This window comes from Topomyia yanbarensis, chromosome 2 (genome assembly GCF_030247195.1).
Source record: "Topomyia yanbarensis strain Yona2022 chromosome 2, ASM3024719v1, whole genome shotgun sequence".
In the NCBI taxonomy this organism is placed as follows: Eukaryota; Metazoa; Arthropoda; class Insecta; order Diptera; family Culicidae; genus Topomyia; species Topomyia yanbarensis.
The window spans coordinates 284,550,735-284,622,823 of NC_080671.1; the positions used below are offsets into that span (position 1 = coordinate 284,550,735).

Below are 72,089 nucleotides of genomic sequence, written 5' to 3' on the forward strand. Positions count from 1 at the left end.
AGTACCCGGCGAGCTATGGGAATATCACACTGGCGCCCCAGAGAATCTGAGTGCGCCCTGCAAACTATGAGAATATTAGACTACCCTACAGAGTTTGAGAGCGCCCTGCGAGCTCTGGGAATATCATGTTGGCGCTCTAGAGAATCTGAGAGCGCCTCGCGCGCTATGTGAATATCATACTAGCGCCCCATAGTCATACTAGCGCCCTAGAGAGCTTGAAATCGATTTGCGAGCTATGAGAATATTATGCTAGCGCCCTAACGAGCATGGAAGCGCTCTCCGAGCTATGAGAATATCATACGAGCGGCCCAGAGAGTCTGAAAGCGCCCTACGAACAATGAAAAAAATGAACAAATATCAAACTAGCCCCTAGTGAGTTCGACAGTGCCCTACGAGCTATGGGAATATCATGCTGGCGCTCGAGAGAATCTGAGAGTGCCATGCTATGCTGGCTGCGAGATATGTGAATATCATTCTAGCACCCCATATAGCCATACTAGCGCCCTGCGAGCTATGAGAATACCATACTAGCACGCCAGCGAGTGTGAAAGCGCTCTCCGCTATTGGAATATCATACTGACGCTCGAGAGAATCTGAGAGCGCCCTGCGAGCTATGGGAATACCATACTAGCTTCCCATACAGTTATACTAGCGCCCTAGAGAGCTATGAGAATATCGAACTAGCACCCTAGTGAGTTTGAGAGTGTTTATGCTAGCGCTCCAGAGAATTCGTGAGCGCCCTGCAAACTAAGAGAATATCGAACTAGCGCCTAAGAGAGTTCGAGAGCGTCCTGAGAGCTATGGGAATATCATGTTTGCGCTCGAGAGAATCTGAGAGCGCCTCGCGAGCTATGTTAATATTTTATTAGCGCCCCATAGTCATACTAGCGCCCTAGAAAGCTTGAAATCGATCTGCGAGCTATGAGAATATTATACTAGCGCCCCAGTGACCAAGGAGGCGCTCTCCGAGCTATGGGAGTATCATACTAGCGCCCCAGAGAGTCCGAAAGCGAGCTATGGGAATATCATACCCGCACCAGAGAGAATCTGAGAGCGCCCTGCGGACGATGAGAGTTTCATAATATCCTAGACAGTTTGAGAGCGCCCTGCGAGGAATATCATGCTGGTGCTCAAGGGATTCTGAAAGCGCCCTGCGAGCTCTGTGAATATCATACTAGCGCCCTAAAGAGCTTGAGAGCGCCTTGTGAGCTATGATATTATATATCATACTGGGGCCCTAGCGAGTATGAAAGCATTCTCCGAGCTATGGGAATATCATACTGGCACCCCAGAGAATCTGAGAGCGCCCTACGAACTGTGGGAATGTCATATTAGCACCCTGCGAGCTATGGAAATATCATATTGGCGCCAGAGAGAATCTGAGAGCGCCCTGCGAGCGATGAGAATATAAGGCTACCCAAGAGAGTTTGAGAGCGCCCAGCGTGCTATGGGAATGTTATGCTGGCGCTCTAGAGAATCTGAGAGCGCCCTACGAGCTATGTGAATACAATACTTGCGCCCCATAGGGTCATACTAGCGCCCTAGAGAGACTGAGAGCGCCCAGCGAGCTGTGAGAATATCATAATAGCACCCCAGCGAGTGTGGAACCGCTCTCCGAGCTATGTGGATTTCACAATAGCACCCCATAGGGTCTCGGAGCGCCCTGCGAGCTTTGAAAATGACAAACTAGTGCCCCTGCGAGTTTGAGAGCACCCTGCGAATATCATACTGGCGCCCCATAGAGTCATATTCGCACCCTGTGAGCTGTGAAAAGCGCCTCAGCGAGTGGGGAAGTGCTCTCCGAGCTATAGGAATATTATACCAGCACTCCAGAGAATCTTAGAGCGCCCTACGAACTATGAGAATATTAGACTAGCGCCCTAGCGAGTTTGAGAGCGCCCTGCGAACTATGTGAATATCGTAAAAGCGCTCGAGAGAATCTAAGAGCGCCCTGCAATCTATGAGAATATTAGACTAGCACCCCAGAGAATTTTTAGAACATCAGACTAGTAACCTAGAGAGTTTTGTGAATATCATACTAGCGCCCTGCGAGCTTTGAAAATGACAAACTAGTGCCCCTGCGAGTCTGAGAGCACCCTGTGAGCTATCGGAATATCATACTAGCGTCCTACGAGTTTTGCAAATATCATAATGGCGTCACAGAGAGTGTGGAAGCGCCCTGCGAGCGATGGGAACATCAGACTATCGTCCGAGAGAATCTGAGAGCGCCGTGTCTTGTAAGTATCAAACGTTGAAACGCTCTGCGAGATGTGGGAATATCATACTAGTGCTTTCAAGTATCTGAGAGTATCCTGCGAGCTGTGAGCATATCATACCAGTGCCCCATGCAGTCTGGGATCGCCATGTGAGTTATGAAAATATCATACTAGCGCGGCAGGGAGTTTGACAATACCCTACGAGTTTGAATAGATTCACAAAATTCCAATTAGCTGGATGTTTTTTTCACGAGCATAGGGATCATTAAATTTGCATTCCAGAATGATAAGGCCAACGGAATTTTTTTATGGTTCAAAAAAATTTTTTTTTTCGGTTCCAGGAGCTGGTTAGTCGCCGACTAACCGTGACTAACCGCAAGTACAGCACTGATGGTCTATAAACATTCGGTGAAATGCATTTTAAAGGAAATGAGTCAGGGAATCTAGAAAAAATGGTTATTCTTGATTACAGTGTTGCCAAATATATTTTATTTCCAGTTCAAAACTAAAACTGTGTTTTTCTCACAACTCGTATAATTTTCTTTCGAAAATGTTTATGCCATTGTGTTCCTCAGACATTTTCACACATAAAACCGTCTAAAACTTCAATATAACTTGAGCCAATCCTTAGATATAGTGATTTGAAGCAAAAAACTCACAATTTCTTATCATGTTTCTAGCTATATCTAAGTAACCAAGTAGAATTTCAAAATTCCGAAAACGCCACTTTGTAGAGATTTTTCAAACAAGTAATGTGGCATATCTAACTCAGTTTACCCCAAAATGGCGTTTGTCATAAGATAGCACAACAGCGACGATGTGAGGAGGGCGAAAGTCCCATGAACGAACGACTCCCCAGCTTAAATTGGTATGCTTTGTGATATAGTGGTGCTTTAAAGATAATGGGGTTGAAAGGGAGGGGTATGAGGTGGTGGTCTGAGGGGTGATTTAAGGAGATTTTTAAAGGAGGGGAGTGAACAGTAGAGGGGGAGTGTAACCCCTCTCCGTAAACCATCAACTAAACCCCTGTTAAAATCCAGGCCGGGATTAGGTTGACGTTTTTCAGAGTGATTGCATAACCTTTCTATATGAGAAAGGCAAAAATGTGCAAAATCCAAAAAAGTGAATCTTCGTCAAATTTTTTTCGTGTTTGCATCAAATCTCGACGTTTTATGCACCTTGAATACATTTAGCATCAAAAATAAAAATTCTATTTTTAATTTTTCCTATAGTTTTTATGAGAAATTTCTGTGTGGCCGCACTCTGAAACCCGTAATTCAGGAACCAGAATTCCGATCGATCGAAAATTCAATAGCAGCCGATGGGAAGGTTGCACCTTTCATTTGAGACTAAGTTTGGGCAAATCGGTCCAGCCATCTCTGAGAAAAATGAGTGACATTATTTGACACATACGCACATACATACACACACACATACACACAAATACACACACATACAGACTTTTTCCGATCTCGACGAACTGAGTCGAATGGGATATGACACTCGGCCCTCCGGGCCGGGATTAGGTTGACGTTTTTCAGAGTGATTGCATAACCTTTCTATATGAGAAAGGCAAAAATGTGCAAAATCCAAAAAAGTGAATCTTCGTCAAATTTTTTTTCGTGTTTGCATCAAATCTCGACGTTTTATGCACCTTGAATACATTTAGCATCAAAAATAAAAATTCTATTTTTAATTTTTCCTATAGTTTTTATGAGAAATTTCTGTGTGGCCGCACTCTGAAACCCGTAATTCCGGAACCAGAATTCCGATCGATCCAAAATTCAATAGCAGCCGATGGAAAGGTTGCACCTTTCATTTGAGACTAAGTTTGGGCATTATTTGACACATACGCACATACATACACACACATACACACACACATACACACACATACATACACACATACAGACTTTTTCCGATCTCGACGAACTGAGTCGAATGGGATATGACACTCGGCCCTCCGGGCCGGGATTAGGTTGACGTTTTTCAAAGTGATTGCATAACCTTTCTATATGAGAAAGGCAAAAGTGTGCAAAATCCAAAAAAGTGAATCTTCGTCAAATTTTTTTCGTGTTTGCATCAAATCACGACGTTTTATGCACCTTGAATACATTTAGCATCAAAAATAAAAATTCTATTTTTAATTTTTCCTATAGTTTTTATGAGAAATTTCTGTGTGGCCGCACTCTGAAACCCGTAATTCAGGAACCAGAATTCCGATCGATCGAAAATTCAATAGCAGCCGATGGGAAGGTTGCACCTTTCATTTGAGACTAAGTTTGGGCAAATCGGTCCAGCCATCTCTGAGAAAAATGAGTGACATTATTTGACACATACGCACATACATATACACATACACACACATACACACACATACACACACACATACAGACTTTTTCCGATCTCGACGAACTGAGTCGAATGGGATATGACACTCGGCCCTCCGGGCCGGGATTAGGTTGACGTTTTTCAGAGTGATTGCATAACCCTTCTATATGAGAAAGGCAAAAATGTGCAAAATCCAAAAAAGTGAATCTTCGTCAATTTTTTTTCGTGTTTGCATCAAATCTCGACGTTTTATGCACCTTGAATACATTTAGCATCAAAAATAAAATTCTATTTTTAATTTTTCCTATAGTTTTTATGAGAAATTTCTGTGTGGCCGCACTCTGAAACCCGTAATTCCGGAACCAGAATTCCGATCGATCCAAAATTCAATAGCAGCCGATGGGAAGGTTGCACCTTTCATTTGAGACTAAGTTTGGGCAAATCGGTCCAGCCATCTCTGAGAAAAATGAGTGACATTATTTGACACATACGCACATACATACACACACACATACACACACACATACACACACACATACACACACATACACACACATACAGACTTTTTCCGATCTCGACGAACTGAGTCGAATGGGATATGACACTCGGCCCGGAGGGCCGGGATTAGGTTGGCGTTTTTCAGAGTGATTGCATAACCTTTCTATATGAGAAAGGCAAAAATGTGCAAAATCCAAAAAAGTGTCAAATTTTTTTCGTGTTTGCATCAAATCACGACGTTTTATGCACCTTGAATACATTTAGCATCAAAAATAAAAATTCTATTTTTAATTTTTCCTATAGTTTTTATGAGAAATTTCTGTGTGGCCGCACTCTGAAACCCGTAATTCAGGAACCAGAATTCCGATCGATCGAAAATTCAATAGCAGCCGATGGGAAGGTTGCACCTTTCATTTGAGACTAAGTTTGGGCAAATCGGTCCAGCCATCTCTGAGAAAAATGAGTGACATTATTTGACACATACGCACATACATACACACACATACACACACATACACACACACATACACACACATACACACACATACACACATACACACACATACACACACATACACACATACACACACACATACAGACTTTTTCCGATCTCGACGAACTGAGTCGAATGGGATATGACACTCGGCCCTCCGGGCCGGGATTAGGTTGACGTTTTTCAGAGTGATTGCATAACCTTTCTATATGAGAAAGGCAAAAATGTGCAAAATCCAAAAAAGTGAATCTTCGTCAAATTTTTTTCGTGTTTGCATCAAATCTCGACGTTTTATGCACCTTGAATACATTTAGCATCAAAAATAAAAATTCTATTTTTAATTTTTCCTATAGTTTTTATGAGAAATTTCTGTGTGGCCGCACTCTGAAACCCGTAATTCCGGAACCAGAATTCCGATCGATCCAAAATTCAATAGCAGCCGATGGGAAGGTTGCACCTTTCATTTGAGACTAAGTTTGGGCAAATCGGTCCAGCCATCTCTGAGAAAAATGAGTGACATTATTTGACACGTACGCACATACATACACACACACATACACACACATACACACACATACACACACACATACATACACACATACACACACATACAGACTTTTTCCGATCTCGACGAACTGAGTCGAATGGGATATGACACTCGGCCCGGAGGGCCGGGATTAGGTTGACGTTTTTCAGAGTGATTGCATAACCTTTCTATATGAGAAAGGCAAAAATGTGCAAAATCCAAAAAAGTGAATCTTCGTCAAATTTTTTTCGTGTTTGCATCAAATCACGACGTTTTATGCACCTTGAATACATTTAGCATCAAAAATAAAAATTCTATTTTTAATTTTTCCTATAGTTTTTATGAGAAATTTCTGTGTGGCCGCACTCTGAAACCCGTAATTCAGGAACCAGAATTCCGATCGATCCAAAATTCAATAGCAGCCGATGGGAAGGTTGCACCTTTCATTTGAGACTAAGTTTGGGCAAATCGGTCCAGCCATCTCTGAGAAAAATGAGTGACATTATTTGACACATACGCACATACATACACACACACACATACACACACATACACAAACATACATACACAGATACACACACACATACAGACTTTTTCCGATCTCGACGAACTGAGTCGAATGGGATATGACACTCGGCCCTCCGGGCCGGGATTAGGTTGACGTTTTTCAGAGTGATTGCATAACCCTTCTATATGAGAAAGGCAAAAATGTGCAAAATCCAAAAAAGTGAATCTTCGTCAAATTTTTTTCGTGTTTGCATCAAATCTCGACGTTTTATGCACCTTGAATACATTTAGCATCAAAAATAAAATTCTATTTTTAATTTTTCTTATAGTTTTTATGACAAATTTCTGTGTGGCCGCACTCTGAAACCCGTAATTCCGGAACCAGAATTCCGATCGATCCAAAATTCAATAGCAGCCTATGGGAAGGTTGCACCTTTCATTTGAGACTAAGTTTGGGCAAATCGGTCCAGCCATCTCTGAGAAAAATGAGTGACATTATTTGACACATACGCACATACATACACACACATACACACACATACACACACATACACACACATACACACACATACACACACATACAGACTTTTTCCGATCTCGACGAACTGAGTCGAATGGGATATGACACTCGACCCTCCGGGCCGGGATTAGGTTGACGTTTTTCAGAGTGATTGCATAACCTTTCTATATGAGAAAGGCAAAAATGTGCAAAATCCAAAAAAGTGAATCTTCGTCAAATTTTTTTCGTGTTTGCATCAAATCTCGACGTTTTATGCACCTTGAATACATTTAGCATCAAAAATAAAAATTCTATTTTCAATTTTTCCTATAGTTTTTTGAGAAATTTCTGTGTGGCCGCACTCTGAAACCCGTAATTCCGGAACCAGAATTCCGATCAATCCAAAATTCAATAGCAGCCGATGGGAAGGTTGCACCTTTCATTTGAGACTAAGTTTGGGCAAATCGGTCCAGCCATCTCTGAGAAAAATGAGTGACATTATTTGACACATACGCACATACATACACACACACATACACACACATACATTTGAGACTAAGTTTGGGCAAATCGGTCCAGCCATCTCTGAGAAAAATGAGTGACATAATTTGACAAATACGCACATACATACACACACACATACACACACATACACACATACACACACATACACACACATACACACACACATACAGACTTTTTCCGATCTCGACGAACTAAGTCGAATGGGATATGACACTCGGCCCGGAGGGCCGGGATTAGGTTGACGTTTTTCAGAGTGATTGCATAACCTTTCTATATGAGAAAGGCAAAAATGTGCAAAATCCAAAAAAGTGAATCTTCGTCAAATTTTTTTCGTGTTTGCATCAAATCACGACGTTTTATACACCTTGAATACATTTAGCATCAAAAATAAAAATTCTATTTTTAATTTTTCCTATAGTTTTTATGAGAAATTTCTGTGTGGCCGCACTCTGAAACCCGTAATTCAGGAACCAGAATTCCGATCAATCCAAAATTCAATAGCAGCCGATGGGAAGGTTGCACCTTTCATTTGAGACTAAGTTTGGGCAAATCGGTCCAGCCATCTCTGAGAAAAATGAGTGACATTATTTGACACATACGCACATACATACACACACACATACACACACATACATTTGAGACTAAGTTTGGGCAAATCGGTCCAGCCATCTCTGAGAAAAATGAGTGACATTATTTGACACATACGCACATACATACACACACACATACACACACATACACACACATACACACATACACACATACACAAACATACATACACACACACATACAGACTTTTTCCGATCTCGACGAACTGAGTCGAATGGGATATGACACTCGGCCCTCCGGGCCGGGATTAGGTTGACGTTTTTCAGAGTGATTGCATAACCCTTCTATATAAGAAAGGCAAAAATGTGCAAAATCCAAAAAAGTGAATCTTCGTCAAATTTTTTTCGTGTTTGCATCAAATCTCGACGTTTTATGCACCTTGAATACATTTAGCATCAAAAATAAAATTCTATTTTTAATTTTTCCTATAGTTTTTATGAGAAATTTCTGTGTGGCCGCACTATGAAACCCGTAATTCCGGAACCAGAATTCCGATCGATCCAAAATTCAATAGCAGCCGATGGGAAGGTTGCACCTTTCATTTGAGACTAAGTTTGGGCAAATCGGTCCAGCCATCTCTGAGAAAAATGAGTGACATTATTTGACACATACGCACATACATACACACACATACACACACATACACACACACACACACACATACACACACACACATACAGACTTTTTCCGATCTCGACGAACTGAGTCGAATGGGATATGACACTCAACCCTCCGGGCCGGGATTAGGTTGACGTTTTTCAGAGTGATTGCATAACCCTTCTATATGAGAAAGGCAAAAATGTGCAAAATCCAAAAAAGTGAATCTTCGTCAAATTTTTTTCGTGTTTGCATCAAATCTCGACGTTTTATGCACCTTGAATACATTTAGCATCAAAAATAAAAATTCTATTTTTAATTTTTCCTATAGTTTTTATGAGAAATTTCTGTGTGGCCGCACTCTGAAACCCGTAATTCCGGAACCAGAATTCCGATCAATCCAAAATTCAATAGCAGCCGATGGGAAGGTTGCACCTTTCATTTGAGACTAAGTTTGGGCAAATCGGTCCAGCCATCTCTGAGAAAAATGAGTGACATTATTTGACACATACGCACATACATACACACACACATACACACACATACACACACATACACACACACATACACACACATACAGACTTTTTCCGATCTCGACGAACTGAGTCGAATGGGATATGACACTCGGCCCTCCGGGCCGGGATTAGGTTGACGTTTTTCAGAGTGATTGCATAACCTTTCTATATGAGAAAGGCAAAAATGTGCAAAATCCAAAAAAGTGAATCTTCGTCAATTTTTTTTCGTGTTTGCATCAAATCTCGACGTTTTATGCACCTTGAATACATTTAGCATCAAAAATAAAAATTCTATTTTTAATTTTTCCTATAGTTTTTATGAGAAATTTCTGTGTGGCCGCGCTCTGAAACCCGTAATTCCGGAACCAGAATTCCGATCGATCCAAAATTCAATAGCAGCCGATGGGAAGGTTGCACCTTTCATTTGGGCAAATCGGTCCAGCCATCTCTGAGAAAAATCAGTGACATTATTTGACACATACGCACATACATACACACACACACATACACACACATACACACACATACACACACATAAGACTTTTTCCGATCTCGACGAACTGAGTCGAATGGGATATGACACTCGGCCCTCCGGGCCGGGATTAGGTTGACGTTTTTCAGAGTGATTGCATAACCCTTCTATATGAGAAAGGCAAAAATGTGCAAAATCCAAAAAAGTGAATCTTCGTCAATTTTTTTTCGTGTTTGCATCAAATCTCGACGTTTTATGCACCTTGAATACATTTAGCATCAAAAATAAAATTCTATTTTTAATTTTTCCTATAGTTTTTATGAGAAATTTCTGTGTGGCCGCACTCTGAAACCCGTAATTCCGGAACCAGAATTCCGATCGATCCAAAATTCAATAGCAGCCGATGGGAAGGTTGCACCTTTCATTTGAGACTAAGTTTGGGCAAATCGGTCCAGCCATCTCTGAGAAAAATGAGTGACATTATTTGACACATACGCACATACATACACACACATACACACACATACACACACATACACACACATACACACACATACACACACATACACACACACATACAGACTTTTTCCGATCTCGACGAACTGAGTCGAATGGGATATGACACTCGGCCCTCCGGGCCGGGATTAGGTTGACGTTTTTCAGAGTGATTGCATAACCCTTCTATATGAGAAAGGCAAAAATGTGCAAAATCCAAAAAAGTGAATCTTCGTCAAATTTTTCTCGTGTTTGCATCAAATCTCGACGTTTTATGCACCTTGAATACATTTAGCATCAAAAATAAAAATTCTATTTTTAATTTTTCCTATAGTTTTTATGAGAAATTTCTGTGTGGCCGCGCTCTGAAACCCGTAATTCCGGAACCAGAATTCCGATCGATCCAAAATTCAATAGCAGCCGATGGGAAGGTTGCACCTTTCATTTGAGACTAAGTTTGGGCAAATCGGTCCAGCCATCTCTGAGAAAAATGAGTGACATTATTTGACACATACGCACATACATACACACACACATACACACACATACAGACTTTTTCCGATCTCGACGAACTGAGTCGAATGGGATATGACACTCGGCCCGGAGGGCCGGGATTATGAGAAAGGCAAAAATGTGCAAAATCCAAAAAAGTGAATCTTCGTCAATTTTTTTTCGTGTTTGCATCAAATCTCGACGTTTTATGCACCTTGAATACATTTAGCATCAAAAATAAAATTCTATTTTTAATTTTTCCTATAGTTTTTATGAGAAATTTCTGTGTGGCCGCACTCTGAAACCCGTAATTCCGGAACCAGAATTCCGATCGATCCAAAATTCAATAGCAGCCGATGGGAAGGTTGCACCTTTCATTTGAGACTAAGTTTGGGCAAATCGGTCCAGCCATCTCTGAGAAAAATGAGTGACATTATTTGACACATACGCACATACATACACACACATACACACACACATACACACACATACACACACATACACACACATACACACACATACACACACATACAGACTTTTTCCGATCTCGACGAACTGAGTCGAATGGGATATGACACTCGGCCCTCCGGGCCGGGATTAGGTTGACGTTTTTCAGAGTGATTGCATAACCTTTCTATATGAGAAAGGCAAAAATGTGCAAAATCCAAAAAAGTGAATCTTCGTCAAATTTTTTTCGTGTTTGCATCAAATCTCGACGTTTTATGCACCTTGAATACATTTAGCATCAAAAATAAAAATTCTATTTTCAATTTTTCCTATAGTTTTTATGAGAAATTTCTGTGTGGCCGCACTCTGAAACCCGTAATTCCGGAACCAGAATTCCGATCAATCCAAAATTCAATAGCAGCCGATGGGAAGGTTGCACCTTTCATTTGAGACTAAGTTTGGGCAAATCGGTCCAGCCATCTCTGAGAAAAATGAGTGACATTATTTGACACATACGCACATACATACACACACACATACACACACATACACACACATACACACACACATACACACACATACAGACTTTTTCCGATCTCGACGAACTGAGTCGAATGGGATATGACACTCGGCCCTCCGGGCCGGGATTAGGTTGACGTTTTTCAGAGTGATTGCATAACCTTTCTATATGAGAAAGGCAAAAATGTGCAAAATCCAAAAAAGTGAATCTTCGTCAAATTTTTTTCGTGTTTGCATCAAATCTCGACGTTTTATGCACCTTGAATACATTTAGCATCAAAAATAAAAATTCTATTTTTAATTTTTCCTATAGTTTTTATGAGAAATTTCTGTGTGGCCGCGCTCTGAAACCCGTAATTCCGGAACCAGAATTCCGATCGATCCAAAATTCAATAGCAGCCGATGGGAAGGTTGCACCTTTCATTTGGGCAAATCGGTCCAGCCATCTCTGAGAAAAATCAGTGACATTATTTGACACATACGCACATACATACACACACACACATACACACACACATACACACACATACACACACATACAGACTTTTTCCGATCTCGACGAACTGAGTCGAATGGGATATGACACTCGGCCCTCCGGGCCGGGATTAGGTTGACGTTTTTCAGAGTGATTGCATAACCCTTCTATATGAGAAAGGCAAAAATGTGCAAAATCCAAAAAAGTGAATCTTCGTCAATTTTTTTCGTGTTTGCATCAAATCTCGACGTTTTATGCACCTTGAATACATTTAGCATCAAAAATAAAATTCTATTTTTAATTTTCCTATAGTTTTTATGAGAAATTTCTGTGTGGCCGCACTCTGAAACCCGTAATTCCGGAACCAGAATTCCGATCGATCCAAAATTCAATAGCAGCCGATGGGAAGGTTGCACCTTTCATTTGAGACTAAGTTTGGGCAAATCGGTCCAGCCATCTCTGAGAAAAATGAGTGACATTATTTGACACATACGCACATACATACACACACATACACACACATACACACACATACACACACATACACACACATACACACATACACACACATACACACATACACACACACATACAGACTTTTTCCGATCTCGACGAACTGAGTCGAATGGGATATGACACTCGGCCCGGAGGGCCGGGATTATGAGAAAGGCAAAAATGTGCAAAATCCAAAAAAGTGAATCTTCGTCAATTTTTTTTCGTGTTTGCATCAAATCTCGACGTTTTATGCACCTTGAATACATTTAGCATCAAAAATAAAATTCTATTTTTAATTTTTCCTATAGTTTTTATGAGAAATTTCTGTGTGGCCGCACTCTGAAACCCGTAATTCCGGAACCAGAATTCCGATCGATCCAAAATTCAATAGCAGCCGATGGGAAGGTTGCACCTTTCATTTGAGACTAAGTTTGGGCAAATCGGTCCAGCCATCTCTGAGAAAAATGAGTGACATTATTTGACACATACGCACATACATACACACACATACACACACATACACACACATACACACACATACACACACATACACACACACATGCACCCCGTGTGGTAGATTGGACCCTACCGTTAGCACGTGTACTGGGCTAGGACATAAAGGTCTTCTCCATTGTAAAAAAAAAAAAAAAAAAAAACACACACACACACATACAGACTTTTTCCGATCTCGACGAACTGAGTCGAATGGGATATGACACTCGGCCCTCCGGGCCGGGATTAGGTTGACGTTTTTCAGAGTGATTGCATAACCTTTCTATATGAGAAAGGCAAAAATGTGCAAAATCCAAAAAAGTGAATCTTCGTCAAATTTTTTTCGTGTTTGCATCAAATCTCGACGTTTTATGCACCTTGAATACATTTAGCATCAAAAATAAAAATTCTATTTTTAATTTTTCCTATAGTTTTTATGAGAAATTTCTGTGTGGCCGCACTCTGAAACCCGTAATTCCGGAACCAGAATTCCGATCGATCCAAAATTCAATAGCAGCCGATGGGAAGGTTGCACCTTTCATTTGAGACTAAGTTTGGGCAAATCGGTCCAGCCATCTCTGAGAAAAATGAGTGACATTATTTGACACATACGCACACATACACACACACACATACACACACATACACACACACACATACAGACTTTTTCCGATCTCGACGAACTGAGTCGAATGGGATATGACACTCGGCCCTCCGGGCCGGGATTAGGTTGACGTTTTTCAGAGTGATTGCATAACCTTTCTATATGAGAAAGGCAAAAATGTGCAAAATCCAAAAAAGTGAATCTTCGTCAAATTTTTTTCGTGTTTGCATCAAATCACGACGTTTTATGCACCTTGAATACATTTAGCATCAAAAATAAAAATTCTATTTTTAATTTTTCCTATAGTTTTTATGAGAAATTTCTGTGTGGCCGCACTCTGAAACCCGTAATTCAGGAACCAGAATTCCGATCGATCCAAAATTCAATAGCAGCCGATGGGAAGGTTGCACCTTTCATTTGAGACTAAGTTTGGGCAAATCGGTCCAGCCATCTCTGAGAAAAATGAGTGACATTATTTGACACATACGCACATACATACACACAAATCGGTCCAGCCATCTCTGAGAAAAATGAGTGACATTATTTGACACATACGCACATACATATACACACACACATACACACACATACACACACATACACACACACATACACACACACATACAGACTTTTTCCGATCTCGACGAACTGAGTCGAATGGGATATGACACTCGACCCTCCGGGCCGGGATTAGGTTGACGTTTTTCAGAGTGATTGCATAACCTTTCTATATGAAAAAGGCAAAAATGTGCAAAATCCAAAAAAGTGAATCTTCGTCAAATTTTTTTCGTGTTTGCATCAAATCTCGACGTTTTATGCACCTTGAATACATTTAGCATCAAAAATAAAAATTCTATTTTCAATTTTTCCTATAGTTTTTATGAGAAATTTCTGTGTGGCCGCACTCTGAAACCCGTAATTCCGGAACCAGAATTCCGATCGATCCAAAATTCAATAGCAGCCGATGGGAAGGTTGCACCTTTCATTTGAGACTAAGTTTGGGCAAATCGGTCCAGCCATCTCTGAGAAAAATGAGTGACATTATTTGACACATACGCACATACATACACACACACATACACACACATACACACACATACACACACATACACACACATACATACACACATACACACACATACAGACTTTTTCCGATCTCGACGAACTGAGTCGAATGGGATATGACACTTGGCCCTCCGGGCCGGGATTAGGTTGACGTTTTTCAGAGTGATTGCATAACCTTTCTATATGAGAAAGGCAAAAATGTGCAAAATCCAAAAAAGTGAATCTTCGTCAAATTTTTTTCGTGTTTGCATCAAATCTCGACGTTTTATGCACCTTGAATACATTTAGCATCAAAAATAAAAATTCTATTTTTAATTTTTCCTATAGTTTTTATGAGAAATTTCTGTGTGGCCGCACTCTGAAACCCGTAATTCCGGAACCAGAATTCCGATCGATCAAAAATTCAACAGCAGCCGATGGAAAGGTTGCACCTTTCATTTGAGACTAAGTTTGGGCAAATCGGTCCAGCCATCTCTGAGAAAAATGAGTGACATTATTTGACACATACGCACATACACACACACACATACACACACATACACACACATACAGACTTTTTCCGATCTCGACGAAGTGAGTCGAATGGGATATGACACTCGGCCCTCCGGGCCGGGATTAGGTTGACGTTTTTGAGAGTGATTGCATAACCTTTCTATATGAGAAAGGCAAAAATGTGCAAAATCCAAAAAAGCGAATCTTCGTCAAATTTTTTTCGTGTTTGCATCAAATCTCGACGTTTTATGCACCTTGAATACATTTAGCATCAAAAATAAAAATTCTATTTTTAATTTTTCCTATAGTTTTTATGAGAAATTTCTGTGTGGCCGCGCTCTGAAACCCGTAATTCCGGAACCAGAATTCCGATCGATCCAAAATTCAATAGCAGCCGATGGGAAGGTTGCACCTTTCATTTGAGACTAAGTTTGGGCAAATCGGTCCAGCCATCTCTGAGAAAAATGAGTGACATTATTTGACACATACGCACATACATACACACACACACACATACACACACATACACACACATACACACACATACACACACATACATACACACATACACACACATACAGACTTTTTCCGATCTCGACGAACTGAGTCGAATGGGATATGACACTCGGCCCGGAGGGCCGGGATTAGGTTGTCGTTTTTCAGAGTGATTGCATAACCTTTCTATATGAGAAAGGCAAAAATGTGCAAAATCCAAAAAAGTGAATCTTCGTCAAATTTTTTTCGTGTTTGCATCAAATCTCGACGTTTTATGCACCTTGAATACATTTAGCATCAAAAATAAAAATTCTATTTTTAATTTTTCCTATAGTTTTTATGAGAAATTTCTGTGTGGCCGCACTCTGAAACCCGTAATTCCGGAACCAGAATTCCGATCGATCCAAAATTCAATAGCAGCCGATGGGAAGGTTGCACCTTTCATTTGAGACTAAGTTTGGGCAAATCGGTCCAGCCATCTCTGAGAAAAATGAGTGACATTATTTGACACATACGCACATACATACACACACACATACACACACATACACACACATACACACACACATACAGACTTTTTCCGATCTCGACGAACTGAGTCGAATGGGATATGACACTCGGCCCTCCGGGCCGGGATTAGGATAACGTTTTTCAGAGTGATTGCATAACCTTTCTATACGAGAAAGGCAAAAATGTGCAAAATCCAAAAAAGTGAATCTTCGTCAAATTTTTTTCGTGTTTGCATCAAATCTCGACGTTTTATGCACCTTGAATACATTTAGCATCAAAAATAAAAATTCTATTTTTAATTTTTCCTATAGTTTTATGAGAAATTTCTGTGTGGCCGCACTCTGAAACCCGTAATTCCGGAACCAGAATTCCGATCGATCCAAAATTCAATAGCAGCCGATGGGAAGGTTGCACCTTTCATTTGAGACTAAGTTTGGGCAAATCGGTCCAGCCATCTCTGAGAAAAATGAGTGACATTATTTGACACATACGCACATACATACACACACATACACACACATACACACACATACACACACACACATACACACACACATACACACACATACAGACTTTTTCCGATCTCGACGAACTGAGTCGAATGGGATATGACACTCGGCCATCCGGGCCGGGATTAGGTTGACGTTTTTCAGAGTGATTGCATTACCTTTTTATATGAGAAAGGCAAAAATGTGCAAAGTCCAAAAAAGTGAATCTTCGTCAAATTTTTTTCGTGTTTGCATCAAATCTCGACGTTTTATGCACCTTGAATACATTTAGCATCAAAAATAAAAATTCTATTTTTAATTTTTCCTATAGTTTTTATGAGAAATTTCTGTGTGGCCGCACTCTGAAACCCGTAATTCCGGAACCAGAATTCCGATCGATCCAAAATTCAATAGCAGCCGATGGGAAGGTTGCACCTTTCATTTGAGACTAAGTTTGGGCAAATCGGTCCAGCCATCTCTGAGAAAAATGAGTGACATTATTTGACACATACGCACATACATATACACACACACATACACACACATACACACACACATACACACACACATACATACACACACACATACCGACTTTTTCCGATCTCGACGAACTGAGTCGAATGGGATATGACACTCGGCCCTGCGGGCCGGGATTAGGTTGACGTTTTTCAGAGTGATTGCATAACCTTTCTATATGAGAAAGGCAAAAATGTGCAAAATCCAAAAAAGTGAATCTTCGTCAAATTTTTTTCGTGTTTGCATCAAATCTCGACGTTTTATGCACCTTGAATACATTTAGCATCAAAAATAAAAATTCTATTTTTAATTTTTCCTATAGTTTTTATGAGAAATTTCTGTGTGGCCGCACTCTGAAACCCGTAATTCCGGAATCAGAATTCCGATCGATCAAAAATTCAATAGCAGCCGATGGGAAGGTTGCACCTTTCATTTGAGACTAAGTTTGGGCAAATCGGTCCAGCCATCTCTGAGAAAAATGAGTGACATTATTTGACACATACGCACATACATACACACACACATACACACACACATACACACATACACACACACATACACACACATACACGCACATACAGACTTTTTCCGATCTCGACGAACTGAGTCGAATGGGATATGACACTCGGCCCTCCGGGCCGGGATTAGGTAGACGTTTTTCAGAGTGATTGCATAACCTTTCTATATGAGAAAGGCAAAAATGTGCAAAATCCAAAAAAGTGAATTTTCGTCAAATTTTTTTCGTGTTTGCATCAAATCTCGACGTTTTATGCACCTTGAATACATTTAGCATCAAAAATAAAAATTCTATTTTCAATTTTTCCTATAGTTTTTATGAGAAATTTCTGTGTGGCCGCACTCTGAAACCCGTAATTCCGGAACCAGAATTCCGATCAATCCAAAATTCAATAGCAGCCGATGGGAAGGTTGCACCTTTCATTTGAGACTAGGTTTGGGCAAATCGGTCCAGCCATCTCTGAGAAAAATGAGTGACATTATTTGACACATACGCACATACATACACACACACACATACACACACATACACACACACATACATACACACATACACACACACATACAGACTTTTTCCGATCTCGACGAACTGAGTCGAATGGGATATGACACTCGGCCCGGAGGGCCGGGATTAGGTTGGCGTTTTTCAGAGTGATTGCATAACCTTTCTATATGAGAAAGGCAATAATGAACGTAAAATGAATTTGGACGTAAATCATGCGGCATTTAGTAAGCAGTGTTCAGTATATCGGAGACTGCTAGAATTGAAAAAAAGCAACGTTTTGTCAAGTGAATAGCAACTAACAAACGAGAGGTTGTCTGAAACATTGTATTTAAATATAGCTGGGTTATCTACAAACTTTGTCGCAATGCGACATCTTGTAGAAAACAAACGTCCATTGTTGGTTTTAATATCAGAAACACATATTGTTGATGCTGATGCATTTGATCAGTATAGCATTCCGGGTTATAATGTTGCTTTTTGCCTATCTCATTCCAGACATTCCGGTGGAGTTGCTATTTACGCCAAAGAATCGATTAAATTCAACGTTCGGTTAAACGAAGCAGTTGATAATAATTGGTTCTTGGGTATATCAGTTGAAAGAGGCATGCAGATGGGAAATTTTGCAGTAGTATACCATTATCCTAGTTCAAGCGATCGACGGTTTTCAGAAATTTTAGAAAACTGGTGGGAGAATTTCGTTGACTTAAGTAAACTTAATGTAATTTCGGGCTGATTGGCTCAATGATCAAAATTCGAATCAGTTGAAGCAGTTGGCAGAGTTTTTCAATTTCAAGCAAACGGTTAGTGAGTTTACAAGAATTTCCAGACACAGTAGAACATTGATAGATCACGTGTATTCCAATTTTGATGGGGTTCATTCGTATGTAGAGGCCGATTGTAAAATTTCAGACCATGAGACAATTTCAATTTTACTGGAGAATGAACCTAACCGTGAAGAGGATCAAGTTAAAATCAAGTGCTGGAAAAGATATTCGAAACAAGCTATATCTTAACTGGTTTCTAGAAGCATGGATTTTTCGGAATTGAATGGAAATTTGGATAACAAGGCAGCTGTTCTAACTAACGTGTTAAAAGAGTGTACAAATAGTTTAGTTTCTCAAAAGTTTGTTAATTCAAATAACTCGAACAGCTGGTACTCTTTAGATCTTTTGCGCCTTAAACGTAAAAGGGATAAAAAGTACAAGAAATTTTGGAGAACGTCTTTGGAATGGGTACACACACGCGCGAAATATTTATTCACGGGCCTTGAAGAAGAACAAATGTGAATATATTCAAAGGAAGATCGATCAACATCAAAACAACAGCAAAGAGTTATGGAAAATCCTAAAGAATTTAATAAAACCTAAACGTAGTTCCTCGCAGTCCATAACTTTTAACGGGATAGAAGAACAATCTGAACAAATAATAGCTGAAAAATTGAACAGTTATTTTGTTAACAGTGTCCAACTGATCAATCAAAGTATTGAGCTGGTCAGTGAACCTGTGGAAATAACACAGCCGATTAATATTAACTGTAGATTTGATGGATTTCACCCAATCACTTTTGAACAATTGAAAGATATTTGTTTTTCTTTGGGAAAATCGGCTGGTATCGATAATGTCAATGCAAAAGTGATACAGGATTGCTTTCATGTCATCGGACACGATCTGCTGGACCTTGTAAATGAATCGCTACAAACTGGGCACGTGCCGACAGTTTGGAAGGAATCACTTGTGATTCCTATTCCCAAATTTACTGGGACGGATAAAGCCGAAGAGTACCGCCCCATTAACATGTTGCACACATTAGAGAAAATTTTAGAACTTGTTGTTAAGGGCCAGCTGATGAGTTATTTGAATAATAATGATTTGCTAATTCCGGAGCAATCGGGATACCGAGAGGGACACTCTTGCGAAACCGCTTTGAATCTAGTGTTAGCAAAATGGAAAGAGAAAATCGAGGTTAAAGAGACTATTTTTGCTGTATTTTTGGATCTGAAACGCGCTTTTGAGACAATTTCGAGACCTTTACTTTTGAAAACTGAAACGATTTGGTATCGGAGGGATAGCACATAAGTGGTTTGAAAACTATTTATGTGATAGAACTCAGAAAACTAGTTTTAACGATTTTGTATCTAGTCCTCTCGACAATCCTCTTGGAGTGCCGCAAGGTAGTGTCTTAGGTCCTATTTTATTTATTATGTATATAAATGACATTAGGCGAGGTTTACGATTTTGTGACTTAAATTTGTTTGCTGACGACACTGTTCTGTTCATTGCAGCTAAGGATATAGATGAAGCCGTGGCGCATTTGAACGAAGATTTGCATTCCCTTGCTCGTTGGTTAAAATTTAAACAATTAAAGTTAAATGTTGCTAAAACTAAATATATGATTATCTCTTCGGCTAATACTAGGCCTGACGTTAACGTTGAAATAAATGGTGAGACTATTGATCGCGTTAGTGCATTAATATATCTTGGAATAATCATTGATGATAAGTTAACTTTTAAGTCTCACATCGACAATGTCATCAAAAAGATTGCTAAAAAGTATGGTATATTGTGTCGTCTGAAAAATGATTTAACAATTAGTAGTAAAATTTTATTATATAAATCTATTGTTTCACCACATATTGACTTCTGCCCGTCCATTTTGTTTCTTTCCAATCAAACACAAATATTGAGGTTACAGCGATTGCAAAATAGAATCATGCGATTAATTTTAAAATGTAACAGATACACTTCCTCTAGTTTCATGCTAAGCGCATTACAATGGCTCTCTGTGAAGCAAAGAATTTATTACTTAACAATGGTGTTCATTTTTAAAATTATTAATGGAATGCTGCCTCGATATTTGTGTGATCGAATTGAAAGAGGAAGTGATGTGCATAGGTACAACACTAGAAACGCGTCTGATGCAAGAACACCTAACTTTTTATTTAGTAGATCACAGAACTCCTTGTTGTACAAAGGAATAAGTTTTTTTCAATTCGATGCCTAGACATATTAAACGTGCGGCAACATTAGCGGAGTTCAAAACACTATGTATTTCACACGTAAAATCTGCTTTGTAGAGAGATTTTTTGAATTTTTATATTTTGGAGTTATTTGAATAACAATGTAATACCACGAAGATTGTATTTTTTTTCCTCTTCTATTATTTGCATTTAGTCACACTAAGTTATTATATTCGCTATGATGATGATGGATTTTTGTTAATTGTTTATTATAGTTTTTAAAAAATAATGAGATGTCTACAGAAGTCTGAGCCACGCGCGCGATAAGCAGATAGAGACTAACTTGAAATCGAACATGGTGACCAGTACTAAGAGCTCATCGGGTTGAATTGAAGCTTTGTTGTGATCAGGGTCTGATTTGATGATGGAGTTGCTTTGCTGGCTTTGCTCGACAATAGAGTTAATCTCGGTTATTGCTGCCATAGCGGCAATAACGGAGTTGGTTCGTTGAGTGGGGGGCTTGGTGACTTTTTCTGATAAAACAAGATATCGGGTTCAATTCCTGATCAATCCAGGGTATTCCCGGAAAGGAATATCCCTGGATTGCCTTGGGTTAGTGGTACGCAACTTTCAATAAGGGAGCCTGCTGTGGATGATATAACTCGATTAGACTCTGCACTGCCACTAGGCTCGTCACTTCTCACCTTAGCAGGTGGTAGTACCGATGTCTTGGTCAGGCGGGAGGAGTCTTACAGAGAATTATCAGAAATGGAAGCTATTGGGTTCAATTCCCGATTCTATCAAGTATCTTTCCGGAATGGAAATTTTCTTGATGGACCCTGGTTGTTGATGGAATATTCGAAATATATCTGGTTACGTTCTTTTGAAGGAAAGGCTATGTCTGTAAATTGAACCAGTCCGTTTTTTTGTTAACTAGTCTTGTCATGATTTAAAATATTAATTATCTTCTAGATAAATCGTTCAGCTCACACCTTTGTGGGGGTATGAGGTGGGACCATCATCATCATCATCGTCATCATCATCATCTGCAAACTATGGTAGATCTGATGAGACAACCTATAGGGTCGTGCAAGTCGCGTGGGTTTGGATGTGTTATTCCCCTAAAAGAAAACAAACTAAAAAATGTTTGGGATTAAGATATCAACTCATAGTACTAATCTGCATCAGATAATGCCTTAACCCGCACACCCCTAAAGATCCTTTTTGGAAAAATTTATACTTTACATTTCTTTTGCTTGCATTTTTACCTGAAAAAAATGCGATCAAACGGGTGGGGTACGTTCCCGATCAAAATGAAATAACAAGATTATAACACAGTACAATTTTCGTAACAGATTGTGTTATAAATTTTGTCTCGTTAGTAGTTAAAATAACACAAAATTATAACAAGTAACAACGCGAGATATAGTTTTAAAATCTTTTTGTTATGTGTTTCTGATCGGGTTTGTACACCAGTGCAACGTTCTAAGGTGAAAAAAGTAAATGTAACGTTCTAGAGTTAAGCTAATGCAAACGTGCCTTATCAAATAAACGAATTGAATAAAAAACAAGCAAAATGAATAAAAAAGTCGCTGGCCTTGGCGAACAGCGAGACGATTCTGATCCGTTTCTCACAATCTGTTACTGTTACTTATTGGAAATTAGAATATGTGTAGTTCAATTAATTAATCGAATTTATACCTTCACTTTTCGCGGGAGTTCAACAACAGTCTTCTCTTATGTTAAACAAATTTAATGCACTATTTCAAATTCCATTATTATTATAATTTGAAAATAATCGACCACTGAGTTGTGATGACATTGTCTTCAGCAAGCGACATACGTTGCACTGGACCTGATTTCTTCGTCCGGCTCGTTATTAGATTAAGGACTAGCGGGGTAGTAGGCGTTGAAATAAATCTTTGTGATGAATGAATTGTTTATGTTTATTTATTTATTTATTTTTTCTATCATACTAACCGGAACATTGTGTCACTACTACCCTCTCAGAAATCGGCTCAAACCGTTACTGCCTTTGTGCATTAGTTGGACGGTAACGGTGATGCTCGAACCATCGATTCGAGCGCCGCGTGCAGAATCGGGCAGTATTCGTACGCCTTTTTAGCTCTCTGTTTCGTTCGCTTTCTTTTCTGGCCACAACTGCATGATTCTGTAAAAAAAGGTTATGTTTACACTTGTTTACGCACAGCATCTAATTGTTCATCTGATTTTCGATGTCCGGCACCGGGCGATTTGTGAACTTCAACTTTATGAACTCTAGGCAAAAGCAGCAGTGATAGAAGGTTGGTAAAATATAATATTATTAGTTTGTACTATATTCGGCTCGGTCAAGGACTATAAAAAGTTATGCTGACGCTTTGCCTTTTATTTTTTCCAGTTTGGTGCTAATCCTGCGTACTGAAACCGTGCTACGCTATATGGGGATTGTGTGAAATACGGTAGAATAGCCGGTAAACGATTCGGCACGAGCCAAAAGTAACCTGAAGTTCAAAGTATATAGTACTCCTGCTCCATTAATCACTCCGGGTAAAATGTTTCCCTGGTTGAGCATGTTAAAACATAGATTTTTTTTCTTTTTGCTACCCACGACGTCCGGCCGAAAAATTCTAATGTTACCACCGTACTGTGAATCTCACCGAACTATACATAGATTTCTGGGAGCAGCAAAAAATCAAAAGTAAATTGATCTAAAAATTTTAATTTATTTACGGATTTGAACAAATACATTTTTACATCCACTTGCATCGTGGAGTGATAGTGGATATGTAATATAAATGCCAATAAATGTGATCGGTAAGTGATTTTATTTCTAAATTAGTTTGTACATTGTACATGTAAAGCTCTTTTCACTGGACTACTTCAGAATACGGTTAATTAGTAGACTCAAAACACTAATATTAGGATCGTCGCTATCAAGAACGTTGGATGTATAAGCGTCAAACAAATGGGACGTCTACGAGAGCGAAAGAGAAGCAAACAGTACCACTAGTTACAATCCTAATCTTGTGTTCTGATCTACTGGTTAATTGAACTTGTGAGCAAAAGTGTATTTGAAACATCGTCAGAGGGTCGCATTGCCATTTGAAAGTGCCATCCTCCGCTCGGTGTTTTTCGATGAAAACGGTGCCAAGGGTTGTATGCTACATAGTTTGTGAGTATTCCGAATATGTAATAATAATTGAATTAACAATGTACTTCTTCGAGTCATTCGGCAACGAGTAGATCATTTCCTTTTTACCATTCTAGAATGACTTTTTTGGTGCAGCTATTGGTGTATGCACTACGGAACCTGGCCCCTGACTGTAAATGCAGTATTTGATAGAGCATGTATATATATAGTCTGTAAACTACTGTTCATGTGTGAGTCCTGGTAGTATGTAAACTAATTTAGTACATTGTTAGTCTTAGCATCCATAATTTCCATCCTAGCTTGACTTTTTTAAATAATGTGACTTAAAATTTATCCAGATTCAAAAGATACATATGGGTTTCTGCTCCAATTCTGGACTAGTGAGTGATTATGGGCAATAAGATTTGGTTGTGAGCTACGACTTTGAAATTTTGGAGTTTCAAGTCCCAGAAATAATGAAAGTTCAAAGGCGCGTACGTCTAGTTAAGGAGGAACGAACAATGGTACGAAACACGAAAAAATCAGTTTTTCCACACCGTGTCACTATGGGTCACAGGGGCGGTATTTTGTTACAAAAATCAATATTTTCCAAACCGTTCATTTTAGAGAAATTATGTCTGAGAGAATATTTGTGGGAATAAAATTGGCTTTCTTTTAAAGTAAAATGTAACTAGGGTGGTCCTCTCGAACATTCTTTTCGAAAAATTATTTTTCGAGCGAAATGGCATAGCAAGGTACTTACTTCAGCAAAGTTGTAGAAAAATGTTTTTCAAGAAACATTTTCAAATGCATCAAAGTTATAGCACTATCGGTTTTCATGTTATAATTATTTTTATTCTTTAACTTAGGGTGATTCTGAAAAAGTCAGTTTTTTAACTATTTAACTTTTTAAGTAGTTAGTCTTTCTTAATTCTTTCTATGAAGCAATTTTAGTACTTTTCATTGCGCATATTTTTGCTGAAGAATGTGAATCGATATCATTTTTCGTTATCGAGTTACGATCATTTTTTTAAATAAAAATGATAGTTTTCAATGACCTCTAACTCAGAAGGTTGCAAAAAGTAGCAGCTAAATTTGTACTCTTTCGAAAATGCATAAAAAATACTATCAAATATCTCGAAATCAACTTTGGCTTTTATGTCCTTCGATGTCATATATAAACAACAACACCGCGAGTCGTGACAGTTTAATTGGTATCAATCCCATTCATGTATCGAATCGCAGTAGCCGACGACTGCTTTGATGAACGCGTGTGGTGCTTTGTATTATTAGTTCCGTTAAAATGGATAAAAGAAAATCATTTGATCTCTGAAAAGTGACCAAAGGTGAAAATAGAAATAAAATTAAGGCTGGGTTTGAAAAAATTATGAGATCATTTGATGTGGGAGAAAATGAAAAAAAGAATTTCGCTCGGAATGCAAAAGCTGTAGCAATTAAAACATGCAAAAGGTTTGATCAATTTTGGAAAGACAGTCATCAAATTGAGACGAAAGTGCTCGATAAAAATTCGAAATATTTTGAGAAGCTGTGAACAGTTTCAAAAAAATGCACTTCCTCCTAAACCAGCATTCACAGAAATTCGTCGCTTACTCAGAACAGAATGAAGGGTAATCCTTAATTCATTCGCTTTTTAAAGTAACATGCTCTACATTTTATACTGTTTATATAGTGTTCAAAATTATAGGCCGTCCAAAAAACCGAGTGCATGAATTGTGCTTGAAAAGGAAAAGGAAACTTAATCTTTGGGAAAAGAAACCCGATTCAGATAACTATAGCGACGACGATGCTGATGATGTTGATGATTGTGATTATAATAATTATGATGATGTCGATTATAATGAAATAGTTATGTAGAATAGTAAAATAAATATCTGCCTGAGCCTAACGTTTTCAATATTTGTGTACATATATTTGACAAGCTCAGAAAATCATTTAAAAACTCGACTTTTTGATCTAGTAAAGCAGGAGCTAAATGGCGATGACCAGGCCCTTAACCCTTTCATGCCCATGTTGTTTGTGGATGACAACGTTTTTAAACAGCTATAACTTTTGATTGAGGCGAGATTTGCTCACAAAAACAAGTAAGGCTCATTAATGTGATTATTGCCTTTAATTTGAGTATTAACAGTTACAAGGATCAGCTCTAGAACTGAAGTTATTGCAATTAGTCTGATTGGATTCCGATGGAGCAGTGCTGCCAGGTACAGTTTACGTTGACGACGGAAAATGATTTTTTCATATATCTTCGTTATGGTGCAATATTATTGAAAACTGATAAAACTTATCAATTTAGACTGTCGTTGGCTACGTTTTCTACGTAATTGGACTATTGTAATTATTCTAGGAGAATTGCATTGAGCATTACAAGGTAAAAATTGACCAGCTACTAGCACTGCCATGGAAGCACCTATCTTTATGAAAATAGGCTTTTCGTATTTCTTGACCCAACCGTTTTCAAGGAAAAATAGTTTTGAAACCCTACATGCACTAGAAAAAAGTTGGGCATGAAAGGGTTAAAAAAAAGCCGTAAGCTGATGTCATTTGATCATAATGTTGATGTCAACATTTTTCGCTGAAGGATAAAAAAGCAAAAGTTGATTTTGAGATACTTTATAGTATTTTTGATGCACTTTCGAAAGAGTACAAATTTAGCTGCTACTTTTTGTAACCTTCTGAGTTAGAGGTCATTGAAAACTATCATTTTTATTTAAAAAAATGATCGTAACTCGATAACGAAAAATGATATCGATTCACATTCTTCAGCAAAAATATGTGCAATGAAAAGTACTAAAAGTGCTTCATAGAGAGTATTAAGATAGGCTAACTACTTAAAAAGTTATAGTTAAACAACTGACTTTTTCAGAAACACCCTAGGTTAAAGAAGAAAAATAATTATAGCATGAAAACCGATAATGCTATAACTTTGATGTATTTGAAAATGTTACTTGAAAAATATTTTTCTACAACTTTGCTGAAGTAAGTACCTTGCTACACCATTTAGTTCGAAAAATATTTTTTTGAAAAGAATGTTCGAGAGGACCACCCTAGTTACGTTTTACTTTAAAAGAAAGCCAATTTAATTTCCAAAAATATTCTCTCAGACAAAAGTTCTTTAAAATGAACGGTTTGGGAGTTATTGATTTTTGTACCGAAAAACCGCCCTTGTGACCCATAGTGCGTGTGTTAGATCTTCATGAAAATCAATCAGCCTATGTAGAATATAGTTACAGTACGGCTGAATCGTTTTTGTGAAGATCTAGTACACGGTATAGAAAAAACTTCTTTTTTTAGTTTTCGATTTTAGCACCATTTTGTTCGTTCATAAGAGAAAGGTGGGAGAGATACGAGGTGCTGTTGTGTTATGGAGTTATGGGCTGGGTCAAGCAAGAGGTGCATAATAGAGGTGTGCGCCGCGCGACAATTTCAGGTAAAAATAGCAAGCGCGCCGACGTGACGCCGGCGTTTTACCTGAAATCGGTGGCGCGGCGCACACCTCTAGTGCATAAGAGAATGGAATACTTGGTGTAGGGGAACATGGGGAGACTTGACCAGGTTTTCAGCTAAACCTGCATAAATTTCTTAAAAATGCCTTCAATCCCTCAAAAGTCATGTTGTGCAAAGTTATTGTGCGTGCTTATGATTTTTTGCAGAATTTTTAATTTACTTTTGTAAAAAGTTATAAAAGTTTTTCTGCGATTGTTTTTTTTTGGTCAAGTCTCCCCACTGCGGGGTGGGGGGGGGGGGGTTACTTGACCAAGAGAATTTTGAAAAATCATAACAAAAATGTAAACATACTGTAATTATTTTTTCCATATTGTCGAGATACTTAGATAGCAGTAAAATATATAGAAGGGTTGCCTTTAATAAATTTCGATTTTTTTTTCTTTACAAGAATTAACTGCACTGCTTACATTGCATGTTCACACGTCAAGAAATCAGTCATATTATTGCTACCTTTGTTGACTAATACTAAAATATGTAGACTGATGTTTGAGGTGGGATTTTTTGTGGCGTGATTAACATTAAGAGTAGATGCCAAAGCATGATAACTATCAGTAATTTTGTATCTTTCTTCAGCTTATTGCCACTTGGTCAAGTCTGTTCATAAAATCTTGGTCAAGTCTCCATTAGCTATTGCGTTCAATGTCGTGCAAATTTTAGTAACATCTATTCCAATGTTCCGATTTATGTAAAATCACTTTACTGCTTCATAAGGAATAACATAGCGTCATAAGGAATAACACAGACGTCATAGCCAAAAATAGAATCTTGCGCTTGGTCAAGTCGGGGAGACTTGACCAAGCGCAAGATTCTATTTATGGCTATGTTCCCCTATATATAAAATTATTTCGTTCACCCATTCATCTTCACTGTTAACTCATCACGTAAGCGAACATGGGCGAACAAGAGTTAAAAAATATTATCTTGAGGGGTATGGTCATTTCTTACGTTTTCTGTATCTCTGCTAGTAAATGCAATCGAAAACCCCATATGTTACCCGAGAAATTTGTAGTTCCTGCACTATCAGATGTTTGAAGTGCAATCATGTTTGACCTTTCTTAAAGTTTTTTCTTGGAAATTTCTATTTGAATCCCGCCAAGTATAACATGGCTATAACATTTTACGTGTTTGGGCCAAAAAATTGGAAAACTGCTTGGGCTAAAAAATTAACAAGGAATTAATTTATTTTGTACATTACAAGGAAATGGGTTTAACTCATTCAAACTTGGGTGTAATCAGTCTATGTATTTTTATGCACTACACTGGTGTAGCACCCGGTAAAAACTAAAACGCTATAAGTTTTTAACCGCTTTGCAAAATGTGACTAATATTTCCAGCTTGCTGATATTCCAAACAGCAGCGCAGCATATTTTCGTCAGCAAGCAATTTATCAATTGTTCTGGCTGTGCACATTAAACTCGAAGCGTGTTGATGATTTCGAGAACAGCTAAAGGTATAGAGAGAATATTCTAATCTTTTTCTCGGGCACTTCTTATCAGACTTTTCTACAGCCTGGCCATATTTTCATCGGGCTGATTACGGACATGACCGTAGAGGATTTCCGGAAAATGTGGAAACCATTTTCTCACAACGGTGTGGTTGTTGTGAGCTGATGACCCCATAGCAATGCCATATGGAAATCAGTGGCGGAAAGTACGCCATAGTTGGTTGCTGAGGTAACGGATAATATGTCAAAGTTTTTTGTGGGGGCATCGGTTGCTGGGCCATGTGAATTAGGCACACTGAGCTGTTGAGGAACATTCGGCTTCCAGTTCGCATATTCACATATTCTATGCTGCACGAGGGGGGTCATTAAGCCATATGCTGTTTCACAAAAGTACAATGTTGTATACAATTCTTCAAAATAGGATACACGGAAGATTTCGCCCCCTTGCCTTCCGTTTTGCGCTTCAGTGCTTGTTGCACCTTCCGGTCATGCAAAACCGACGGACGGCCGGAACCCGGCTTGCGCTTGATGCTCTCGCCTGGCTCCAGGAGCACCAGGATCTCACTCTGCTGTATCCGGCCTTCACAAAGCGCACCACGATGACAGACTTCTTCGCTCCGGTATAAAGCCGGCGGTATTACAAACTATCTTTCCAAAAATTCATAACTCTTGATAGAGTTGACCAATTTGGATACTTTATGCTTCAAAAGAACCTGCTATTCTTGTAGTTTAGATTATTTTTTAAGCTTATTTTTGACACGGCTGTGGCATTCGTGTTATTGTTATTAGGCATAGTATGAAAGGGAGGACAGTATGATCATATAATCGGCTATATTTTGAGTTTGCTGTCCTTGATGAATTTCAGTATTGCTTTCTCTTTTTTGTCATCGTTCGCTAGGATTTCAGTTATAGAGCCGGTGATGTATTGCTGTCGTGCCTAGGCGTACCCTCGGCAATCTACTAGGACATGCTTTACGTTCATTGGGACTGCTCAATAACAGCAGATAGACGGCGCGCTCGTCTTAATTAGGTACGCGTGGCTAAAGATGGTATGTCCAATACGAAGACTGGTTAGAGTACGCTCTTCAGATGCGCACTTTTGGTCAGTTCTTTTTGTTACGTTTGGCTTGACCTCCCGTAGTAGTGAGTGGGTTCTATCCCAATCTCTCTCCTAGACGTTCCATCGTTTCTGCTTTACGAAGCGTACGACATCCTGAGAAGGTATCAGAATGTCCATTGGGTCTCCAATTCATCCTTCATTCGCGAGTCTGTCAGCTTCTTTGTTGCCAGGTATTCTTTTGTGTCCTGGAATCCAGTTAAGTGTGATGTGACGCTCTACGAGTGCACGTTCTATTTTTTGAATTCAGGGGTGTCTGGAATGGCCTCCACGGAGGGCATCGATGCAGCTAGTCGAGTCAGTGAGAATTATTACTTCGTCATATTCGTCATACCACTATCTACCAGTGGTAATGAGGGAACCAGTGGTTTGGTGGAAAAGTTCTGCTGATCTTTTGACTATCGGATAGTTCGCTACATTCGGATCTTTTTCTGTGAGCCTAGCTACCAACTGCGATAGTCGCTGGACTTGCATTAGTCTAAACGACAGGCAGCCTGCTTCTGCCATAATTGACTGTACTGGGCTTGATCGGAAGGTCCCACATGATTGACATATTACTTCGTTATATGTTGAAGCAAGCACTCGTTCCATCGCCCCGTGGTTACTGCTTATAAGTCCTATCCCGAAGAAAATCTTAGAGATTACCAGTGCAGAGCCAACTTTCAGGAGTGTTGATCGACTGCTCCTTTTGAACCGACAGCCTAGGATCCGAAGTATGTTTGTTCTTTTGGAGCAGATTTTTTTTGTGTACGTGAGATGTTGTAGGAAGTTTAGTTTGGAATCAACCAGCATTCCTAAGATTCTCATTTTCCTAACACATGGAATGGGGGTCTTGTTGATTTGGATAGCCCGACCGCACTTACGATGCCGTATGTTGCAGATGTGAAGGAGTTTTGACTTGGTCGGCGCAATTTCAAACCCTATGCTGCCAGCCCATTCAACAACTGCCTTAAGAGCTTTTCTTAAATGACGTCATAATTGTCCAGAACTAGACCCTTTGGCTACAAGTAATATTTCATCCGCGTAAAGCAGACTTTCGACGTCGGTTGGGATAATTTTGAAAATTGGTTTCATTGCTACTAAAAATAGGGTGACGTACAGGATGGAGTCCTGCGGAACACCATTTTCTGCCACACAGCGGATTGGTGATGCTCCGTTCGCTGATACACGGAAGGTTCGGTTAGATAGGAAACTGGCTATGATGTTAAGCATACTGCCAGAGATTTTTTTTTTTTGTTTGAAGAATGGCGGGCCTCCAAGTAGTGTCGTATGCTTTGGATATGTCCAGTGAGACTATCTCTGCGTGCTGGTTTTAATTAACATTGATGAGCACATGGAATCTGTGCTAGATGGGACTCAACGCCTCTACCCGGGCGGAACGCGTGGTGCGACGATCCAGTCTTCCATTCTCTTCTAGTTCTGTGGTCAACTGCCGGTTGACTAATCGTTCGAACAGTTTGCCTATGCAACTTAGAAGAGTAATGGATCGGTATCCGGATGGACTGCAGAGGTCTCCTTCTGATTTTGGAATCGGGACTACTATGCCCTCTTTCCACTGATTCGGAAAAGTTCCGGAATCCCAGACCTGGTTGAACAGTGCGAGCAGACATATTTTGGCGGAGAATGGGAGTCGTTGTAGCAATGGGTACCCCACATTATCAGGTCCAGTTGATGATCCACCGCCATTGGAGAGAGCCCATACCAGCTCGTCCATGGAGAAATCTACATTAAAGCGTTTGAAGAGATTTGGTCGTCGTGATTTGGGGAGTTTGCTCATCAGATCTGCTTTCTTCTTGCGGAATTTTTCGTTATAGTTGGCGTTTGAGATTTTTTTCTGATACTCCTCAGCAAATGCGTCCGCGATCTCTTGTGGATTATTTGTGATGTCGCTTGGGAGGCTTAGAGTGGCCGCATTGGTGCGCCTTTTTCCTTTAAGCTGGTTTATACGACTCCATATCTGTGTTGCGGAACTCTCGGGATTTATGCTCTGTACCAGGTCTTTTCAACTTTTCTGTTCGGCTTGAGTGATGATTCTACGGAGTGCGGATCGGGCTTCTTGGTAAGATTGGAGGGCGATCGCTTTATTGGGGTCACCGTCTGCGATGCGACGGAGGGCTCGTAGTCGTTTTCGTGGGGCTTTGACTGCAGCTTCTACCGCTGGGTTCCACCAGACAACTGCCTTGGCCCCTGGCTTTCCACTGTTTCTGGGAATGCTAGCTTCGGCTGCGGCTAGTATTCTTTTAGTGAAGTCCTCGACTGTAATACCCTGACCGGGCCGGATGGTACTACTGGTTAGTTCTTTGCAACGATTCCAGTCCGCTCTTTCGTAGATCCACCTTGGTCTGCGCATTGGTTCGTCTGGAGTTCCGGGTATATCAAACTTGATAGGAAAGTGGTCGCTGTCTACACAATCCAATAGTGTTTTCTAAACGAATTTAGCAGCTACGGATGTTGTGCAGATCGATAGGCTCAGCGCTTGTGTTTTTTTTCCGGTGGAGGAATCAACTCGAGTATGGGACCCATCGTTTGATACAACCATACTACTATAAACTACCGTCTCAAGAATCGCATCGCCTCTTTTCTGTGCATCGGTTTTTGTATTTGTCAGTCGACTACCCCAGGCCGAATGATGAGCGTTCAGGTCACCCAAGAGAAGAAGTTCTTCCAGTAGGTGCTTCAGATTATCGGCGGCGTTCTTGTTGGCAAGTATACTGAAATCATTCGTAACCGAACGTTGTACCGAGAAACAAGTGCTTTTTGTTCTCTCCGGTGTGGTTTAGTTTTTTCGGCAGTACGAAGGTGCTTGCTGTGGCAGAGGCTGTAGTAAAGCACTACTAATAAACAGTCCCGTGAGTGATAATTATCAGTGAAGCCAATTTTCATCAAAATTAACACTCATCACCAAATCAAACCTGATAGTAATCCATGGTTTCGATGCACGAACATGTCTACAGACGAAAACCTTCCATAGTAACCTATTTTCAAGTTGCAAACAAATCTGAATCGATGAAAAGCGTAACTAGGTTCGCTTGTTTGCATTCCTTCCATTTATTCATTCAGCGTGATCATTTTTCAATCTGAGCATGCTGCGCTATCCTCGATTCTTATCCATTCAGTAGTGAGGCACGAGCTCCATAATATTTTTTCAATCGAAGTGATTAAGACAGTTTTGGCGCCCTAATGCTTAAGAAGGGCATTTTAAAGCTATAGTTATGGGCCTTATGGCACTAGGCCCTCGGCTAGAACTATCAATGCTAAAATATTTTCATTTTTAAGCCCAAAAAAAATGCAACGAATGCTATTTGATTCATTCATCAAGCATCGAAAGTTATCGATTGCGATGAGAAAACATTCATATTGGCCCGATCTATACTCAATGCTAAGTTGCCTCTTACAACACGTAGTACAGCATTCATTGACAAATGAAAAGTTTTATTTGGCGCATTATGTATTTGAACTTGATCGCCTACTACAAATAGGATGACCTGATAAGCAAGGACGATTGGTTCAGTAGACAATATTCGAAGTTGATATGCATCATTTTGGATCACCAATATTTTCATCAATCACCATCACTGATAATTATTACCTGCGATATCGGTGATGGTAGTGCAGTGAAGTGCGTTACTAAACAGTTTTCTTGCCTGAAAGACGGCTTTGTTTAGACGAGCTATATCAGCCAGTAGAAGATGTTTGAAAATGTCCAAAACTAATGATTTTCATCTGTCTTTCTATATAAAATTCATTCCCAGAATGTTGAAGATTTTTCTATTTTGACTCATCGACGGATTCCTATATGCATTGAAAATATCCAAAAATACATTCCCATAAAGTTGAAACATTGGCGGACCCCCATGTGTATTGAAAATGTTCAAAACTATTGATTTTTATCTTCCAACAACTTGCTTTTCAATATAAATATCATTCAGAGAAATTTGAAAAATTTTCCATTTTGATGCATTTAAAATGTCCAAAACTATTGATTTACAACTGCCAACAATTTGCCTTTCAATATAAAGCTCATTCCCATGAAGTTGAGAAATATGCCGTTTTGACACATTGACGGACCTCATGTGCATTGAAAATGTCCAAAACTATTCTGGTTGCAGTCAAAAAGTGCTAAATTCAACCAGCGACAATCTTATTTTTTCTTATTCTAAACAAGGAAATCACGTCGGAAGTAGTGTACATTATTCGTACGATGATGCGCTATAATGCGCACTACTTCCGACGCAATGGATTAGCGTTGAACAAGAATGTCGCTGGATGGATTTTCCAGTTTTCAATTGTAACGATAATATTGATTTTCATCTGCCAACAACATGCCTTTCAATATAAAACTCTTCCAAAAACTTGCAACATTTTTCATTTTGACTCGTCGACACTCCACTGTATATTTAAAATGTTAGAAAACAGATAATGAACACTGATACACGAGGAAAATCACATCGCAATCATTGTTGATACTTTTGACTTGTGAGTTTTTCCGAAATGCTCACTGCAGTTAAAATCATTCGCTAGTTATCAAATTCAACCACAGATCCAAATCATCACTGACTCCCCCAAAAATTTTGTTGAAGATATCATCCTTCTAAATTGCTATAATTTTGAGATGCTGGAAAAAGTATGTTCACTAGCACGATCTAGCGGGTGATATCCAATATCATTGTATTATCAAACAACCTTTGTCGTCCTCAGAAACATTACTGAACACCTTATTTTCCTAAATGATTAATCTTTCGAGATATAACATCACCCAACATGTATTGGAAGTTGTGTACTCTCTAGTGCCGCCTAGTGGCTGGATTCAGAAATTATCTATTCGCCGTCGGACAGCACTCGACCTGCCGATGAATATTGCCGAAGACACCACGCTTCTAAACTATCATGATCTAGAGGTATAGAATTTGAAAAATAGTAAATGCTCGCTAGCGCCGTCCGGCGGATTTATTTCAATTTTATTTGTCCATAATCGCGTAGCCCTTGACCTCCTCTAGAACATTGTCGAAAACTCCATCTTTCTAAGTTATTGGACTTTTGAGATGTATCACTAGCGCTACATAGCGAGATTATCCCAAGCTAATCTGTCACCATCTGGTAGTCTCTGATTTCTTGTGCAACTTTACTGAATACCCCTCTAAATAATCTCGTTATTGAGATAAAGAATAATTTTAACATTAGTTGAACATTTGCATTCGCACTAGCGCTACATGGTGGGACAATTCTATTATTATTATTATTTCCACCATCCAGAAGCTCTTGACTTTCTGGATAAATCTTTTTTATTTCAATTATACAGGTTTAAGCCTTCGGATCATTCGCGACTTGTTTTGGGTTAGGAAAATCTCTAATCCTACGGGTGGGGGGGGGGGTGCTGAGATTTGAACCCAGATCAGTTTCGATATATTTCACGTTAAACCCAGTCACATTCACGGCGATTTATCTCTTTTAAAGAATCCCTGGGGGCACAGTTCTAAACTAATTGGATATTCAACTACTTTAGGTCTAAGTAAGCACAACAACTATGCCAAAGAAAGTATGGCGCTAAATGTTAACGTAGACGAAATACTCGGCCACAGCCCCAATCAGTGGGGCCTGTGCCTGGTGATGTCAATCGCCCGGTCCGGGGTATACACTGTTCCGAACCATGGAAATGGGTAATAAACGCTGTTCGGGTTTCTCCTTCCTTTCCTCCTAAGTAACAATTTGAATTTTATAGCACACTACAAGTGCAATCTGTTTTAAGAGCGGCTTCAAGAGCGCCATAAAACTACAATTGCTACTAGAGCTGTAAATATACGATCAAAGATTCCACATAGGGATACCCGAGTACCTGGTACCGCAGTTGGTGCCGTAGCAAGTATATTCATGTCAAATAGTTCTGAGGTAAGCAACATTCGACATAGGTACCAACATCGAAGGAATTTTACGCAGAGGATACATGCTATATAAATTCAAAATAGCGTCATAACTGTTTAAACTATTTGCCATGAAAGCGACTCAAGTGTACTCCAGTATTCACTACAAATAAACTCGTTCTTATGCGATACTTATGCTATTCAATAATACCGTTGCAGCGATGTCAAAGCCGGAAACATCCTGCTGACCGAACAAGGTGTGGACAGGTCAGCCGACTTGGATAGTGCAGCTATCAAATGCCCTGCCAATAGTTTTGTCGGAACACCTTACTGGATGGCCCCGGAAGTGATTCTGGCGATGTATGAAGGATAGTATGATGGCAAGTTGGATGTTTAGTCACTAGGAATTACTTGTATCGAGCTGGAGAAACGGAATCATTCCTACTTCAACATGAAGGAAATGTCGACGCTGTATCACATTGCGCAAAATGAGGCGTCCACGTTGCAGGTAAATGTGCAACATCCACAGGATGCTTTAAAGTTGATCTGACCACTGTTTTACATACTTCAGGCTACGGACTGGAAAGATGTGTTCAGCAGTTTTGTTTTTTGCTTGAAGAAACCTTCGGTAGAGTAACCAAACTCTAGTAAACTGTTAACTCATTCATTCATAACTAGGATACGATTGCTAAATGTGCTAATTGATTTGATAGCAAGGTAAGTTATCATTATGAACGATCCGCGGTACATAATACATTTTTTTCATCGTTACAGAACAATAGCTGCCGTTACAGAATTGGACAATCTGAACTGCAGGAAGATGAACAAAATTTAAATGGCCAACTCCTGCGAAACAGAAGTAACGTCGGCGAGAACACACCGGACGAGCGAATCGGTGGTGACAGTAGTACAAATAACAGGATCACCTTAGAACATTCACTCCATTCGGTGGATCAGCTTGGTGGAATTATACGGAATGCTTCGAGGCATCAGCTGCCAGGATCCGGGCTGCCGCCAATGCACAACAGTAGTATGAATAACTCTAGTGATCGGGGCAGTTTGAAACCTGGCGACGGTATTGGTTGGATGGATTCCGGAATTGGTGGAGGCAGCAGCGAAGGTATGGACAGCTGGTGGAAATTGTTCTGGACTCTGGCTCCGGAAACATCAGTGTTCATGCCACGGGTTACCAAAATTTATAGTCCCGTTGTACCTAATCACCATTCACATCCAATAATGTAAAACTAATAAAATTAGTACGTAGTATTGCTAAAAATAAAATAATTTAAAATTGTGTTTACATTCGTATGTTATTCAAATGGAGTAAACAAAATATCATAACCTCAAATTTCCAAAAGTGGTGGTCCAACAAACGTCCATCGCTCCATACAAAAAACCGTCCAACGGTGGACCCTTATTGGTCCAATTTGTTGAACGAAACGATCGAGCTGTCACACTGCTCGACGTCCAAAAAAGTGTTGCAAAATCGCCTTTTGCAGGTCCTTCATTGAACGTTCGTTGGACGATTTTTTGGACGCTTGTTGGACCGTCGCCCAACAAATTGGACCAATAAAGGACTCTCGTTGGACGTTTTGCCTTTCTCATATGAAGAAAGGCTATGCAATCACTGTAAAAATCGACTTTTTAACCGAGGCCCGGAGGGCCGAGTGTCATACACCATTCGATTCAGTTCGTCGAGATCGGCATATGTCTGTGTGTGTGTATGTATGTGTGTGTGTGTGTGTGTGTGTGTATGTGCGTGTGTGTCATTTAAACTCACACAATTTTCTCAGAGATGGCTGAGCCGATTTTCGCAAACTTAGTTTCATCTGAAAGGTTTAACGCTCCCATAAGCTGCTATTGAATTTTTAGTTGATCCGACTTCCGGTTCCGGAGTTACGGGTTGAAGAGTGCGGTCACACAGCAAATTCCTATATAAACTGGTACCACCATGATGTTCAAATGATGTAAAACTTATTAAAATTGATGTAACATTACTCTAGTTTGCGGGTCTGGATCGCTAATGATCAATCAAAGTAGCTTTGACCACATTGGCCACCTATGACGGTTCATGACGCCCCCGGAGAACCCGCCAAGTTCCTAAGCTAATATCACACCCATTCCCCAACGAATTCTCTACCGATTTTTACAAACTTGACTTCAAATGAAAGATACAGTAATGCCATTGACTGCTGCTGAATTTCATTCGGTTCTGACTCTTGCTTCCGGAGTTACAGGGGTGTTAGTAAGGATACACTGGAATTTTCCATATAAATCGGTACAATCGTAATACCTCAGAGGCTAAAAACTATTGAAATGGTCACCAAATTACTTCTAATCACAGATCTAGATCACTGATTGCCAATCAAACATTCTTTGAATATATTGTCCACTATCGACGATTCCGGAAGTCCGGAATTCCGGACATAGTCCACAATTAAAGTCAAATCCGTTCTTCGGTGATGACTGAACCGATTTTCTCAAACCAAGTCTCAAATGGAAGGCAAAATATGCAGTTGAGTATTGCGTCGCCGCCCCCCCCCGTCTTGCCCTTACACCTCCCTCCTTCATCACTCCCCTCCCCTTGGACCACCCTCACGCCCGCATTTCCTTCATCCATCCCGTATACCGAAATAAGATGAAGGATTTCTGACGCATCCTCCACTCCCACTCTACTAACCCCCCATTCCCTACACGTTCAAACCCATTCCACCAACCTTTCCAAATTATAATCACATGAAGATAACATTGAACTCATGCTTATTAAGCTAATTAAATATTATTCTTTTGCCTTTCTCATATAGAAAGGTTATGCAATTGCTTCAAAAACCGATTTTCTAACCGAGGCCCGGAGGGCCGAGTCTCATATAACATTCGACTCAGTTTGCCGAGATCGCAAAATATCTGTGTGTGTGTTTTTTTTTTTTTACAATGGAGAAGACCTTTATGTCCTAGCCCAGTACACGTGCTAACGGTAGGGTCCAATCTACCACACGGGGTGCACTGGGGGCGTGTCGGACTCGAATGGTGACCAGCCATTAATACCGACTAAACTCCATTGGGCTCCGCCATCATTCCTCCCAGGAACTACCTCTCGGTATTACTTCTGGGGGGATGGCTGTACTAAATGTACTCATTCACTCTCACTCACGCGATCATACATCCTGTATGAGGCTTACTTGGGTGCTCTCTCAATCACACTTTGATTCACTCTCAAACACTCCCACATGAGGCTGACTTTTGTGCTCACCTTTTACGTTCCATGCGAGGCTGACTTGTGTGCTCACCTTACTCATTCCTTGCTAGGCTTACTTTTGTGCTCGCCCTACCCATCCATGTGAGGCTGACTTGGGTGCTCACCCTATCACCTGATTCACTCTCAATCGTGCCACTCTATTGTACCTTTGTCACTCCCTCTGGCATCCCATGTGGGACATTTTTCTTAGGCCCCACTTCTGACATACCATGCGAGGCTGACTTTTGTGCTCACCTTTTTCATTCCTTGCTAGGCTGACTTTTGTGCTAGCCTCTACCAACCTGTGAGGCTGACTTTTATGCTCACCCTTAACATGCAATGTGAGACTGACTTGGATGCTCACCCTTTCACTCCTCTGCCACGCCATGAGGCATCGATAGCTTAGTTCCAACATACTACGCTACGACCCTCCCGTCTTGGCATGAGGCAGTCCACTTATACGCCTATACACTCACTCTTCTGTCTTGCTTCGGGGTGGCTGGGTTTACCCCTTACGCGGTTGCCATTCGCTGCGCCAACCTACCTCGGCATGAACAGACCATTCACTCTCTTATTTTGCGCTTGGCCTTTTTCGCTCCAGCTAACCAATCACTAGTTAGCCGTACCCGCCGTCTGTTGCTCGGTTCGCCAGATTACCTGTAGCCTACTGGCAATCTGGATGGTACCAGCCGAGACTGCGTTCCACTTCTCCACCGTTTGACACATCCGCTGAATAAGGGTATCCGGGGTTGTGTCCCAGCCACAGACGTCAAGCATTGCTCTTCTTTCGACGTCGAACCGATGACATACGAACAGTATGTGTTCGGCAGTTTCATCTACACCTGGGCAGTCCGGGCAGACTGGGACCTCCGCGTGCCCGAACCTGTGGAGGTACTGACGGAAACAGCCATGGCCTGACAGGAATTGTGTCAGGTGGAAGTGAACTTCCCCATGGGGTCTTCCCAACCAGCTCGATATGCTAGGTATCAGCCGGTGGGTCCACCTACCTTTCGAGGAGTTGTCCCACTCACGCTGCCATCTGGCGACCGAGGTCACCCTGGTGCGCTCGCGGGCTCCCCTATTTCCACGTAGCTCAAAGCACTCCTCATCTTCCCGAATGACCAGCCCGACTGGCATCATGCTCGCTATCACGCAGGATGCATCGTGTGATACCGTGCGGTAGGCAGATATCACTCTGAGGCACATCACGCGGTAGGTGCTCTCCAGTTTCTGTAGGTAACTGGTTACCCTCAGTGCTCTTGACCATGACGGGCCGCCGTACCTGAGGATAGATACGGCAACGCCTGCCAGTAACCTACGTCTACTGGCGCACACCTTTGAGCTGTTGGACATCATTCTCGATAGTGCCGCAACAGCAGTCGACGCTCTCTTGCACGTATAGTCGACATGGCTGCCGAAGGTCAGCTTGTCGTCTATAATGGCTCCGAGAGACTTCAGACTTCGCTGTGAAGTGATCGCGACTTCTCCCACATGGATAACTGCATGTTGTGCCGACTTGCGGTTGTTGACGATAACTACCTCCGTCTTATGATGAGCGAGCTCCAGGCCTCTCGCGCTCATCCATTCCTCCACCGTGCTAATCGCGTGTTCTGCGGTTAGTTCTACCTCAGGAATTGACTCCCCGTAGACCTCCAAGGTTACGTCGTCGGCAAAGCCGACGATCTTGACCCCAGGAGGGAACTTCAGTCTCAGAACCCCGTCATACATGAGGTTCCATAGCACCGGGCCTAGGATCGAGCCCTGCGGGACTCCGGCGGTAATCGGAACCCTTTTCTGACCGGCATCGGTCTCATATATCAGTACGCGGTTTTGGAAGTAACTTTCCAGGATCCGGTACAGACCCACCGGTAGGCTAAGCCGGTGTAACGAGAGCGCGATGGCATCCCAGCTTGCGCTGTTAAATGCGTTCTTCACGTCAAGTGTCACTAACGCACAGTATCGAATACCTCGCCTTTTTCGTTGGATCGCTATCTCGGCAGTATTTATCACTGAGTTGAGAGCGTCCACTGTGGACTTACCCTTCCGAAAGCCAAACTGGTTGCTTGACAGACCGTCCGTACCTTCCGCGTACGGGGTGAGCCTGTTGAGGATGATCCTCTCAAGCAGTTTGCCAGTCGTGTCTATCAGACAGATTGGTCTGTACGCCGATGGGTCGCCTGGCGGCTTCCCGGGCTTCGGCAACAGCACCAGTTTCTGCCTTTTCCATCTATCGGGGAAACGGCACTCGTCAAGGCATCTCTGCATAGCTAGCCTGAACATGTTCGGGTTCGCAATGATCGCTGCCTTGAGAGCGTTGTTTGGAACTCCATCCGGCCCTGGAGCTTTGTTCATTGCTAGGGATTTAGCCACTGCGAGTAGTTCTTCATTCGTCACTGGAGCCACCATTTCGACCGTGCCCGCACTGTCTCGTAGTGCAGGTGGCCAGGGGCTTGTGGCTCGAGACGGGAAGAGTACTTCGATAATCGTTGCCAACCGGTCCGGAGACCGTTCTGGGGGTGAGGAGCCCCCTTTGGTCTTGGCCATCACAATCCGGTAGGCGTCACCCCACGGATTCGCGTTGGCACTCTCACACAGGTTGTCGAAACACGCTCTCTTGCTGCTTTTAATAGCCTTGTTAAGGGCTAATTTCGCAGCTCGAAACGCTTCACGGCGGTTCTCTCTTGCATCCTCGGTGCGAGCTCTTTGCATCCTACGTCTAGCTCTGAGACAGGCTGACCGTAGAGCTGCAATCTCGGCACTCCACCAGTATACCGGGCATCTACCGTTTCTTGGCAGTGGTTTTCTCGGCATAGTGGCGTCGCACGCGCGTGATAGAACAGCTAGCAGCGCATCCCCGCTTAGACTGTCGGTGTTGGCCTCCAGTCCCAGGGCCGCGGTGAAAGCTTCGCTGTCGAAGTGATTGGACTTCCACCCGCGTACCTGACAGGGATCTCCCGCCCTCGGATGCTGCACACCATAGTTGATCTTAAAGCGGATTGCTAGATGATCGCTATGGGTGTAGCCTTCGTCTACCCTCCATTCCATGCCTGGAGCCAGACTCGGGCTGGCAAAGGTCAAATCAATCCACGCCTCCACTCCGTTTCTACGGAATGTACTAGCGGAGCCATCATTAGCTAGCACAGTATCGAGTTTCGCAAACGCTTCCATTAGCGCTTGACCCCTGCTATTTGTACAGCGGCTGCCCCACTCCACTGCCCAAGCGTTGAAGTCTCCCGCTATTACTACCGGTTTCCGGCCCACGAGGTCCGACGAGAGCCTGTCGATCATCTGGTAGAACTGTTCTATTGGCCACCTTGGTGGGGCGTAGCAGCTGCAATAGAACACACCATTGATCTTGGCAATCGCCACACCCTCGGCGGAGGGGTGTATTACCTCTTGAACCGGGAACCTTCCCGTTGTACAGATTGCCACCATTCCAGACCCGTCCGACACCCAATTGCCGTTACCGGCAGGGATGCTGTACGGGTCTGATAAGAGGGCGACATCTGTCCTCGACTCCGAGACCGACTGCCACAGCAGCTGTTGGGCTGCTGCACAATGGTTAAGATTTAGCTGTGTGACTCTCACGGCTTCTTCTTATTTAACTCGCCGAAGGGACACGAAGGTCCGCCCAGAGCATGTTTATGGGCTTGCTTCTTAGCGGTGTAGATAAGGCACTTATATGCCTTAGTGCACCCTCGCTCTTTATGCCCCTCCTCGCCGCATCGACGACATAGCTTGCTCCTGTCTATGCCTTTGCATTCGTAAGCTTTATGGCCGGATTCTAGGCACCGATAGCACCTGTCCACTGAAGGCGGCTGGGGTATACTAATAGGGCATACCGACCAGCCGATCTTCAGCTTCCCTTTCTCGGTTACCTTTTTGGCATCCGCATTCAGTAGCCTGAGGTAGGCTACTTGGGTGCCAGAGGGTCCATCTCTCAATCGCACAGAGGCCCGCTCGATTGTGACGCCGCAGTGCTCCTTGACGGCTGCGACGACGTCTTCTGCGGTCGTGAACTCGTCCAAGTGCTTGCACTGGAGAGTTGTTTCCGCACCTAGCGACCTGATTTGGGCGCCCTCACCAAGGACCTCTTGGGCCAAGGCCTTATATACTGCACTTGATTGTGCGCCTCGCTTCAGCACCAGGAGCATCTCTCCCGTGTTGGTGCGTCTTACGCTACGCACATCCTGCCCAAGGGCCGAGAGGCTTTCGGCCGCCTTCATCGATTTAAGGACATCGGCGTATTTGTCCTTGTCGGTTTTTAACCACAAGGCTTCGCCTCTGTCCTTGGCCTTCCTCACAGGCCGCGGTACCTCCGGTTTCGGTGCCGGCTTTTTCTTGGTGACCAGCGTCCAGGGGTTTGAGCCCCCCTGCCCCGGTCGTGCCGGGTTGCTGGTACCATCGCTCTCCACAGCGAGGTCACTCTCGCCCTCGCTTACCTCACCCAGGCGGCGTTTGACCTTGACGGTTGCACGCCGAGTGATGTCGGTTTTGGCACCCTCGCCTGGCGACTTCCTAGGGCGCTTCGCATTCGATGCCGTCTTGCGATTGCCCTTTCCTTTTCCCTTCGAGGGGAACTCAGTCGCCGCTCCGATCGACGTGGCTGCTCCGTAGAAGGTAAAGGCCACTGTCTGTGAACCTCTATCGACCTTCTCTCTTTCCTCCCTATTGGAGGCCACTGTCTGGGTTTCTCTGTCGGGCCTCTCCCGACATTCCACCCTCTCAACATAGGCCTGCTGTTCCTGTCTTGCGACACGAACAGCTTTCCGGAGCTCCAAGAGGCTCAACTTCAACTCCTTGGCTATGTTCTGCTTTGCGCTAGCGAAGTCGATTATAGAATCGAGTTGCTTCGCTACTTTGCGCATCGCAGCTATTGGCCCCTCCGATGCATTGGTAGGGATATTGCCTACCGCTGCTGGGGGGTCACTGGTGCTTTCGGATGCAGCACTCATCGCTCCACTACTCTCCCCACGGGGGGGGGGAGACCTCGCCAAACCACCTCTTGCGAAGGGGTTTGGCACCTCCGTCTGTTTGTTTTTATTTTTATTTACCTCCATAGTCCCACGAGTAGCGCGAGAAATATATGTCCGCCACGCCAGAGCTCCGCATTAGCGTGCTAAGGGACGCTTACTGTGGGGGTTGCCCAGGTACCCCACAGGCTCCGTTAACGATCGAGCATCTTTTTCACCCCCTCGATCACTCATCCCTCGGCACGGGTCGCTTCACGCCTTGGAATTGGGGTTATGCCCTACCTTGCTTAACGTGGTGATCTCGGCCCGGATCATCACAACCATCCTCCTTTACCAGGGCTTTGGACCTGTAGCTCTGGTTCTCAATAGTTCCATGTACGTATGTTATTACAGACGTGCGACTATTGAGATCCGTCATTCGCTAGCGGAGTTAAAATATCTGTGTGTATGTATGTGTGTATGTATATGTGTATGTATGTATGTATGTATGTATGTATGTATATATGTATGTATGTATGTATGTATGTATGTATGTATGTATGTATGTATGTATGTATGTATGTATGTATGTATGTATGTATGTATGTATGTATGTATGTATGTATGTATGTATGTATGTATGTATGTATGTATGTATGTATGTATGTATGTATGTATGTATGTATGTATGTATGTATGTATGTATGTATGTATGTATGTATGTATGTATGTATGTATGTATGTATGTACACTGCGTCAAGTTGATTTAAGACACCCCTTGTATTTGATACTAAATGTAATGCCATAAGTATTATTTTCATTTTTTTCTATATCGATAGTAAGAAGTCAGCAAACAAAATTGTTTTACTGGCAGCACTAGCAAATAGGGACAGTGCTATCAGCTCAGCGAATGTAAACAAAACTATCAAGTGTCAAGTTCCTTTAAGACAGTTAATTAGTTGTTGACTTTATTTTGTTTTAGCTAGTTTCTAACGTCATTTTAAAGTTATGCCGCGGGGAAAGTACCTTTCGCAAGAGGAAAAGGCCACCATACTGGCATACAGGCGCATAAATATGAGTATCAATCAGATTTCGAAGGAGGTTGGTAGATCGCGGTGTGCGGTCAGAAATTTTCTGGAGGATCCAGAAATTACGGTAAAAAGTACCCGAAAACCATCAAAAGCAACACGGAAAACCGATTCATCACAATTTCAACTAAAAAATTAGTTGAGGTTTTGGTTTCGTCTAGTTAATATTTGGGCGAACTAAATTTTTGTTGAAAACAATAATCCAACGTTGTTGGTTTGATGCTGTCAGTTTCAGTCTGGACACAACGTTTCAGCCTAGCACAAATCTTAAAAAGCTAAAGCACAAAACTTAAAAAAGCTACCTAAGCTAAAGCTTGAAACGCTTGTCTCAGCTTGTAACGCTTGTTTTAGTCCAGACACAATTGCATATGCCGTTACACTACATTTTTAGCCAAGACCCAAACGACTGAAATTCAACTAATCCTATTGTTGAATTAAACTGCTTCATCGTAAAATACAACATAGGATATTTCAAACGTTTTGTTTCACCGACCGACGGATGAAAGGTATGGAATTAAATTGTTGAAATATTTTGTATGTCAGTAATTCACGCGTAAATATAATACAGAGTTATGTTTTTCATAATGTTATCTTTTTATAAACTGCACTCTTAAATGAGACGAAATAGCCGAAGTTGGTAATTGATTGATGATTTCAATTTTAGATGAAAGGTATAATTTTTTTTCTATTTAGTCAGCCAGCACTACAAAAAACTTCATACTTATTCCACATCTAGTTTGGAATCTCAAAAGATGAAAAATAATTATCATATTGCATAGTACATTTGTTAATATTTGAAATTTTATTATATAATCGACTAAATCCGAAATAGAATGATGTTGACAATTTTCGACAATACTTTCAACTTTCAGTACACATGTATTGAAAAAAATGTCAATAAAAATCATCCCTTTAAAAAAAACATATTTTAAAGAAAAACTAGGTAAAACCAAAATGAAGTCAGTTGAATTTCTGTTTTTTTGTGTTCAGGTAGTTGCGTCCAGGCTAAAACAAGCTTTCCAAGCTGAGAAAGCTACCTACGTGCTTAACCGTTATGCCCAGCGTGTATGAACATAGTTGCTGTCGCTACCTTGATGTATTTCAGTAAGGTGCATCTTAGCTACTTTGCTGTCATTTCGTATGATGTGCGTCTTGAATCAAAATCAATAATAATTTTCAATAACTATTATTTGAGAATCTCGCAAAATTAAGATAAAATTTAGTTACGTTTTTCATTTTTCTGTTGAAATCAACTAGGGTGGATGTACCAATAGTCGCATGCTTAAGGAAAACTTTTGATAAAAAATCGATTAATAGACCTATGGGCAATGTAATTACATTAAACGAAAGCTTTCAGTCACTACTTCATAGGAAAAATATAAAGATGGCTTAGTAACCAATTTATGTATTCAAAACCGCTTGTACCACTATAGGAACACATGTACCAATAGTGGTGCAATCGCTAATTTCGGTTCCTATTGTTGCAAATCCCATTGCTTTCTTATGGGACTTGCAACTATAGGTACACTACATCAACTATAGGTGCAAGGGAGCTCAAAATTCTAAGAAAATAATTTTTTTCAATAGTTATTTGAGCAAATTTCAAGGATAACAGTTTTATTGTCGCATAATTTTAGTGCGATGAATCGATAAAAAAATATTTGTTGATGGTTGGTATCTTAGTTAGGCGTATAACCCACTACTGCAACTATTGGTACACCTCAACTATAGGAGCACCCACCCTAATTAGGAAAACAAGAATTTGTTTTGTTATTTTCTTCATCGAATGGTTTTCAGTGAAACTAACAAGCCGAGATAAAAGGAAAATAATCAACACGGCATCCAATTCAACAAAATCGCTTAGTCAAATTAAGGCTGAGCTGGATTTAAACAGATCTCGAGAGACTATTCGACAGGTGTTGGTGAAAAATCCAAATATTTGCCGCTCGAAAATGATGCGTGCACCTTGTCTGAAACAAGAGCATAAAATGGCAAGGCTTGAATTTGCAGGAGCTAACATGAGCCGCGACTGGAACTTGGTAAATTTTTAAATTGGGAAAACATAGTTCCAATATAATAGATATATGTCTGTCATCGAAAGTAATAATACATTTTTGCAACAGGTTATCTTTAGCGACGAAAAAAAAAAATTAACCTTGATGGTCCTGACGGATTTAATTCGTATTGGCGTGATCTACGAAAGGAAGAGGTACATTTTTCTACGCGTAATTTTGGAGGAGGAAGTTGCATAGTATGGGGCGCATTTTGCAGTTGCGGAAAACTGAACTTGGCGTTTACTTCCAGCAAAATGAACAGCAAAGATTATATAAATGTCCTTGAAACATGTTTGCTTCCATTTAAACGGCGGTATTGACGCCTAAAGTTCACATTCCAACAAGATAATGCGTCAATTCACAAAAGTACCGAAACCATGAGATGGTTGAAGGACAAAAAAATCGATGTACTTCCATGGCCATCTCGTTCTCCTGACTGCAACCTAATAGAAAATCTGTGGGGAATCCTCGTACGTCGAATCTATGCTAACAACAAACGTTACGCTGCCGTAAATGAGCTTAAAAGTGCGATTACAGAAGCATGGAATTCCGTTGAAGCAGATGTGATTAAAAACCTGATAAATAGTATGCCAAATAGAGTTTACGCAGTCATTAATAAGAATAGAAACCCAATCAAGTACTGAGGAATCGCAAAATTGTTGGTTGATTTGAAAATGGAGGATTTTGAGAAAAAAGTTGGTGACTGTCTTAAATGATTTTGACATGTCGAAAGTTAAAAATCGATATAATTCTTATATTTATTAAATAAATTTGGATTTTATCGTTGAAATGTTGTGTAATATGTTGAAATAAATTGATTTGATTAGAATTAGAACGAAAGATCTCTAACATTTTTGGAAATTGAAAAATATCGTGATGTCTTAAATCTCCTTGACGCAGTGTATGTATGTATGTATGTATGTATGTATGTATGTATGTATGTATGTATGTATGTATGTATGTATGTATGTATGTATGTATGTATGTATGTATGTATGTATGTATGTATGTATGTATGTATGTATGTATGTATGTATGTATGTGTGTATGTATGTATGTATGTATGTATGTATATATGTATGTATGTATGTATGTATGTATGTATGTATGTATGTATGTATGTATGTATGTATGTATGTATGTATGTATGTATGTATGTATGTATGTATGTATGTATGTATGTATGTATGTATGTATGTATGTATGTATGTATGTATGTATGTATGTATGTATGTATGTATGTATGTATGTATGTATGTATGTGCGGATTTGTTAACAAAATGTCTACATCGGTTTCTTGGAGATGGCTGAACCAATTTTTACAAACTAAGATTCAAATGAAAGGTATAATATTCCCATAGGTTGCTATTGAATTTCATTTTTAACCGACATCTTGTTCCGGATTACGAGTTGAAGAGTATGGTTACAAAACAAAATTTGTTGATTTGTCCACATCGGTTTCTCGGAATTTTCTGAACCGATTTTGACAAACTTGATTTTAAATTAAAGGTCCATCAGCTGCTGTTGAATTTTGTGTGGATCCGAGCTCTGGTTCCTGAATTACAGGGTGATACGTACGATCACGCAGCAAATCCCGATTCTAACGAATTCTGCGATGAATTGGTGAGGTGATTTTTTTCCAAAATATAAACACAACTGTTGAATTTGTAGATCTAGGTCACCAACAGTCATTCAAAGTCTCTTTGGCCACACTGGCCACCATCGACGGATCCGGAAGCATCCAAATTCAGAATAACGGTTATATTGGTTTTTCGAAAATGGCTAGAACGATTTGATCAACTTAGTCTCAAATGAAAGGTGTTGCGTCCCCGGAAACTGATATTAAATTCCATCTCCATCCGACTTCCAGCTCCGGAGTTACGGGTTGTGGAGTGCGATCACATAGAAAACTCCGATTCAAACCGATACCTCGATGAATGCAAAAAGGTGCTCTTATATATACTTACCAAGTGTAATAAGAATGAAAGACATTTCCATAATGTTATATTGTACGAACCAGTTATTATATCATAGTTTGGAGAAATGAGAAAGGCACAATTGCACCTATAGGTGGATTAAAACAGGTTTTTTTTAATTAATGATACATAACGTGGCCTGAACAAAAAAAAATGTAAAAAAATCGAGGTTTCGACTTTTTTTTACAAAAATTTCTATCACGTTGCGAATTTTCAACCGATTTGAAAAAAAAAATCAAATGATTCTAAAAGTTGAAAGAATGTCCTAGAAACAGCATAAAATAAAGTTTCGATGATTTTAAAAAAGTGCAATTGTTTGGAAAGTTCAGGTTTTGGAAAATACCACGAAATGGGGCAAAAATTGAAATGAAAAAACTATTTCTGGACAGTAATACGTTGGCTGAGCCGTAGCGTAGTCTTCTTATGCCCTTGGTGGAGTCACAGTTTTGCGCCCCTTTGGTGTTTACTTTGGTTTTCTTTTTCAGTTCAACCTTCAAACAATAATTTGTGTACCTGCAAATGGCACACCTGCCACTATTTTATTCATGTTGGACAGTCGTTCATTTCACACAAATAGCAGTCACAAATCTTTTTCTGTATATTTATGAATTCATTTGATACTAGTTGCTTGAAGGCGACAGAGCGAGTATCTGTTCAAAAGACTGTATGTCGAATTTCGCGCCAACTCGAACAAATGTTGGAAGCACCCTGTCAGATTTTAATGAAACTTTCTGTACCAGGAAACTAGCAGTTGGAAAATTGGATTCTGAGATGATTATGGTTTTCATTGGTTTAGTTTTCAACAAAAATACACTGAAAAAACATTTCAGTAATTCAATTCATTTCATTCACTCCATTCATTTTATGTATCCTTTTATTTCTTTATAGTCATTCCTTGTATTCATCTCGTCTAATTTGTTAATTTGACTCAACTACTATCAATTTTGTAACTTTTTCAATATTACCTAATTTTTCTATTATTAGGCCAATTTGGTTGTTTTATTTAATTATTTTGAGTTGTAGTAACCATTCTACTCATTTTACGAATATGATTTTTTTCAAATTTCACGCTTCATGATTTTTTTAATTTTATTTATATTGATTCTGTAATGATTTATTCAGTTTATTAGGTGCCTACTTCGCATGAGTTCTGCAAACTAATGAATGCTCCATCAGTGATGTGTGTAAGAAATGTCCAATCTTAGTGCTAGGTAAATTAAGTCGGTTTTTTGTTTATGTTATGTTGATTGTAACAAATTGCTTCGTGTGCGGTCTTTCTCCACCCACAACTCTTATGGAAAAGTATCTAATTTAGGTTTAAATAGGTTTACCAACCGTCCTTATTTTAAAGGACATGTCCTTATTTTCGAGGTTTTTGGAAAGCGTCCTTATTTTAATTCAAATGTACTTATTTTTAGTCTCAAACCTTGGTTCAACATGATGTTTTTTAACAGGGCATGTCATGTTATTGTTGTTTAGTATTGTTTGCCACCACAGTATGCTCACTGTTTTCAAATTATTCAACTATATTTCGAAAATCAGCGATCTGTGAGAAATGTGTTTCGTGCACTCCGACAATAATATGGTCGACATAATCGGCCAACTGACTCCACTATTCGCCATACAATCAAAGAGTAAAAGTTGCAATTCTCGTTATTGGATGAGTAGCGAACAAATCTACCACATCCAGCACACATTGAAGAAAACATAGCGGCGGTGACATTCCCAAGCATCAGAAACCAGCATTACTCGCCTAATTAGCCAGATACCACTTGAAATCCGTCATCAAAAATTGGACCAGTCGAATGGAGTACCTCAAGCGCCAACAGGGTCTATATTTAAAATAAATTGTTTTCAAACAATAAATGGCAAAATATGTGCTTTCGATTGACAAGTAAATATTTCGGGATTTACTCAATTTTTCAAATTTTTGCGAGATCAAACAAACGTCATGATGAATCACCCTGCATTAAATTATTCAGATCAACTTTATTCCAAGAGAATCAATTTCGATTGTCAATTTCAAATACTTCCAGCGATTGTTTTTGTTAATGAATACTCTCTGCGACTCATTCCAACCAAAAGTTCTTTTACTCAGTAATCAAAATTTGTTGGATAGCTCGATATGAGGTTTGGCCAAAGTGGTTATCTTTGTTCAATATTGGCACTACACCATTTAAATTTGTCCCAGATCAACTGCTGGAAAATAAGCCAGAATCCAGATTTTTTTCAGAATTCTGGCTCAAGTGACAAATGATTCAGGTTCAAATTCCGAATAGATTTGGCAGGGATGTCCTTAATTTGCTCCGTTTGGTAACCCTAGTTTAAATTATCATAACTTTCAATTTATAGGTTGTAGTAAGGTTCGAAATTTACTCAAATCGTTGAGGTAGATTAAACATTTTTGGACAATATGATGCAATATACCTATGCGCCTATGCCCCATGAATTGTTTTGAATCGCTAGTGCCTCGAGTGCCAAATGCGCCTATGCCCCATGAAATGTTTTGAATCGCTAGTGCCTCGAGTGCCAAAAATGTTACGACGGGTACTTTTCTGACGTTAAGAACATTAATAAATCCGAAACTGATTGAAACTCATCATCACAGACTTTATACGCAATACATCTGTGTTATAACATCTCAAGATCAATATATTTTTTCATAAGATCTCGACAGTTTCTTTCTAATTTTATGACCTTGGACGTTGTGACATGGTGGCGATTTTGGTGTAGCAGGAACAGACTGTTTAACGCACCGGTAATCATAAGGTCTTTAATTTTGATAATTTACATGATACAAATTGGCGATGAAGTAGGCATTGCATATTGCCTGTAATTTGATCTTGGTGCATCCTAGTGAATTTCCTGGGCGTTCTACGAAAGGGAGGTCAAGAGAAAAATAAGATTGATAAGTAAACAATATTACGGCCAACATATGAAAACTCACCTTTGTCCAATTTCCACCAATATTTTCAATAACGTTCCGAATTCCGCCAACGTAAAAAAGAACATGGTACAACCGACGTGATACAGGAAAACAAAACAAGCGAATGTTTTACATTTCTTACAAAAGAAATGTATAGGATTCGTTCAAACTTTGAAAACTTTTTCCGAGGCCCGGAGGGCCGAATCTCATATACCAATCGACTCAGCTCGACAAATTGAGACAATGTCTGTATGTGTGTGCGTGTGTGTGTGTGTATGTGTGTATGTATGTATGTACAAAATGTCATGTATAGGGTTCGTCGCGGTGCGGATGTGGGCGGTAAATGGATAGTCCGCACCGCAACCGCAAAAAAATAATAAAACCGCACCGCTTACCGCAACCGCATTGCATTTACCGCACCGCACCGCGCGGTAATGCGGTAAATGCGGTAAAAATCATGTATTTTAAAAATTGTGCTCAAAAACAAATATTCATTTGTTTTGTATATCCATATATAATAAAATGTTATTCTTATTCACACGAAAATTAACTTTGACGGACTCCTAAGAATGTAACATTTATGAAAATATTCAACTTTGCAAGTTTTATTATGGGGGTAAGGGTTTTGGCGTAAAAAACACTTTCTCGATTTTTTTAAACTGCATAAAGCGAATTGATCAAAACTTTTGTACATTATAGTGTATCATTTCCATAACATGCTATAATTTTTCATTACAAAAATATCGACAAACGACTCGGTGACGAAGCTTTCTGTAGAACGTCTCTGGAAAAACATGATTTGCGATGTTACCTGCCATTCAAAAACTACTTAACCGATTTCTTTCAAACTTTGTATACAGATTCTATGTAAATGATACCCAACCCCTACGTTAATATTTCGAGATAAATTTACAATCAACGCAAAAACTGTCCAAACTATGCAAAATTTGGCATCTGGGCTAACTTTTACACTTTTCACAATATGAAGGGAGGCCTTGAGGGAGACTTTGAGAAACACAAAAACATCGCACTGCTCTACACTAACTTCGAAAGCTTTACTTTCAAAAAGTTAAAAAATACTCCTAACTGAAAAATATTATTTGTTAATTTGGTAGAAAATATTCCCAGTTGGACGAACGATAGATGCACGCGAAAAAAATTCCTTCAAATTCGTTTGGTTTGATGATGATAATTACATTCTTTGGATTGTTTTTAAGTCTTAGTATTAGTAGTTCTTCAAGTTCTCCAAATCAATCAAAATTCACAGTTGAGAAAATGTCATCGAAAATGATTCATAATTCGATTGCCAAGAGGAATCGGGAGAAATGATGCATTTTGTAATTGGATTTGACATTACAATTTAATTGTTTTTCAATGATTGGATTTTGTGTTTTATGTATTTGAAAAGCTTCGTTTGTAAATTTTTTCTTTGAAGTATAAAATAAATAGTTTTCAAAATATGTTGTAAAATAATGGTGCCAAATTATATTGGACACAGCCTTTAGATTTTATTTCTTAGTAACAGTATGTTTTATGTCAAGTCTATGGAAATTAGAGCAAGTAAATGTTTATCATGTTTCTGTATTATAGGGTAATAAGTAAAACTCGAACGATCTGACAGAGGGATTTTCCTAATAATGACATTGCTAAGCATTCGTTCAGAAAATAAATCTAGTTGCGTTCTTCTCAAATGGTAAAAGTCGTAGTTTTAATTCACTTTGTAATGCAGACTGCAGACTTTATCAATTATTTTTTGAAGCGCGGTTGCGGTAATACCGCGCGGTAAAAGCCATTTCCCGCACCGCATCCGCGGGAAAAAGTGTCTCACCGCACCGCAGTTTTTGCGGTGCGGGTGCGGTAAATACCGCGCGGTTGCGGTAATTACCGCAACCGCGACGAACCCTAGTCATGTAATTATCTCAGCAATGGCTGAACCGATCTTAATGAAACTAGTTTCAAATGAAAGGCCTAACGTTGCCATTTGACACTTTAATTTTTGATTTTCGATATGTTGTTTACTTTCTGAGATATGGACGATTTTGTCAAAACAGCAGGTTTTTCGCAAATAATTTCCGAACAATATAATATTGTCCCACAAACTGCACATATATAGAAAGCTTTTAAAAATACCTTTCTAACAAGCTATAGATTGTCAAAATTCGTGCACGAGCGGCGGAGATATTAAACTTTTTGTATTTTTAGTCCCCGCTTACCAATTTCCACTAACTAAAAATGAGATTGTTTCATACAGAGTATTGCTTTACTGGTGTTTTAGGGGCAAAACTAAACCGATTTTGAATATCGGGGTATGAAAACACATCTACGTGATTCAAGGAATTCGATGCTGAGAACATTTTGTGAATTACCTTTATAATAAATGAACTATTTCTCAAAAATCAATATATAAGTTCACTTCAAAGACAAAATAATGTGTTGATAAAGAAACAGTGAGTTCTAGTATTTATCCCTTGGATTAGGCATAGCGTTCAATCATGAGGTAAATGTTGGATGGTATATCAATACACAGATCAAAAAGTAATTCACCTAGTAGTGAGATAACAGATTTCTCATATAATTATACTCGTGGTGTCACCGAAAGCAACTGTATGTTTGAAGCCCAAAAATCTAGCGAAAATTTAGCTCTTTTGCAAGATTTAGGTTATACTGGTTATGGCGCAAAAATTACTACTTACATTATTTATGATAAGAATATAAGAAATCAATATATGATAATAATATATCTATAAAAATGTCACTGCATTAACCAACATTTGCCATTCCTCACACGCCCCCCCCATCTCTCTCTCTCTCTCTCTCTCTCTCTCTCTCTCTCTCTCTCTCTCTCTGTTTCTCTTCTATCGCATCTATCTAGCTATTTCTGTATCCATTTCTAAGTTGTGTGATAAGATCTTCTGCCAATCTGAAATATTTATTAATTGTAATTGCGAAGGTTTGAAACTATTTTTTGTCTGCTGCTACATCAACTCCACTTTAATTCAATTGTATTCAAAGCCTTTATCTACACTATAATTAAGGAAATTCATGGCTATATCAGAAAAATATTTGGCTTAACTGGGTAATATGAAAGCTTGACATGAAAATTTCCAAAAGAGACATTCCACGTGCTATATTTAAACTATTCGTATCTCTATTGAATTTTGAATGAAACATATGCTCGAAGACTGAAAGCTGAAGCCAGCAGGATTGGACTTGCCATCAACGTTTCGAAAACAAAATACATGAGAGGAAGAGGTTCTAGAAACGACAATGTGAACCTCCCACCCGAGTTCGGATTGACGGTGACGAAATCGAGATGGTCGACGAATTCATGTATTTGGGCTCACTGGTAACCGACGACAATGATAACAGCAGAGAAATTCAGAGACGGATCTTGGCGGGAAATCGTGCCTACTTTGGACTCCGGAGGACGCTCCGGTCGAACAAAATTCGCCGCCGCACGAAGTTGATTATCTACAAGACGCTGATTAGATCGGTGGTCCTCTGCGGCCACGAGACCTGAACTATGTTCGTTGAGGACCAACGCGCCCTTGGAGTTTTCGAACGAAAAGTGTTGCGTACCATTTATGGTGGAGTGCAGATGGAAGACGGAACGTGGCACAGGCGAATAAACCTTGAGTTGTATCAGCTGCACATTCGTTATATTGGTACGAGCTTTCATGAGAAATAACGGATCAAAGACCAAAAATATCCACAAATTAGATCCAGGAAAAGAAGTCTTCCAATGTATCCACTCTCGATGGGGGGTGCAACTACAATATGTCTTCTAACTTTTCGTCGTCCATATCTGCATATACTGAGTAGTTTGAACCATTTTTTTTTCACAGTATTGGTCTGTATAGGACTTATTTATCCATATTTCCTGCACGAGAATTCCGAACGAAACAATATGAAAGCTATAAGGATGAATGGAAAGAGACTGCATTGCAATCAACTGAATGCATGGCTTTTATGCTATCGACATAGCCTAGACATTTCACACTATTTACTTCAATGCAAATAAAAACTTTGAAATATCAAGCCGTGTGGTGTCCGGCGGGCTGAAATCTTTTTGAACTATTTCAGCCAAGAATAGAACCTCTGGGAACTGCTCCCATATCGTAAGAGGCGACTAACAACATGCTAGAAGTTCCTAGGTCGAGGTATTGCTCCGTACCGAAGACTTAACCTGGGCGGACCTTAAGGTTCAGGGTTGTTAATAGATAATTAATCGTCATCATCGATAACGTTAACCATCCGTCAACGTCATCTGAAACTCCGTTAACGATAATGTATCGTCGGATTCATCGTCATCGTCGATAATTCATCGGTGGTTATCGCGATACATTTTGCGTTACTTTCCCGTTTATTGGAGTTGAAGTTGATGCGGTTAAATTTCAATTGTTTAGAAATAAATAACTATTGAAGGACATGTTGTTGGCAGTTGAAAATCAATAGTTTGGACATTTTCTAAGCACAGGGGTGGTCCGACGATGTGTCAAAATCGAATTTTTTGTCAACTTTTCGGGAGTGTTTTATATTGAAGGGAAAGTTATTGGCAGTTGACAATCAATAGTTTTGGACATTTTCAATACACAGGAGGTTCGACGATGTGTGAAAATAGATTTTGTTCAACTTTTGAGGAAAGTTTATTATATTGAAAAAGCTATTGGTAAGTGAATAATCAGCTCTAATAAGACTTTAATTTGAGTAGTATCGATGAACGCGGATCAATACGTACTGAAAATTCGCCGCGTCTGTTTTAATGAATCTAATTTCAAGTTCCGTTTTTGGTAACAAGCCCGTCCATCAGGTTAACGATCCTTTGTATTTCCCTTCAATGTTCGATATAATCGTTCGTATACATGTATTTCACAAACAATCCGATATTAGAAATAGGAAACACTTTCGCTGATTTATAACATCTAGAGCTATCATAACTCTTTGTCTGTATCACGTGTTATCACTCGATAGTTTGCAACCCAAAAAATATATCGTAGAGAAGGAACAGCGAAGTTAGTCTAAATAATGTCGCAATAAATAGTGATCCGGCCCATTAAGCAGATAAGATTAGTTTTTCTGGGCAATACTCCCACGATCGGTTGTGTGGAGTTGAAATTGCTTTTGTTTAGAAAACATAGGATACTCTCGGTAGCTGGCTACCCAGATTTTAAAAGAACAAAAAAACTAAACAAGATCTTTTTCGAGCGATCGTGTTTTTGAAAACTAACAACTACAAACTAAGGGATCATCCATAAATGACGTAACATTATATGGGGGAGAAGAGAGTTTTGCATTTTGTGATGATGTGTGGCGACGGGGGGTGGGGGGTCATGTCAGGCTATGTAGCTTTTTCAAAGGGGAATAACTAACATCGGTTTTTATTTAAAAAAAATCACGGGGACAGGGGGGGGGAGAGTTACCGTCAAGCCACGTAATTACCAGGGGGTATTTAGAGGTTTGTGACGAAATGCTACGATGGGGGAAGGGGGTGGTAAAAATTACTCAAAAAATGCTACGCCATTTATAGATGATCCCTAATAATAAACTATGCTTTACAGGTCGCATCGCTTGCTTGGAGCGAATCCTAGACCCTATTTCCTTCCAAACCACCAACTCCGCGACACCTATGGAAGAGTCTGATGAACCTTCGGTATAAGATTCCTCATTTTATTCAAACGATCGCCGGGTAAAATCAGCACCGACACGATAGAAACCACGAATAAATTCGTCGCGTGATTGAATATTATTAAAAAATATAAGCAGTGCTCCTTATAGCCGGCTATCCGGAGTTCAAGTTGCTTATTTTGCTATTCGTATTAATACAACAAATGATAAATTTCCCAAATTCTCGGCAGCCGGCTGCCCAGAGCAATTATTACATGATAACGCTATTGGCACACTTACTAACAACTCTCCCCTTCCCGTGATACATGTGGAGATGCAGAGGATTCCTCGGTCTCTGGTAGCAACATGTATCGGACTAACATTCCTTCCTTTCCCAGAAGATCTGCATTCGGACGTGGCCGGCGTCGGTATTGATCAGCATGCAGGGATCGGAATAGATTGTACAATGTGGCTCATCATGTTATTCCCAAGCATGTTGTTCCAATCAACATTTTGCAACCTAATTTGGTTCTGGTCAATAACGGAGTAGCAACTACGGGCGATCTCTTATGCTTATGCTTATGCTAATAAAAACTTTGAAATATCTACCTGTCTCATTCACGAATCGCATTCTTCCTGTCATTCTCTGTTCAAGAGACTTGAAAGAACATGTGACCTTGTCTAACTTTGCTATATTCAATTGCGCGTTAAAATACTGGACCAGTAAATTCTATTCAATAAATAAATCTTTTTTTCGGGAATATGTGACCAAAGAGTAAACTTCGAGTTCCAAAGCAAATTGAACGTTCCAGGTTCCTGATAACTTATTAAGGTCCAACAATAAAGTAGAAACACCAGATAATCTTAAAACGACGCGTCAAGTAAAGAAGCATGAAAACAAAAAGAATAAAACCAAAAAAAGATGGAAGCCCTAGAAAGTCCATTGCATATTTATTAGCCTTTTCTCAGAAGATGGTATGTTCAAAAACATTTCAAAACTTTCTGATGCAATCGTTCTCAAATTCGTACAATCCGGTTTATTCATTCTTTATTCAAAAATGTTTTTAGCTTCAAATATATGACCATTTCATTTCAATTATTTATTTTATTCAGCATCTTTTTATTCGTTTTGTTCATCTGCGTTCATTTTACTTATTTTATTCGTTTCATTCTTTGGATTCACTCTGATCAGTTTATTCTTTTTGTGCATTTTACTCATATCATTCATTTAACTTATTTTATTCATTGTTTTCATTGTATGCATTTAATTCATTTTTTTCCAGTTTATTCATTTTGTTCAGTTTCTTCATTTTAATAATATGACTACTTTTTCAGTTTTAATCACTTCATCCAAGTAATTTATTTGATTCAATTTATTTCTTTATATTGATTTATAACGTTTTACCATTCTTTAATTTTTCATTTCAGTCAATGCATTTTATTCTGCTCATTTCCTTCATTTTATTCATTTTATCACTTCAGTTCATTTTGTTTATTTGATTCGTTTGTTTTATTTATGCATTTCATTTATTTTTTACTTTATTCATTTTGTCCATCCATTCTTTTTATTCATTTGATCCATTTCATTAATTTGATTCATTGTATTCAATGGATGAATTAAATCAATTTGATTCATTTGATTCATGTGATTCATTTGATTCATTTGATTCATTTGATTCATTTGATTCATTTAATTCATTTGATTCATTTGATTCATTTGATCCATTTGATTCATTTGATTCATTTGATTCATTTGATTCATTTGATTCATTTGATTCATTTGATTCATTTGATTCATTTGATTCATTTGATTCATTTGATTCATTTGATTCATTTGATTCATTTGATTCATTTGATTCATTTGATTCATTTGATTCATTTGATTCATTTGATTCATTTGATTCGTTTGATTCATTTGATTCATTTGACTAATTTGATTAATTTGATTCATTTGGTTCATTTGATTCATTTGATTTATTTGATTCATTTGATTCATTTGATTTATTTGATTCATTTGGTTCATTTGATTCATTTGGTTCATTTGATTCATTTGATTCATTTGAATCATTCGATTCATTTGATTCATTTGATTCATTTGATTTATTTGATTCATTTGATTTATTTGATTCATTTGATTCATTTGATTCATTTGACTAATTTGATTAATTTGATTCATTTGATTCATTTGATTCATTCATTTGATTCATTTGATTCATTTGATTCATTTGAATCATTTGAATCATTTGATTCATTTGATTCATTTGATTCATTTCATTCATTTCATTCATTTCATTCATTTCATTCATTTCATTCATTTCATTCATTTCATTCATTTCATTCATTTCATTCATTTCATTCATTTCATTCATTTCATTCATTTCATTCATTTCATTCATTTCATTCATTTCATTCATTTCATTCATTTCATTCATTTCATTCATTTCATTCATTTCATTCATTTCATTCATTTCATTCATTTCATTCATTTGATTCATTTGATTCATTTGATTCATTTGATTCATTTGATTCATTTGATTCATTTGATTCATTTGATTCATTTGATTCATTTGATTCATTTGATTCATTTGATTCATTTGATTCATTTGATTCATTTGATTCATTTGATTCATTTGATTCATTTGATTCATTTGATTCATTTGATTCATTTGATTCATTTGATTCATTTGATTCATTTGATTCATTTGATTCATTTGATTCATTTGATTCATTTGATTAATTTGATTAATTTGATTAATTTGATTAATTTGATTAATTTGTTTAATTTGATTAATTTGATTAATTTGATTAATTTGATTAATTTGATTAACTTGATTCTTTTGATTCATTTGATTTATTTGATTTTTTTGATTCATTTTATTCATATCTTTAATTTTATGCATTTGATGTTCAGTCATTCGTTATATTTCATTCAATTTGTTAGTATGAGTCAATTTATTTTATTAATCTTATAACTATTTCCAAATATAATCTTAATTTTTATTTAATAACCTAATCTAATTTGATTCGTGTATTTTATAATTTTGATTTATATTAATTTTTTTTACTTATTTTATGAATTTAAAAACCTATTATTTCATTTTTTGCTTTACTTTTTTATTTCGGTCGTTTCGTTGATTCCTATAATTTATTCAGTTTATTCGAAATTTTATTCGTGCAAGACTAGAAACTGTTTTCATCCCACCTCTAGTTGGGTGCCTACTTCTCGTGAGTTCTGCAAACTAATCCAATAGTGAAATGTGTAAGAAATGTCTCATCTCACTGCTAGGTGGATTAAATCGGTTTTTTAAACAAAAATGGCGTGCATCGAGCGAATTCTGCACTAACACATACTTAGCGCGTGCGAAAAGAAAATGTCATATATAGGGTTCGTCGCGGTTGCGGTAATTACCGCAACCGCGCGGTATTTACCGCACCCGCACCGCAAAAACTGCGGTGCGGTGAGACACTTTTTCCCGCGGATGCGGTGCGGAAAATGGCTTTTACCGCGCGGTATTACCGCAACCGCGCTTCAAAAAATAATTGATAAAGTCTGCAGTCTGCATTACAAAGTGAATTAAAACTACGACTTTTACCATTTGAGGAGAACGCAACTAGATTTATTTTCTGAACGAATGCTTAGCAATGTCATTATTAGGAAAATCCCTCTGTCAGATCGTTCGAGTTTTACTTATTACCCTATAATACAGAAACATGATAAACATTTACTTGCTCTAATTTCCATAGACTTGACATAAAACATACTGTTACTAAGAAATAAAATCTAAAGGCTGTGTCCAATATAATTTGGCACCATTATTTTACGACATATTTTGAAAACTATTTATTTTGTACTTCAAAGGAAAAATTTATAAACGAAGCTTTTCAAATACATAAAACACAAAATCCAATCATTGAAAAACAATTAAATTGTAATGTCAAATCCAATTACAAAATGCATCATTTCTCCCGATTCCTCTTGGCAATCGAATTATGAATCATTTTCGATGACATTTTCTCAACTGTGAATTTTGATTGATTTGGAGAACTTGAAGAACTACTAATACTAAGACTTAAAAACAATCCAAAGAATGTAATTATCATCATCAAACCAAACGAATTTGAAGGAATTTTTTTCGCGTGCATCTATTGTTCGTCCAACTGGGAATATTTTCTACCAAATTAACAAATAATATTTTTCAGTTAGGAGTATTTTTTAACTTTTTGAAAGTAAAGCTTTCGAAGTTAGTGTAGAGCAGTGCGATTTTTTTGTGTTTCTCAAAGTCTCCCTCAAGGCCTCCCTTCATATTGTGAAAAGTGTAAAAGTTAGCCCAGATGCCAAATTTTGCATAGTTTGGACAGTTTTTGCGTTGATTGTAAATTTATCTCGAAATCTTAACGTAGGGGTTGGGTATCATTTACATAGAATCTGTATACAAAGTTTGAAAGAAATCGGTTAAGTAGTTTTTGAATGGCAGGTAACATCGCAAATCATGTTTTTCCAGAGACGTTCTACAGAAAGCTTCGTCACCGAGTCGTTTGTCGATATTTTTGTAATGAAAAATTATAGCATGTTATGGAAATGATACACTATAATGTACAAAAGTTTTGATCAATTCGCTTTATGCAGTTTAAAAAAATCGAGAAAGTGTTTTTACGCCAAAACCCTTACCCCCTTAATAAAACTTGCAAAGTTGAATATTTTCATAAATGTTACATTCTTAGGAGTCCGTCAAAGTTAATTTTCGTGTTAATAAGAATAACATTTTATTATATATGGATATACAAAACAAATGAATTTTTTTTTTTGAGCACAATTTTTAAAATACATGATTTTTACCGCATTTACCGCATTACCGCGCGGTGCGGTGCGGTAAATGCAATGCGGTTGCGGTAAGCAGTGCGGTTTTATTATTTTTTGCGGTTGCGGTGCGGACTATCCATTTACCGCCCACATCCGCACCGCGACGAACCCTAGTCATATAGAACGTCAATGTTAATCGAGCACTGGTAAAATCGAGCACTCGAGTAAGATTTCATTCCGCATTCAGTCAAAAAGGTAACGTGGGTACCCTTTAAGAAAAAAACCTGTTTTAATCCACCTATAGGTGCAATTGTGCCTTTCTCATTTCTCCAAACTATGATATAATAACTGGTTCGTACAATATAACATTATGGAAATGTCTTTCATTCTTATTACACTTGGTAAGTATATATAAGAGCACCTTTTTGCATTCATCGAGGTATCGGTTTGAATCGGAGTTTTCTATGTGATCGCACTCCACAACCCGTAACTCCGGAACTGGAAGTCGGATGGAGATGGAATTTAATATCAGTTTCCGGGGACGCAACACCTTTCATTTGAGACTAAGTTGATCAATCGTTCTAGCCATTTTCGAAAAACCAATATAACCGTTATTCTGAATTTGGATGCTTCCGGATCCGTCGATGGTGGCCAGTGTGGCCAAAGAGACTTTGAATGACTGTTGGTGACCTAGATCTACAAATTCAACAGTTGTGTTTATATTTTGGAAAAAAATCACCTCACCAATTCATCGCAGAATTCGTTAGAATCGGGATTTGCTGCGTGATCGTACGTATCACCCTGTAATTCATGAACCAGAGCTTGGATCCACACAAAATTCAAGCAGCTGATGGACCTTTAATTTAAAATCAAGTTTGTCAAAATCGGTTCAGAAAATTCCGAGAAACCGATGTGGACAAATCAACAAATTTTGTTTTGTAACCATACTCTTCAACTCGTAATCCGGAACAAGATGTCGGTTAAAAATGAAATTCAATAGCAACCTATGGGAATATTATACCTTTCATTTGAATCTTAGTTTGTAAAAATCGGTTCAGCCATCTCCAAGAAACCGATGTGGACATTTTGTTAACAAATCCGCACATACATACATACATACATACATACATACATACATACATACATACATACATACATACATACATACATACATACATACATACATACATACATACATACATACATACATACATACATACATACATACATACATACATACATCCATACATACATACATACATACATACATACATACATACATACATACATACATACATACATACATACATACATACATACATACATACATACATACATACATACATACATACATACATACATACATACATACATACATACATACATACATACATACATACATACATACACATATACATACACACATATATACATACAGATATTTTGCGATCTCGGCGAACTGAGTCGAATGTTATATGAGACTCGGCCCTCCGGGCCTCGGTTAGAAAATTGGTTTTTGAAGCAATTGCATAACCTTTCTATATGAGAAAGGCAAAAGAATAATATTTAATTAGCTTAATAAGCATGAGTTCAATGTTATCTTCATGTGATTATAATTTGGAAAGGTTGGTGGAATGGGTTTGAACGTGTAGGGAATGGGGGGTTAGTAGAGTGGGAGTGGAGGATGCGTCAGAAATCGACGCAATACTCAACTGCATATTTTGCCTTCCATTTGAGACTTGGTTTGAGAAAATCGGTTCAGTCATCACCGAAGAACCGATTTGACTTTAATTGTGGAATATGCCCGGAATTCCGGACTTCCGGAATCGTCGATAGTGGACAATATATTCATAGAATGTTTGATTGACAATCAGTGATCTAGATCTGCGATTAGAAGTTATTTGGTGACCATTTCAATAGTTTTTAGCCTCTGATGTATTACGATTGTACCGATTTATATGGAAAATTCCAGTGTATCCTTACTAACACCCCTGTAACTCCGGAAGCAAGAGTCAGAACCGAATAAAATTCAGCAGCAGTCAATGGCATTACTGTATCTTTCATTTGAAGTCAAGTTTGTAAAAATCGGTAGAGAATTCGTTGGGGAATGGGTGTGATATTAGCTTAGGAACTTGGCGGGTTCCCCGGGGGCGTCATGAACCGTCATAGGTGGCCAATGTGGTCAAAGCTACTTTGATTGATCATTAGTGATCCAGACCCGCAAACTAGAGTAATGTTACATCAATTTTAATATGTTTTACATCATTTGAACATCATGGTGGTACCAGTTTATATAGGAATTTGCTAACTCCGGAACCGGAAGTTGGATCAACTAAAAATTCAATAGCAGCCTATGGGAGCGTTATACCTTTCAGATGAAACTAAGTTTGCGAAAATCGGCTCAGCCATCTCTGAGAAAATTGTGTGAGTTTAAATGACACACACACACATACAAACACACATACACACACAGACATTTGCCGATCTCGACGAACTGAATCGAATGGTGAATGACACTCGGCCCTCGGTTAAAAAGTCGATTTTTACAGTGATTGCATAGCCTTTCTTTATATGAGAAAGGCAAAAATTTTTCGAGATAACATAAAATCTCGACGTTTCATGCATTTTAAAGATGTTTGGCATCAAAAACGAATTTGATTTCTGAAATTTCATGGGGTCCCCCCTTTGAAAAAAAATTTAGTTCCGGCTTATATGGGAATTTCATATGTGACCGGATGGATTAGTCTATATTTCCGGACGCATCCAAGCGATCCGTACGAAATTTAATAGACATCTGTGGGGATACTATAGCTATCATTTGGGACAGTGTTTGTGAAAATCGGCCCAACCATTTCCGGGAAACTGATGTGAGTACGTCAATTTTGAAAGATGGCCGCTTTTCCCGGGCACTTCCGGAACCGTCTATGGTGGTCAATGTAGTCAACGAAAGTTTGGTTGGCCGTCGGTGACCTAGAACAGCAAATTTAAGTTGTTTGAGAGACATTTTAGCGAAATTTTTACCTTTTTTGCTTTCATCGGAGTATCGGTTTGAATCGCAATTTGCTATGTGATCGCACGCCACAACCTGTAACTCCGGAACCGGAAGTCAGATCGGGATGAAATTAAATAACCATTTACGAAGGCGCAACACCTTTCATTTGAGACTAAGTTTGGTTGAATCGGTCTAGCCATCTCCGAGAAACCGATGTGACTGTTATTCTGAATTTGGATACTTCCGCCGGGGCTTCCAGAACCGATGATGGTGGCCAATGTGGCCAAAAAGACTTTGAATGGATGTTAGTGACCTAATACTACAAATCGAAGCAGTTGTGGTCATATTTTGGTAAAATTTTCACTTTTATACATTCATTGCAGAATTTATTAAAATCGACATTTTCTGCGTGATCGTGCTCACCACCCTGTAATTCCGGAACCGGAAGTCGGATCCATCAGAAATTCAATCAGCCTATGGGAACGTTGTATCTTTCATTTGAGACTAAGTTTGTCAAAATCGGTTCAGCCAGCTCTGAGAAAAATGAGTGACATTTTTGGTCACATACACACACACAGACGCACATACACACACATACATACATACACACATACATACACACGCTTAGACATTTGCCGAACTCGACGAACTGAATCGATTGGTATATGCCACTCGGCCCTCCGGGCCTCCGTTAAAAAGTCGGTTTTCAGAGCAATTGCAATACCTTTCTATTGAGAAAGGCAAAAATTTTACCTTTTTACATTCATCGCAGAATTCGTTAGAATCGAGATTTGCTGAGTGATCGTACGTATCACCCTGTAATTCAGGAACCAGAACTCGGATCCACACAAAATTCAACAGCAGCTGATGGACCTTCCATTTAAAATCAAGTTTGTCAAAATCGGTTCAGAAAATTCCGAGAAACCGATGTGGACAAATCAACAAATTTTGTTTTGTAACCATACTCTTCAACTCGTAATCCGGAACAAGATGTCGGTTGAACATGAAATTCAATAGCAACCTATGAGAATAGTATACCTTTCATTTGAATCTTAGTTTCTAAAAATCGGTTCAACCATCTCCGAGAAACCGATGTGGACATTTTGTTAACAAATCCGCACATACACACACATACATACATACATACATACATACATACATACATACATACATACATACATACATACATACATACATACATACATGCACACATACATACGCACATACAAACACACTTACATACACACAGATATTTTGCGATCTCGGCGAACTGAGTCGAATGTTATATGAGACTCGGCCCTCCGGGCTTCGGTTAGGAAGTCGGTTTTTGGAGCAATTGCATAACCTTTCTATATGAGAAAGTCAAAAGAATAGTATTTAATTACCTTAATCAGCATGAGTTCAATGTTATCTTCATGTAATTATATTTTGAAATGTTGGTGGAATGGGTTTGAAAGTGGAGTGAATGGGGGGTTAGTAGAGTGGGAGTGGAGGATACGTCAGAAATCCTTCATCTTATTTCGGTATACGGGGTGCATGAAGGAAATGCGGGCGTGAGGGTGGTCCAAGGGGAGGGGAGTGATGAAGGAGGGAGGTGTAAGGGCAAGGCGGGGGGAGGAGGGGCGGCGACGTAATACTCAACTGCATATTTTGCCTTCCATTTGAGACTTGGTTTGAGAAAATCGGTTCAGTCATCACCGAAGAACCGATGTGACTTTAATTGTGGAATATGCCCGGAATTCCGGACTTCCGGAATCGTCGATAGTGGACATTATATTCAAATAATGTTTGATTGGCAATCAGTGATCTAGATCTGCGATTAGAAGTAATTTGGTGACCATTTCAATAGTTTTTAGCCTCTGAGGTATTACGATTGTACCGATTTATATGGGAAATTCCAGTGTATCCTTACTAACACCCCTGTAACTCCGGAAGCAAGAGTCAGAACCGAATGAAATTCAGCAGCAGTCAATGGCATTACTGTATCTTTCATTTGAAATCAAGTTTGTAAAAATCGGTAGAGAATTCGTTGGGGAATGGGTGTGATATTAGCTTAGGAACTTGGCGGGTTCCCCGGGGGCGTCATGAACCGTCATAGGTGGCCAATGTGGTCAAAGCTGCTTTGATTGATCATTAGTGATCCAGACCCGCAAACTAGAGTAATGTTACATCAATTTTAATATGTTTTACATCATTTGAACATCATGGTGGTACCAGTTTATATGGGAATTTGCTGTGTGACCGCACTCTTCAACCCGTAACTCCGGAACCGGCAGTCGGATCAACTAAAAATTCAATAGCAGCTTATGGGAGCGTTAAACCTTTCAGATGAAACTAAGTTTGCGAAAATCGGCTCAGCCATCTCTGAGAAAATTGTGTGAGTTTAAATGACACACACACATACAAACACACATACACACACATACATACACACACACAGACATTTGCCGATCTCGACGAACTGAATCGAATGGTGTATGACACTCGGCCCTCCGGGCCTCGGTTAAGAAGTCGATTTTTACAGTGATTGCATAGCCTTTCTTCATATGAGAAAGGCAAAAAGCTGGAAAATTAGGTATATTCTCTATCTGCAACATATAAACCCTTAAGTATACCAATTAATTGGTATACGAATTGGAATAGGTTCGCCAAATTTTGGAACAAATCTATAAAATAACCCCTTGAAAACTACCTAAAAATTGTTGTAGTTTGCAATAAAAAATCCCCAAAAATGAAATGTACCTATTAATGTGATACACAGTGAATAATACATACAATAAAGACCCATTTTTATCAGTCTCATAGTGTGTTTTAGGCTGACAAAATGGGGACATTGACTAAATCGGGCTTTTCTTTCTTTATAATGAACTGAAACTGTTAAAATATTTTTCCCGTCCCTTGATGTAGTCTGATAACTATTTCTGATTATGATGAACTTTTCATTTTTGCATATTTCCATCTTCGAGATAAGGAAAACATGCTCAAGAAAGGATTTACTCGAATTCAGTCTTGTTCGTCCGCTAGAGCCCATCAAACCTATGCTCATATTTGGCTGATAAAATCGGGGTTTCAATGCATTATAATAGATATTCAGCATTCGAAGAAGTTTCTTGTAAACGAGTGTAGAACGAATTTGTTTTTACTTACTTGAAGTCAGCGGCGTAGCCAGAAATTCGGTTTGGTGGGGGTTTGGTGAAAATCGATCATACTGTCCAAACGGCATAATTCCGAAACCGTAATTTTTGAAGTTTTAAAATTATGCAGAATTAATTTTTCAGAAAATAGTAACAGAGTTCGTGTCTTTAACGAATTTGTTGAGACTTTATTGTAGTCATGAATATTAACCTGAGAAAATTCACCATAAATACTTCTACTACCTTCAAAATTATTTTATCAGATGATGCGCTGTTTAACGTTTGTAAAACTCATCGAAGATACTAAACCTCCGAAATTGGCGGTTTCAAAATGATGCTATCTTGACCTTAAATTACCGTTTTTAAACATTTGACCTATACATATAAATGGTCATACAACAAAAATCAAAAGCTCATCAAAATCGATCAGAACCTGCTAGAATCGAATGGAAATCGTCATTTTTCATAAATTTCTCTCTACATTCGGAAAGTGTTATCCTCGATATTAATCATATTACGTTTTCGTCTCAACTTGTCGCATTCCCAAAATAAAAACCTGTTTTAATCCACCTAGTGGTGCAATTGTGGTTGTCTCATTTGTCCAGACTACGATTCCATGGCTGGTTATGTTCAATACAATGGTGGAAATGAATATTACATGTTCAGTACGATTTGCACATACATACAATGGATCGACAGCCACGATCTTGAGATACTATGTGATACTGAAACATCGCTTGAAACCAGCGGCGGATCATGGAGAAAGATCCGGAGGTCCAGGTCCTGCCGAAAATTTTCAACTTGTTAAGAAATTTTAAACTAGTTACAATTTTAAAGTAGCAACCCCTCACTGCATACGTCTTCCGGGCCAGTATTATTGACGATTTTTAGAGTGATTGCATAACCTTTCTATATGAGAAAGGCAAAAATGTACCAAAGTCCAAAAAAGTCAATTTTTGTCAAACATTATTTTTTTCGAGTTTACATCAAATCTCAATGTTTCATGCATTTTAAAGTCATTTGGCATCAAAAATACAAATTTGATTTTGAAAATTTTTCATTTCAGTTTATATGGCAATTTTCTGTGTGATTGCACTCTTCAACTCATAACTCCAGAATCGGAAGTCCAATCAATAAAAAATTCAATTGCAGCCGATGGGAAGATTGTACCTTTAATTTGAGACTAACTTTGTGCAAATCGGTTTTGCCATCTCTGATTAACAGAGGTCACATTTTTTCCACATACACACATACATACACACAGACATTTTCCGATCTCGACGAACTGAGTCGATTGGCATATGACACACGGCCCTCCCGGTCGGGATTAGATTGACGAATTTTAGAGTGAATGAGAAAGCCAAAAACATTTTTAGCAAATGTTGAAAGTTATGCATTTTTTTGGTGAGCAGTTCTATGTTTCATAGGCATTAAATCAATTTTAACATCGCTTTCTATTAAATAAAGACCCTACATCTCTACAAAAGCGAGCTCAATTTGAAAAGAAATCTAAGGATTATGATTGATTACAGAACTCTGGAATTTTCTATTGGAATGTTTTCAGGCAGGAATTTGATATTAATGCTATTAGACAACTGTGAAATCAAGACCAATAGATCAGTTACAAACCCATTCCGACAATTTATCAAAAGTCCTCATGATGTTTACAACAACAGGTTATCAATGTACGGATCAGATAATTAGTATTGTAATATTGAATTAAATCAGTCAGCATCAATAAATTTTCAACTTCAATCCAATTTTTTTGTGCTGTGGGGGGGGGGGGGGGGTTGTATGGTGTTAAACCCCAAAACCTTTTCTTGGCTACGCCGTTGCTTGGAGTTATTTACTTCGCTTTCATTTTCCGATATGTTTCAGATCGATCCGATGGTTATAAGTTAGAAAAATTGCAGTCAGAAGGTTCGTACAAATGAACATTTTTGCACTGATAAGTTATCAAGTTCCTTCCAGACAACTTGGAAGTGTTCGGTGATTATTTCTAGCGGTTGTAGATAGAAAAATGAAATATAAAATTCGTTTTATCGAAATATTGTTTGGCTTATTTAAATGGATTATTACTATATTGAACAATAAATAGGCGACAAAGAGTAACCCACAAACAACAAGCCATAACTTTTAAAGTATTCAAAATAGATATTTGAAGTCTTCAGTAAAGTTATTCGCAAAAGTAAGAGCTACAAAGTTTCTGAAGACATCATTTCGATATAATCACTTCCAATAAAATTTGTGAAAATATCTCACTCATAGGGTGATTAATCAGCAAAAGCACAATACCAAAAGAAAGGGCATATTGCCTCCATTATATTCGCCGAAGATACTATTGACCTAAAATAAGCCGTTTTGGCGTTAATAATAGATTACATGTTTTTGGTCATATTTCTGGCAATGGGAAATGATAAAAATCTTTCGTCCGCATTTAATGTTTAATATCTCTTTTGATAATAGTCCGATTTCAACAATCTATAGCTTGTTCGAAAGGTATTCGTTAAAGCTATCTAAAAACTTATAAATTGTTAATCAATATTGTCAATTTCGGCAGATAATTCAAAAAAACTGCAAAAAACGCCATTTTCACGCATTCAATATGATAAAAATCTTTCGTCCGCATTTAATGTTTAATATCTCTTTTGATAATAGTCCGATTTCAACAATCTATAGCTTGTTGGAAAGGTATTCGTTAAAGCTATCTAAAAACATATAAATTGTTAATCAATATTGTCAATTTCGGCAGATAATTCAAAAAAACTACAAAAAACGCCATTTTTACGCATTCATATTATGGAAACTAAACATCAGAATCAAAAACAAATTAATAGCGTTCATACTGTTTTTTAGTTCTTTCATTTAAAATTGGTTTGGATAAGATCGGTTCAGCCATTGC

The 72,089-nt window shown here is 39.0% G+C and overlaps 1 long non-coding RNA gene across 1 annotated transcript; it reads left to right on the plus strand.

Annotated features, from left to right (window-relative positions):
- Positions 1-23,760: 23,760 nt before the first annotated feature.
- LOC131679240 (uncharacterized) lies at positions 23,761-37,104 on the plus strand. Its single transcript, XR_009303813.1, has 3 exons — positions 23,761-23,898; positions 36,645-36,933; positions 36,997-37,104. It is a non-coding gene; the product is annotated as an uncharacterized LOC131679240 (long non-coding RNA).
- The last annotated feature ends 34,985 nt before the right edge of the window (positions 37,105-72,089 follow it).